This window comes from Myotis myotis, unplaced genomic scaffold (assembly GCF_014108235.1).
Source record: "Myotis myotis isolate mMyoMyo1 unplaced genomic scaffold, mMyoMyo1.p scaffold_m19_p_1, whole genome shotgun sequence".
NCBI lineage: Eukaryota > Metazoa > Chordata > Mammalia > Chiroptera > Vespertilionidae > Myotis > Myotis myotis.
In genome coordinates this window covers 33,344,403-33,416,491 of record NW_023416313.1, presented here as the reverse complement: position 1 = coordinate 33,416,491, position 72,089 = coordinate 33,344,403, and the positions used below count along the sequence as shown (strand labels likewise).

General features: G+C 41.3%; 1 protein-coding gene across 3 annotated transcripts; it reads left to right on the top strand.

Annotated features, from left to right (window-relative positions):
• Positions 1–22,313: 22,313 nt before the first annotated feature.
• Positions 22,314–64,626, top strand: KDR (kinase insert domain receptor). Of its 3 annotated transcripts, XM_036334232.1 has the most exons (30): positions 22,314–22,663; positions 26,208–26,301; positions 28,473–28,669; positions 31,557–31,687; positions 31,925–32,093; positions 32,691–32,830; positions 33,439–33,616; positions 35,231–35,345; positions 35,435–35,598; positions 36,938–37,094; positions 38,015–38,138; positions 38,664–38,772; positions 39,428–39,748; positions 41,855–42,001; positions 42,337–42,468; positions 44,757–44,863; positions 45,285–45,420; positions 45,789–45,893; positions 47,261–47,374; positions 47,930–48,018; positions 48,621–48,774; positions 50,683–50,780; positions 53,042–53,164; positions 53,320–53,431; positions 53,678–53,777; positions 54,184–54,289; positions 55,351–55,502; positions 60,327–60,426; positions 60,929–61,014; positions 62,761–64,626. In XM_036334232.1, the coding sequence occupies exons 1-30, from the start codon at positions 22,597–22,599 to the stop codon at positions 62,981–62,983; spliced, it is 4,050 nt and encodes a 1,349-aa protein (XP_036190125.1). In that variant the 5' UTR covers positions 22,314–22,596; the 3' UTR covers positions 62,984–64,626. The 3 variants fall into 3 exon arrangements, with proteins under 3 accessions (XP_036190125.1, XP_036190134.1, XP_036190140.1); XM_036334241.1 differs by lacking the exon at positions 53,042–53,164; XM_036334247.1 differs by lacking the exon at positions 60,929–61,014 and having other exon boundaries at positions 62,761–62,944.
• The last annotated feature ends 7,463 nt before the right edge of the window (positions 64,627–72,089 follow it).

Here is a 72,089-nt window from a genome sequence, read left to right as displayed (position 1 = left end):
AGAGAGAGAGAGAGAGAGAGAGAGAGGAGGGGGAGGATTAGTGATCAGAGTGATAGTGAAGCAGTAATATATATTCTATTTCCTAAGTGATAACAATTATAATTATTAACATTTATGGAATACTTACTATATATCTGGCACTATGCTAAAAGCTTTACATGAATAATCTTACTTAATTCTGACAACCACCTTATTGAGTTATTATTGTAAATATTTGAATTTTGCCAATAAGTTAACTGAGTAACAAATAGGTGGAATAATTTGCAGGTGATGACGCAGCTAGGGAGTTGTTATTCTGTAATCTGAACCAAAGTAGTCCGGCTCTAGAGACCATGCTCAGAACCTCAACTCTATCTAGCTATCCATCTATTCACCCAATTCATCTATCCATTACCCACCTGCCCTATTCTATCTATCTATCTATCTATCTATCTATCTATCTATCTATCTATCTATCTATCGCCTACCAATCTATCTATCTATCATCTCTCCCTTCTATCTCTTTGTGACACTAAAGTTCTCAGTTCATCATGAAGAAAATTAAACCCAGTTTCTCATTTATATCTTTGACATATAATTTCTGAAAACACACTACATTTTTCAGAGAGTGGCACAATTGACAGGTGATATAATAGGTTCTGATTTTCCAGTGCAAGGGGGTTTGCCTCATTCCAGGACATTTGTGTCATAGCCTGAGTGTAGATCTCTGATTCTGCCCTGATTATGTCAGTGGCAGAATTGGTACTGAAATCAGATTTTCTGACTTTTGACTCAGTGTCCATTCCACTGTATTAAGATTTGGGATTGTGTTGATTATAACACATGGTTGCTTCCTATAGGATGTAACCAGACAGATGGACACAAGGTGCTAACCCATTTATGTATATGGAGCTCTCCAAATTTCTATGTCTTTATTTAAAAGGAAAGAGAGGACTGAGCAACCGGTGTTGAACAGATGTTTCAATCATCAGCCTTAACGATTTCACCACTGTACTCTCCTTAAAAAGTATAGAGATCAAACTAATTTCCTTGGGGTTATGTTTAACTATGTCAGTTAGTTAGTTGTGTTTTTTTTTTTTTAATCCTCACCCGAGGATATTTTTCCATTGATTTTCAGAGAGAATGGAAGAGAGAGGGAAAGACAGAGAGAAATATCCACATGAGAGAAACACATGGATTTATTGTCTCCTGCACATGCCCCAACCAGGGTCTATCTGGGCCGGGCCAGGGTTAGCCTGCAACTGAGGTACACGCCCTTGACCAGAATCTAACCTGGAACTAGCCCGCAAGCCAGTGCTCTATCCACTGAGCCAAACAGGCTAGGGCAGGTAGTGGTTTTTATAGAGACTCACTCCAACTCTCCATTTTAAAAGTTTCCATTTCCCTTAAACAAGAAAACCAACTTGCCAGTATGGTTAAGCAATGGTGTGGTCAGACAATGGTGGACATGAAACGAGTCATCTGAAGAAGAAGACCTGGGAAGAATGATGAAGCACAATGATGGGTCCAGGACATAGAGATGGGCAGGAAGTCATTGTCAGCTAAGCTCATGGGCAGGTGACAGAAGAAAAGGTCAAGGGTCAGGAAACATGTGGACCCCGAGGAGAGAAGAGAAAGTACTGAGCCTAACGCACTTTTCCTGATTTCATTCAAGCCAAGCGGAAGGCAAAGGGCTGTGTCAACTAACTTTCCCTGAACTGTTGCATCAGCAGAACGTGCGGAGCCTCTCCTACTTATCTTCAGGTCCCGAACACAGAGTTCATGGCCATCTGGCTGTTCTGCTTCGGGCTCTAGCAGGCAAAGGGGAAGAAAGGCCACTTGGACATCTAGAACTCCTCAATCTTGCCCAAGGATGGCAGCTGTCACAGAATGTCATCAGCCAACAGAGCATCATATCAACATGTTCTTTGCTTCATAAACCTTTTAGCCAATCACAATTTATGATCATTTCCATGAGCCTTATGTTGTATCAGCTTTAAAATTCAAACTTCTGAGTCTTTGGACTATTTATTAGCACCAAAAAGTAAAAATATTCATCCATCTTTTGCTAGAGGAAAATTTTGTTTTCTTGGGGGGCAATGACCAGTCCTCTTAAATTTAAAAATCTGCATGTAATGACCATTCTTCATGCCTAATGTTTTGATTTTTATGGCTTTTTGTTAATATTCTTCCTCACATTGAGTGGATGTCTCTAGGTCATTTTTTGTAAAGCAGAGTATCTAAATATGTACATGTTACATATATACACATACATGTATATTAATGAAATTAACTTTTAAAATTATAAATGTAATATATTTTTTATATCGCCACCAGCACAGAAAATAATAAGATAAAAAATAAAAGTCAGTTGCCAATCTCACAAACATTAACATTCTTACACTTTCTAACATTGCCTCTTGGCATTGGTTTGTGCATGAGGTGTATTTATTAGGTACAGATGTCCTTTAAAAAAAAAAAATTAAATGGGATCACACGAGAGATACCTTCTTGGCAGTTTGCCCTTTTCCATTAACAATAAATTTAACTTTTCTCTATTAGTACATATTAAGGTTATTTCCATTTTAAAAACCTTTTTAATCATATACTAGTAATATTGCAATGAATATCATTGTTATAGGCACCTTTGTAGACTTGTGCATGTATATCTTCAAATCACTATATTTTGGTGTTTGTTACAACTCTAGTGAAAGCTTTGAAAACTGAAAACAGGACCTGAAGGCAAAAATAAAGGGTATGACATCTCCCTATATTTATCCTCTTTGGTCTCTATCCTCAGCTGCTACAGATAATTGAAAGCTGACTATAGGAAAAGAAGAGAAGCAGAACAGAAATATCTTTAGGAAATATGGACAAGAATTTTCTTAAATGTCATGAAGTTCAGCTCTTACGAGAGATGTGATTTGGTAATTTTCACCCTGGTATACTATTTAAAAGAAAGTGATTTCATTTGCCACAGATTAAGTTACTTTTTCCTTCTTGAAGTCTCACCACCTCTGAGGTTTTTCTCTCAGCCCAGCCCTTGGTTTTTGCTCCTTCTAAAGAATGCCTATCATATGTATTGCCTGTCCAGTAGATTTGACAGGCTATGTATTTAGCCTTACATATTTATTTTCTAATGTACATATTCTGAGCTGCGAATTCTATGCACCTCTTCATGGCAAGCTTTAGGCCTCTCTATGTCTCTTGTAGCTTCTCTGCAGCAATGTGCAATGCTTCAGAAATGGTCATGAATACTTAGTTACTTCATGAGTTGATTTCTCTAGATTCTAGAGTCCTACCTTATCTTCTGCTCAGCAGCAACAGATGAATAAGGGAAATATTTTTTCCATTGCCCCTTCCTAAGGTAGACCAACACTTGGCATCCAATTTGAGTTTCTCAATCTGTGTTTCCAGGGTTTGAGTGGACCAAAACAAGACATTTTGGTAGACAATGACCATGAACCTTTGTTTTGTTTCCTTTCACAGGTCAGGTGTTCTTAGCTGGCACATAAGTAGAAACAGATGTCAAGAATGGTAAGGAGGTGCGTGATGCCAATGTCTGAGTTCTGGGAAAAGGAAACACTTCACTGAGAATAGGTGCCACCTGTAGGGGTTGCAGTCTGCCAAGCGAAACAGTTTGGCTTAAAGATAGCGAAAAATAATTCCCAAGGGTATAGGTAATGTTTGTTTATACATGGAATTGAATGAGGGTGTGTATGTGTGTACGTGTCTGTGTCTGTGTGTGTGTACCTGGTGCATGCTCCACTCTAATGAAGCCTGTTGACCCCTTTATGAATCCCAATTGCTGAAAGAGCACTTTTTATTTAATATTTTACCAGTTCAGAAGAACAGCTAATAAGTTTATTTTAACAGGCATAGAAGAAAGAATTTTTAATTTCCTACTGTTTTTAACCATCTTACTGAAATTTGTTAAGTGCCTCAAAAAATATTTGGGGCTCTGAAGAACTAGGTAACTCTACACAAAAATTGAATATTATTTACATCTTCTTCCTAGAAGAATTTTGTTACATTTGTGTATTAATTTTACCCAAGGAGGCCATTAGATGGGATTTAGTGCCAAAGCTGTGTCTCTTCAGGAAAATTACTAAATTTCTTTGTGCTTCAGTTTCCTTATCTGTAAAATGGGCATAATAATTGTATGCGTCTCATAGGGTTATTGAGAAGAGTGAATGTTCTAGGAAAGTCACAGTATGTAGCACATAAGTTATATATCACTACTACTGTCTTACTACTATTACTAATATCTTTACTATGGCTACCAAAGTTCCCACCTCTCTATTACTGTACTTCCTTTTCAAACAAATATGGAAGTCTGGGGAAAAGAAAACACCATTAGGGCACTGCATTTGAAACTAAATACCACAGGTTTTATTCCACAGGAATCTAATTAAAAAACCCCCAGTATATATAAGAGTACCTATCCATGCAAGCTAATGTAAATTCTCTATATTTTTTGAAGGATTTCCCCCCCTTTAAGTCATGGGAATAACTATTAAAGATCTTATTATGAAGAAAGGACCTATGCTGAAGAATTGAACAGGCATCAATAAAAAATACAGTCAGTCAATCAATGTAAAATTAAAAAAAAAATATGGACCAAACCCTGTATATCAAAACTTCTCCACATCAAATTTTAGTAAGCCATTAAAATATGTATGTGTAGGAGAAATTATATAAAGAAGAGAATATTGATGAAATTTGAATATGGTTGTAAAGGAAAATATTGGACACTGGAGGCAGTAAGTTTAGCAGAGAGATCTAAGATGTTGTCTCAGAGCTTATTTAGTCAAACAATTTGGCTCCTAAGCAACTTCAAGGCTATTATTTTCCATCAGTCTCAGCAGAAGCCCAAGGTAAAAAAACACTTATCTCAAAAAGATTTGTGGATGTGGATTTTGACTAATAGAGTGAATATCAAGAAGAGTTGTAGGAGAACTACAAAGTTTTTAAGAGAATTATGTCAGCCCTGGCTGAGTAGCTCGGTTGGCTGGAATGTTGCTCCAATATACCTACCAAGGTTGTAGGGCCGCTCTCTGGTCAGGGCACTTACAAGAAGCAACCAATGAATGCATAGATAATTGGAACAACAAATCTATGTTTTTTCTATTTCTCTCTCCCTCTCTCTCCCTTTCTCTCTCTCTCCCTAAAATCAATAAATAAAAAATTAAAAAAGAATTTTGTCAGCATAAATATTACCATCTTAGACTGGTATTCAGTTATTGTTCAATATTCCTGATTGCTTCACAATATTAATTTCTTTCCATTTAAGGACATTGATTTGTGAAGCAAGAAAATTTAGATTTTATCCTGGCTCCTCCATTTCTTAGTGGTGTGGGCTGTCAAAGATGCTAAAATTTTATGAGCCTCATAGGATTGTTTTGAAGAGAAAAGGAGGTGATATATAAGGAAAAATTTTGTACAGCAGGAGCTTAGTATGTTTTAGCTTTTAAAATGAATTATTATTGAAAACTTATGACTTCTCTGAGGTCAAGATCCTGTTTTGGCACTACCATGAAACACATGGGGAAGCGGGGAGTATTACAAGAGAGAGAAGGCCAAGCACTGCTGTTCACCTTTTACCCACCTGGGCAAATGGGGTGTTGAGTATGGTCTTTAAAAGCTTTCTAAAAATTAAAAATTTATTATCACATGTTTATTAATATTTAAAATATAAACTGAAAATATTGAAAATAAAAATACTCAAAAACATGAGTAGAGTAATAAACAAAATTTTACCCTCCCATCCCAATCCTGATCCTCAGGGATAATTATTTTTTAAGTTTCATGTGTGTCCTTCAAGAATTTTCTTCTCTGCGTAGATGTATAAAAAGTATTATTTGGGGAGCAACTAAGATGGCGGCATAGGTAAACACCGGGAAATTATCGCCTCACACAACAATTGAAAATTATCGCAAAGGACTGAGCAAACATCATCCAGAACAACAGGAAGGCTGGCTGAGTGTAAATTCCACAACTAGAAGGAAAGAAAAGCACGCTGAGAGCCAGAGGCGCTGCGGAGGTGAAGTGCAGAGGTACAGCGGCGCGAGCGCGCGAGGAAAGGGGGTGGCGCCTGAGGACGCGGCTGTCTTTTTGAATCACAAACTCCCGACGGCTCTGAACTCCGGTTCCGGGAAGTCTCTGGGGACCCAGGTCTCATACGGGGAGAAGCTGGTCTGTCCGGCAGTGAGCGAACTTGAGGGCAGCTTTCCCTCAGAGGTGCTTGCAGCCGTTACCGGAACACTGAGACGCGCGACTCCGGGCGGAGAATCGGCCATGGCCGCTTTCTCCGCCCTCTAACTCCCTGAGACCCCGCCCCACCCAGGCTGCGGCAGAGGCTTTTGCATGTGAATGTACCTAACTGCAGCCGAACCAGGCAGACCTGGAACTTCCAAGAGAAGGCCCAAGGCCCCGCAGCGGCTTGCATTGCTTCACAGCTGAGCCTCTTCGTGGCTCCTGCTGTGTGGCCTCAGGCAGAGGCTGAATTAGCACCTCCTTAGATCCAGGAGCCACTGTACCCAGTGGTCAGAGGGGGTCCATCCAGACTGCAACTCCTCAGATCCATAAGGGACGCACTCAGGGAGCAGACTCAGTGAGCACCAAAGCCCCACTGAAGCAAGTCTTGCCCCAGAAGGGTGTCTTCAGCACAGAAGTTCTCCCACTTTAGACACAGCTGATTCTCACAGCCAATTGGCCTGGAGGTCAATTCCTCCCAGTGATTCTACAACAACCAAGGCACCAAGAGTGCACCAAGAGTGTCCACCCCAGGTAACTGGGGAGGCTGAGCTACTGGGCCCTACAGGACACCTGGTGCACAGGGCCACTCCATCAACACAGGGAAGCTGCCAAAATGCGGAGACAAAGAAACAGGTCACAAATGGCAGAAATGGAGGAAAGCAAACGATTGGATATAGAGTTCAAGGCCACGTTTATAAGGTTTTTCAAGAATTTTATGGAAACCGCCGATAAATTTAATGAATCCCTCAATAAGTATAGGGAGACCATGGAGGACATGAAAAAGGACCAACTAGAAATTAAGCATACACTGACTGAAATAAAGAATAATTTACAGAGATCCAGCAGCAGAAAAGAGGATCCCAAGAATCAAGTCAAAGATTTGAAATACAAAGAAACAAAAAATACCCAACCGAAAAAGAAAAAAGAAAAGAGATTCCAAAAATATGAAGATAGTGTAAGGAACCTCTGGGACAACTTCAAGCGTACCAACATCAGAATTATAGGGGTACCAGAAGGAGAGAGAGGGCAAGATATTGAAAACCTTTTTGAAGAAATAATGACAGAAAACTTCCCCTACCTGGTGAAAGAAATGGACTTACAAGTCCAGGAAGCGCAGAGAACCCCAAACAAAAGGAATCCAAGGAGGACCACACCAAGACACATCATAATTAAAATGCCAAGAGCAAAAGATAAAGAGAGAATCTTAAAAGCAGCAAGAGAAAGACAGTCAGTTACCTACAAGGGAGTACCCATACGACTGTCAGCTGATTTCTCAACAGAAACCATGCAGGCCAGAAGAGACTGGCAAGAAATATTCAAAGTGATGAATAGCAAGAACCTGCAACCAAGATTACTTTATCCAGCAAAGCTATCATTCAGAATAGAAGGTCAGATAAAGAGCTTCACGGATAAGAAAAAGCTAAAGGAGTTCATCACCACCAAACCAGCATTATATGAAATGCTGAAAGGTATTCTTTAAGAAGAGGAAGAAGAAAAAGGAACTCTTACCATTTGCCACAGCATGGATGGAACTTGAGAGCGGATAAATACCACAGGATCTCACTCATTTGTGGAATATAATGAACAACATAAGCTGATGAACAAGGACTGATCCAGAGACGGAGAGGCATTGATTGGACTGTCGGGACTTGGAGGGAAGGTAGGGGAGGGTGGGGGTAAGGGGGAAAGATCAACCAAAGGACTTATATGCAAGCATATAGGCCTAACCAATGGACATGGACAACGGGGGGGTGAGGGCATGAGCGGGGGTGGGGGGGGTGGGGGGTAGAGGGTAACGTGGGGACAAGGACACATATGTAATATCTTAATCAATAAAAAATATATTAAAAAAAAAGTATTATTTGGCTCTTGCAGAAAGTTTAAGTCAGCCATATTTTTCTCACTAAGAAATAAACACTGTTAAATTCTGATGTGTATGTTTTTAGTCTATTTTCTGTACACAAGCACACTCCTGCAGATACTTTTAAACTTTTAGAAACACAGGCTCATAGATAATTTTAAGGATGGTTGTAGTTCCGGGGTCCTCATTTTAGACCGTGAATAATTCTTGTAATTGGATATAAGAGCCAGCTCTACATGTTACTCCAATTCTTTGGAATTTGGCTTTTACTTTGGGAGCTAGGAAGGGAGAAAGACAACATCATATACTACATTGATTTCAGCAGTGTTTCTAGATCAGAGAAACGGATTTAAATGCTTCATCTTTCTTGAAACTCAATTTTTGTGTCTTCCTCCCTCTTAACCTCCCCCAAGCAGTTTTTTCATTCAGAATTGCATTTAACAAAAAGCATAACTAAAAAAAAAAGTGTATGGGGGGGAGTTGCTTTAATAAACATAAAAGCTTATCTTCTGTTTGAGGCTAAGACCTGGGAAGCTGTAAATCTTTTTATCAAAATGAATTGTTGTTACCAAACTGTGGACTTCAGATTCTTTTATCTCCCTGACTTTTCTTCAGCAGTAGATAGGAACATTTCATACTATAAATATTGAAATGTAATTTGAAATACTCGAGATGCTATAGGACCTTTTTATTTTATTTATTTTTTGAAATTTTATTGAATTGATTGGGGTGACATTGGTTAATAAAATTATATAAGTTTCAGGGTACAATTCTATGATACAGCATCTGTATATTGTATTGTGTGATCACCACCCAAGCTCAAGACCCCTTCTATCTCCATTCATCCCTGCATTATCCTCTTCAACCTGCCTTCACCCCCTACGCCCTACCCCCCTTTGGCTATAAGACTTTTTCATATTGTGAGTGCTTCTTTGGAAGATTCACCCTGAATCATGACAAGTTTATTAAAATGCATTCACATCTCATATTAAAAATATTTTTGGTTGAATATTACTTAAAACTGATTTTAATAATTTTGAGTTTGCTAAGAATAAATTATTTTGTTCTTATGAGTTATACTTTTTTAATTTATTTTTAAAATATATTTTATTGATTTTTCACAGAGAGGAAGGGAGAGGGATAGAGAGTTAGAAACATCGATGAGAGAGAGAAAAACATTGATCAGCTGCCTCCTGCACACTCCCCACTGGGTATGTGCCTGCAACCAAGGTACATGCCCTTGGCCGGAGTTAAACCTGGGACACTTGAGTCCACAGGCCAACGCTCTATTCACTGAGCCAAACCGGTTAGGGCATGAGTTATACTTTTAAAATTTCCCACATATTTGTAGTATTCATTAGAAAGCTCACAGTGAGTATAGTACACTATGGATAAAATAGTCCTAGAGCTATAATGAATGTTTTTATTTCCAAGTTTTGAAAGAATCTTTTTTATTCTCATACACGAGAGTTTAACAAGAGTTTAATGTGATTAGAATCATGTTAGGACACACACACACACAAACACACACACAAAATTCATTGGTCAGGTTTTCCTCCCAAAGATCCAGACTTAATTGATGTAGGATGGTGCCAGTAGTTTTTCAAAACTCCCCAGACTCAGGAGTTTCTAACGGGTAGCCAGGATTGAGAACTACTGGTTTAAAATTAATAAATAAATTCTCTAATAAATAAAAAATAAATTTTAAAGTAATAAATGTCTAATAAATTCTAATAAAAAACAAGAACAGTACAGTACATCCAGTTCATGGCTAATATTTTTATTTTTTTCACATATGAATTGTATTTTATTTTATTATTTTAAAATATATTTTTATTGTTGATAGTATTACAGATATCTCCCATTCCCCCCTTTCATAGGTATGTCATAATCACTTTGCTATTAAGAAGAAAATAAATAGTTTGCTGAATGAATAGGGATTGCTCGGCAATTTGCCACTTGTGCTAAAGGAGTAGACCTCTGGCACTGAAGTAGGTTTCTGGGCACAGAGTTAGGGGCAAAACCTTTTAGTGTTGACACTTTGGGAAGACTCTGTCACAGTCATATGCTAGAAGAAATTCTATGTTGCCAAGTGTGGTTGTGGAGAATCTTTTCCATAATTTTTCAAGGTGCAAGTAATCAAGATCTGTCTTTAGTGGCTAACGACTTGTTGACTGAAGACGAGAGACTGGTTTGTATAATCTCTTGAGAGCCTCTACAGTTCTAGGAGTTCCATCTCAGGAAGAACAGCATCAAGGAGTCAATTGACACACTGTTCCATAAGAATTAGTGCCAGGAACAACTCCAAATATGACCCAACATTTGTTTCTCATGGTTTTATTCTCTTATGATTATGAGCTGAAAGATATTAAACATTTGACATTGGAGATCAGGTCAGAAAGAAGAGTATTGGGGATAGGAGGATAGTTTTGGCTGAAGATATGAGATTGGCTAATTCTCAAACATAAGATTCTAGAAGTCTAGCCAAGAGATGGTCAGGACTTGGATGGTTGATTTACTATAAGAGCAAACTAGAAAGAACAGATGTTAGGAAGAATTGGCAAGATTGAGTGATGCTCTGAACGAGAGGGCTGAAAGACAAGAAGTAGCTTTTTAGAGACTGTTTTTACCAGGAAGTGCATTTTATTGAGAGATGAACCAGCATACGAGTCTGATCTAGAGGGTAGCTTTGGATTCATCCAGCTTTGGCTCAAATTCTGGCTCCATCCCATACAAGCTACAGGGTATTGGCCAAGTTACTTAAACTCTCTGAGCCTTAGTTTCTACATCTATTAAATGTGAGGATAATAGTAGTACCTACTTTATAGATTGGTGGTGAAGATTAAGGGAGTCAGCACATGTAAAATGCTTACAACAGTGCTGGACACATGGTAACTCAATAAATGTTAGTTATTGTGATGGTAATACCAGTGGATGAAGGGGAAGTATGTCAAAGGAAGAATAACAATAAAAAAACCTACAAACTTGTCTTCAATTAACTGGAAGTTCAGAAAAAACAATTATGAAAACTATACTAAACCTGCTCTCTATTTCATGATATAATGAGGAAGAGAGACATATGTATCCAAATATATCTGATGTAAAGCAGGTTATCATTTACACCACAACAGATATTGGATAATGGGTTGTTGGAGTGTGAGGAATATAGTGGTCATCAGTTGGTTGTCTCTGTAATATCTGGTTTCCCTTATTTTCTACAAAAACCTTCAGATTTTTCTTTGAGAAATAGTGCCTTCCCCGTTGTAATGATGGGTTTTGATGTTATCCACCACACTCTTCGTTTCAGAAGTGGACTCTGATTAATCTTAACCTATTGGCATCACTCCTACCTGCTATATGGCCTTAATGTTTGTGTCCCCACCAAAGCCATATGTTGAAGTCAAAGGTGATGGTCTTGGGAGGTGGAGCCTTTGGAAAGGGATTAGGTCATGAGGGCAAAAGGCCTCATGAATGGGGTTAGTGCTTTTATAAAAGAGACCCCACAGAGCTCCCTAGTCCCTTCTGCCATGTGAGGATACAGAAGTCTGCAGAAGAGGGCCCGAGCCTGACCGCTGGCACCCTGATCACAGGCTCCTAAGCTCCAGAAATGTGATAAATACACTTCTGTTGATTATCAGTCACCCAGTCTGTAGTACCTTATGATAGCAGCTGGAACAGACTAAGACACTGCCCCCTGGTAATTGACGCAGGAATGAGCAAATGAGATGAAAAATGTGTGCTGAAGACAAAGAGTCTTCCTCATTATTCCTTAAGAGCTTCTGGCAAAAATTTTTCTTTTTCTGAGGACAGTGTGGTATGAGGATGTACAGCCATTTGTTTTGTACTATGAGGAGAGCCTGAGGGCCGAGTTGAGAAAATCACAGAGAAAAATAGCAGGATGACACAATGATATTCTGACAAAACTAGCTGAGGCCAGCCCATAACTTACAGCAACACGATCTTACGCATTTAAGCCAGCTTGAGTTGGTTTTTCAGTTGCTTAGAACCCAAGGAATCCTGACTATTTATCAGTGAGAGAGTAATTCAGATGGGCAGGGCAGGAGTGATAGGGAGGGAGGATACATCCTGGGGCCTGATTTTAAAGGAAGGCCAGCCTCCTATAGGCAGATAGTGGAACAAAGTACATCCTGAACAAGAAGAACACATTGAGCATAAGCCTGAGACAAGAGAGTATAAAGGATTTTCTGTCAGTGGACAGTGGACCCTATATGGCTGAAATGTCGAGTTTGTATATGGAATACTGGAAGGTAAGCTGGAAAAACAGGAAATGGGCAAAGAAGAAAGCCTTTGAACACTGGCCTTAGGATTTGGGGCTTTATGCTGTGTGCAAATGCCAACTGTCAAAGATAAAAAATATATAAACCTTGTGTTTCAGAAAGATAACTTTGGCAGCAGAGTGATGGATGGACTGGAATATTCTAGGACAGAGGCAACATGGTCATGAATCAGGGCAGACTAGTAAATGGAAATAGGGAATGGATATGAGAGATGTAAATAATGTATACAAGATTGGATTTGAAATGAAGGGAAAAGGCAGGGGAATAACACTGCAAGGTATGGAGCATAACTAGCTAGCACAGCGGTTCTCAACCTGTGGGTCGCGACCCCTTTGGGGGTCGAACGACCCTTTCACAGGGGTCGCCTAAGACCATCGGAAAACACATATAATTACATATTGTTTTTGTGATTAATCACTATGCTTTAATTATGTTCAATTTGTAACAATGAAAATATATCCTGCATATCAGATATTTACATTACAATTCATAACAGTAGCAAAATTACAGTTATGAAGTAGCAACGAAAATAATTTTATGGTTGGGGTCACCACATGAGGAACTGTATTAAAGGGTTGCGGGAGGCATTAGGAAGATTGAGAATCACTGATCCAGAGGACTCTGCTTGAGAAGGCTGAAGGAGCCAGTGTAGGAAGGAAGAGACAGAGTTCAGTTTTGGACACTATGCACGTAAGAGATTGGTGGAACATACACATGGAGATGTCCAGGAAGGGCTGGAGATTAGAGTCTGGAGCTAAGGTAGGAAATCAGAACTGGAAAGCACAATTCTGCAAGTTATACCAACAAAGAAGATAGTTGAAGACACAAAGGGAAATGAGATCCCTGAGAAAGCCATGGAAGAAGACAAGGGATGATGACCAAGAATGGATTTAGAGATTCCCTATGTCTCGGATTGAGCCACTGAAGTGCATTCTCTGGATAGATAGGCTGTACTGTCAAGCAGAGACCGAGCTTCGAGTGGGGTTGGACAATGGGTTGGATGTTATGGAGACCCTGGGCAAGGTCAAGACTGAGAAGAAGTTATTGTACTTTTGGATAAAAGGTGAGGGATGACTTCTCTTTCAAGAAATTTTCTGATAAAGGAAAGGTAAAAGTAACAGACAACTAAGTAGCTTTAGGGAGAAGCAGGGACAAGGCTTCTTATGATAAGGAAACGTGTTTTTTGTATACAATCCAAAGACCAATTTTATTGTTTAATATTTTCGATGTGTTGCTTTGTTACTGGACTCATTTTCTCCACATCTGGAACTTCTATTTATATTATGTGGTCAAATGCATGAAATGACTCCCTTCTGGCTTTTCATCTGCCTATAACCAGCCTGACCAATTTTTGGATGATTGTCAGTTAGATCTGAAATTGTATTTTTTTATTTTATTTATAAATTTCTCTCTGTGTGAGGTGTTCCTTAGTGAGTTGTTTCATTTGGCTTTATTATGTGCACCAAGGTAGTGAAGTATTAGAAATGAACGTGCAGAAACACTCCCAGAGAGAGTTTTTATTTGTGCCCCAGGGGTCTACTCACCAATGTTTTGGAAACTCTGGAGACTAAATTTATATACAAAAGACATAAAAGTTTTCCGTTGTCATTGACTAGCAATGCTGGCGAGGTAATATTACTAGAACACACTACCTTTATTCTGGAAAAATGTGGACAACACTGCAAACTAATACACCTGGGATGGAAGTGTATACATATCCTTTTGTGAGGGATGAGTGACTCGTAACGACTTGATTGGAAAAAAGAGCATTTTTATTTTTTCATTATTTGGTTCTGGAAAATTTGATAAGCTTTTAAGAGGGGAGATGGTATTAATTCATTAGAAAATGGTTACAATCTGCAAAAGGCACAGATGTGAAGTTCATTCAAGTCATACATTTATTATACAGTACATGCAAATCTTATAAATGGTCTTTTTCTTTTTCTTCATTACTCAAAATCAAAAACAAAACTCCCATCACCACTGCTTAACGTGTTAAGCACTTCTCCACTCTGTTTGTGCCTATGTTGCTGTTGTATGGTTCTGTTTATTCCAACAAGTTGCTCTCTATAAAGATAATGGTGATGGATACCCAAGAGGCATGTGATTTGGGGTGAGGGGTGGGGGAGAGTGAAGCAGAAGGAAAGAGCAGAAGAAAGGGAAATGACAAAAAGTGTTTGAAATTCATCAAAACATTGAGAGGTGAGTATGCACAGAGATTGTGTTAGGCACTGAGAACACAAAATAATTTTGATCTAATTACTACTTTTGAGGGAGAATCATTTATATAAACACATGACTATATTATTGTCTATCATCTATCATATAAGTGTTTTGTGTATATAGAAAGAGGAAAGTCATTTCCCTGTTCTGTGAATAACAAAATAGCCCCTATTAATTTTTCTAGTAGCAAGCATAAATTTAGTACAGTTATGGATGTATTTATTAAATGACTATTATTTAAATGTCAATATGAAAATGATTATCTAAAGTACATGATACATGGATAGCACATATATTTTTATCCCTACAGTATCTTTGACAATAGGTCCATTTAATTAGACATATCATGATAAGTCTATAGGGTACAAAATACATTTTGCTAAGTAAGTATCATCAGCATGCATTTCACCACTCTTACTGTAACTTAACCACCTTCTAAACCAGCCGTGGGCAAACTACGCCCGCGGGCCGGATCCGGCCTGTTTGAAATGAATAAAACTATTGAAAAAAAAGACCGTACCCTTTTATGTAATGACTAGAGGCCCGGTGCACAAACATTTGTGCACTCGGGGGGGAGGGGGGGGTCCCTCAGCCCGGCCTGTGCCCTCTCGCAGTCTGGGACCCCTCGGGAGATAACGCCCTGCTGTCTTAAGCCTGCTCTGGGGTGGCAGAGGGCAGGCCCAATCCCTAGGTGCAGCCCCTGGTCGGGCTCAGAGCAGGGCTGATTGGGGAGTTGGGGTGCTGCCCCCTGTCATGCACAGAGCAGGGCAGATTGGGAGGTTGTGATTCTACCCTCAGTCACGCTCAGGGTAGGGCCAATTGGGGGGTTGGGGCACGGTCCCCTGTCACACTCAAGGCAGGGTCGATGGGGAGGTTGTGGCGCCACCTCCTGTCATGCACAGAGCAGGGCCGATCAGGGGGTTGGGGTGCCACCCTCTATCACCCACAGAGCAGGGCCGATCAGGGGGTTGGGGCTCCGCCCTCTATCACCCACAGAGCAGGGCCGATCAGGGGGTTGGGGCACCGCCACTCTCACACTCAGGGCAGGGCCAATGGGGAGGTTATGGCTCTACCCCATCACACACAGAGCAGGGCCCGTGGGGGGGGGGGTTGGGGAGCTCCCCCCTATCAGGCACAGAGCAGGGCTGCTCAGGGGGTTGGGGCCCCGCCCCCTGTCACACACAGAGCCGCAGGGCGATCAGGGGGTTTGGACACTGCCCCCTGTCACGCTGATCCCGGTGCCAGGAGGCATATTACCCTTTTACTATATAGGGTAGAGGCCTGGTGCATGGGTGGGGCCGGCTGGTTTGCTCTGAAGGGTGTCCTGGATCAGGGTGGGGGTCCCCACTGGGGTGCCTGGCCAGTCTGGGTGAGGGGCTGAGGGCTGTTTTCAGGCTGGGAGTGACTGAAGTTCCCAACCACTCCTTTTTTTCTTTTCTTTTTTTATTCTGAGCCATCTTTACCTTGAGGCTTGGCTCCAGCTCTTAGGCCTCCGTGGCTGAAAGAGGTTTCTGGCCTTTGCTTACAATGTTGCGAATCTGCTGGCTGAAGTCCGCGGTATTTGTTACAATGTTTCTTAAACTGCCCGCTCAGAGGCCTGCAGCCACAGGTGGGGAACGTTGGTTTCCTCCAACGATCCTCCGTCACTGAGGCAACCAAGCCTCATGTTAGTTTCAAGCTGCCTGGCTGCCGGCCGCCATCTTGGCTGACAGTTAATTTGCATATCTCGCTGATTAGCCAATGAAAAGGGTAGCGGTCATACACCAATTACCATGTTTCTCTTTTATTAGTGTAGATGTTTACTTTGAATTTATATTAGTTCACACAAACACTCCATCCATGCTTTTGTTCCAGCCCTCTGGTCCAGTTTAAGAACCCATTGTGGCCCTCGAGCCAGAAAGTTTGCCCACCCCTGTAAAAACCCAACTGTCCACACAGGTAAGATTTAATCTCTGTCTCTTTCTTCTTAAAGAGTGTCAACTGAAGAAGATAGCTGAATAAATAACTAAAATATATCACTTGGGAAGGGCATTAAACTAGTTATTGTAGAATGAATACAAGTTTTTCAGGAGAATAAAGGACAAAAAAAAAATCCATGGCAGAAAAGAAATCCCCCAATGCACAAATGATTATGTGTATTAAAGCCATGGCTTTAAGATCAGTGGTTCAGGGGTTGGGTAGAAGGTGAGGGTCTAGTTGCTTTGGATTCTTGGGGTGGAGGAAGGGAGAACTAATGGCCTATGTTTGTCAGGGAGAGATTCTCCTAAGTGACTTGGCCCTCCATCCACCCAGGAAAATGAAGGAGATTATCACAGGGAGGCTGAGGAAGCCAGTGGCATCAATTCACTCAGCCTCATCCCTTGAAAAAAATCAGTTTTCAGCAAGGAAGGGTTTGTCTTGGATGTTTTGTACCTCTCTGCTGTTAAGTCCTGATTCCACCACTTTCTAAATCTCCTCTTGTCCCACCCACCCCTCATGAGAATAATTATAATATCTTCTTCATTGAGTCGCTGTGAACATTAAAATAAGGTAACCCAAGGAAAGTACCTGGCACATAAAATCTACTTCTTCTTCTTATTTTAAAAAGCAAAGAGTGTCTCGATTAACATCATGTCATTAACTAATGGTGAGAAAACTACATATTGTTTTAAAACAGATAAAACAACTTTTTTTTTGCACGACTTTTAGGAAGACAAACGACCATTTATTAAAATTAAGAGCAATTTCTTGTCCTTACTCTCTTACCCTCACAGCGTGCTATAGAATGGAGGGAAGAAGTGAAGCATTCAGAACAGTGCCTGCCCAATGAGTGGTGGCTACTTTCATTATTTTCTGACATTCTTTTCAGGTGCTGTGTGAATTATTTAAATTTCCTGCATGCTTGCCACATTTAAAACTTGTTCTATTTATCCGTATGTAAGGTATAACAAGAAACTACATGGGAGAGCTTGGGAGGGCATAAAGGCATAATATCTATAGCAACTGAGATTTTTCCTTTGCAGGTAGAAGTAATGAAGTTCTGTCTCATCTGTTTCACAAAAAGGATGGGGAGTTCGTTTTATTTTAATTTAATTATTTCTTGGCAGGGGGTTATATTTATTAGAATGTAAGACTTTAAGAATAAAACCAAAGCCTCAGCCGGTTTGGCTCAGTGGACAGAGCATTGGCCTGTGGACCACAGGTCCTGGGTTAGATTCTGGTCAAGGATACCTACCTCTTTGCAGGCTCCTCTCCGGCCTGGGCTCTGGTTGGGGCTCTTGCAGGAGGAACCAATCAACATGTTTTTCTCACATCGATATTTCTCTGTCTTTCCTCTCTCTTCCACTCTCCCTAAAATCAATGGAAAAATATCCTCGGGTGAGGATTAAAAAAAAAAAGAATGAAACCAAATTCTGATAGATACGTCAAAGGCAAGCCTGGCTTCTTGGTGACATAGCCTTCTTTACCTTGAACATACAAATACATTTTAAGTTAAAAATATGTCACATAGAGAGTAAAGCAAGCGTGGGTGTGTAAGGAAGTAGGATAATGAGGGAGAAAGGGTATGCTCATAATCTCTTAACGCATGATAGTCATGAGTACACACCAGCTATGAAATCTAGTCCACCTCTGGCAAGGTAGTCACAGCTTCTGGTAAACATTGGAAACAAATTAAGTGAATAAACACAAGAAAGGAGAAAGTGTCAGGCAAAATGTAATCAAGAAATGGCACTATCTGAAAATATAACAGCCACTAGAAGACAGAGTTGATATTGATTTGGACTTTTTATTTGTAAAAGTAACACTTTCTTGCATTGACAAAATGTTTTAGAAATATACAAAGTCAAAAGTGCAAATTTCCATCCACCTGCCTCTCTGCTTTGACCATTTCGCAGAGGTAACGCCAAGACACTGACAATGGAAAAGTCAGTGGCAACACTTTGGTTAGACTTTCTTAAAACACAAAACTTTTTTTATCATGGAAAAACATGTAAAAGTAGAGAGGATAGCAAAATGAATCCTATGTACCCATCACTCACCTTCCACAATTATTAACCTTTTGCTCATCTTCATATTTACTTTTTAAGATATGAAATCCAAAATACTAGTGATGGAACCAAATTACAGAGAGTGTAATGTATGCAGTTTGCTTTGGTGATATGAACAATGTATATTGTGTGCAGAAAACCCAAAGAAGTAGCTGGAGATACAGGAGTTGTGATGAAGTTAAATTTGTCCTGAGTGGAGCTATTGTGAAGACTGCTCATTTATGCTTTCATTGTTTTCGCCGTGGTAACTTTAGTCCTAGTGCCTGGCACATAGGAGGTGCTCAAAGACTGTTGAATGAATGAGCCTTATTTGCAGTTTGGATCACGGCAGCATGATGGAGACCGTGCATTGTAATGCCTAACTTTTGCAGAATACTTCCTAATGGGTATGGGATGCTTACTATGTGCTGGGCATCTGTGCTTACCAGATGTTAGGTCCTAGTCTAAGTGCCTTACATCATTTAATTGTTGCAAAACCCTACACAAAGATACTATCTATTATCATTTAAAAAATACTTAACTAATAAGTTACTCAAGACCACATGGATAGTAAGGGGTAAATCTGAGAGTCAAGCCCAGACAGTGTAGTCCCAGAGTCTGTGAACCTAGCACTATTCCTTGTTGTTTCGCCACAAATGTGTCTGAATACCATTTATGGGCACTTTGATAGGTGGTTGTCGTACCTGTACTGACCAATTAACTCATAAGATCACTCCTTTGCAGTGGTGCCCAATAATGGAAGGGTGTTGCACATGGAATAGACATTTAAAAACAGTAAATAACATACTTTGCCATCTTTCATGAATGCAAGGCATTTCTGAGTGTTGTGTGGGAGGGAATGTGGTAGACTGATTTCACTGAGACCCTGCCAAATTCTGTTCTTGCGGCCATCAAAGGCGCATCATTTCCTTCCAAGACTTCTAAAGGGGCTATTACCATGGCCTGCAGGTTCTGGTTTGCATTCAGAGGAGACACTATCTTCTTAAGTGAGATGTGGAAAAGGAAGTGTCATGCATTGTAAATAAGGCAGAGAGAGAAGAACTGTTTGGAGATAGAGATGGGGAAAAATTGCCTTCTGCAACTCATGTTTCATCTCCTCCCCCTTATCCAACTTCGCCAGAGCCCATCCTGTTTTCTTTGCTGAGTTTACTAGCAGGAAGCAAGGAGTTTCTCTAGGGATACTCCTGCCTCTAACAAATAACTCCAAGGTTAACTATTAGTCCATGTATATGATGGGGCACCATGGCACTATTAAAAAGAACAAGATGGAGCCCTGAGGATTGATGTAGAATGATCTCCAAGTTATATTTTAAAGTGAAAAAGCCAACGCTCAAACAGTATTAATACCCAGGCTACTCTTTGTGGATGGAGGAGGGTGATATAACTACACTGACATGTGCATAGAATTTGCTTGGGGAAAAAAGGAAGGTAGAAATGCTTGCCTCTGCCAAAGGAAGGGCTTCTCATTTATGGATAATAAAGAACATTATAAACTGATGAACAATAATAGATACAGAGGCAGAGCAGCATCGAACAGGCTGTCAAACTACAGCGGGAAGGCTGGGGAGGGTTGCGGTGGGGAGGTTGGGGGGAGGGGTAAGAGATCAACCAAAGGACTTGTATGCATGCATATAAGCATAACCAATGGATACAAGATACTGGGGGTAGGGGAGGCCGGGGGAAGGTCAATGGGGAAAAAAAGGAAACATATGTACTACTCTTTGTAATACTTTAAGCAATAAAATAAAATAAAATAAAATAAAATAAAATAAAATAAAATAAGATAAAATAAAAAACCCATTTCACATTAAAATATTTTTAAACCAAATACATGCATTATGTTTCAGAATTAAAGTATTTCAATTGTTGCCCTAGCGGCCCCATGGTCGGCAACGCGAGCCACATGCGGTTCTTTGGCCGCTTGAGTGTGGCTCTTCCTAAGCCTTAGGAGTACCCTAATTAAGTTAATAACAATGTACCTACCTATATAGTTTAAGTTTAAAATTTGGCTCTCAAAAGAAATTTCAATCGTTGTACTGTTGATATTTGGCTCTGTTGACTAATGAGTCTGCTGACCACTGCCTAGCCAATTTGGCTCAGTGAATAGAGCATTGGCCTGCAGACTGAAGGGTCCTGGGTTCGATTCTGGTCACAGTCACATGCCCAGGTTGTGGGCTTGATCCCCAGTAGGAGCGTGCAGGAGGCAGCCAATCAATGATTCTCTCTCATCACTGATGTTTCTCTCTCTCCCTCCCTCTCTGAAATCAATAAAAATATATTTTAAAAAAGGTATTTCAATTGTTAACCTGGAGTAAGTACAGAAAAAATTCTTTAAAATACTGGTAGTATAACAAAAGCAGCAGTTTACATTAATTGTGTATTTCAGGAGGAAGGGTTTGGACTAGAGGTAGAAGTAATTTTTCCTCTTCATTTTCCTTTAGGATGGTCCTTTAAGTTGTCATTGAAAAGCTCCTGAGAAGTAGGAGACAGGAATCTGGAAGATCCCCATTGAATGATGTTAGGAGATATCTGATATCATCCCTCCCCCACCTCCATGTGGGGAGATACGGAAGGAAAAGAAGAAATAAATGTGTTCAGAAAGAAATCAGAGTTCTCCCAAGCTCCACAGAGAGAGAGTTGTGGAGAGAGTTGTGGGGTTTGGTGCAGTGTTCTGGGTGCCCAGGGTCTGGGAGCTTCGGCTTCACTGCTTCTCCAGGGTATCTTGGCTGGAAGCTGTGCTCTGTAAAGGGGCCTGGCCTAAGGCCCAAGAGGAGTCACGCTAGGGCCCCTGTGAGGAACACCGAGAGCCCCACTGGCCGGCCGGGTGACCCTCACTCCCACTCCCGCGGTGGGTGTGCCAAAGCCCTGGGTACCTCCAGCTCTCTGGAGGCCTGAGGTAGGTTTTCGGTGAAAGCCAGATTGCAGGGGGAGGGGGAGGGGGGGCATGCGTCTCAAATTTAAATACGTTTGGGTGCTTGACAGGTAACTTTAAAACAGATGAAGCCGCCAGGTAGAAGAGAAAATACCGGGAACTTTGGAGAACTGGGGAAGGGCATACTGTGAGTATTTCAGATTCAGATTTGTAAACTACAGCTGTGCTGGCAGAGCAGCACACCGTACCGGCTGGGTGCCGGCTGGAGTCCAGGCCAGTTTGCGATCCCCGGAGCCCCGGCCAGTTGGCGATCCTGCGTTTCAGCTGAGGACCCGGCTCTCCGCAGTTGCTTTAACCTGCTGCTGATCCCCAACCTGTCTCCCAGCCACTGAGGCTCGCGTGGCACGGAAGACCTTCCCAAACTTTGGCGCGCATCCTGTGGGCGCAGTGCCCCTCGCTGAGCTCCCAGTACTGCTCCCCAGCACCTCGGCGGTTCAGCAGCCGACTGAACCTCCGAGTGGCTCAGAACCTGTCAGCGGCCACATTTTATTTCTGCCAGAAACTGGGTTGTTGCGGCTGAGACGTCGGGGGACTCGGCCAGGCGGGGTTCCGGGCCAAGTGAGAGATACGGAGATGTAATGGGCGTTGGGAGCCGGGACCCAGGCTGGGTACCGGGCTGAGGGGCGGGGCCGGCACGGGGGGGGGGGGCCCTGCCCCCGGTCCCGCCCCGCCTCGCCCCGCCCCCGCGCTCTAGAGTTTCTGCCACAGGCTCTCTCTCGGCACTAGGTCCCGGGACCCGGAGCGCAGGCCGTGCATCGTCGGGTTTCCTCTGCCCGCGCGCACAGCACCCGCGCGCTGCAGCAAGTCCGGAGTTGTCCCGCAGCCGGCACATCCTCTGCTACCGCGCCCGCGGACGACCCCGCAGCCGAGGCCGGAGCCGAGGCACCCTCGCCCTGAGCACCCCGGGGCCCTGCGCTGCAGCTCGCGGTCCACCTCCACGCCCTCTTGGCGGGGCGGGCCGGGGGAGACAGGACCGGCGCCCCAATTCTGGGCACTGCGCCCGGCGCGGGGTGCGGGATGGAGAGCAAGGCGCTGCTGGCCATCGCGCTGTGGCTCTGTGTGGAGACTCGGGCTGCCTTTGTGGGTAAGGAGCCCGCTCCCCAGGAGGAAGGCTGAGAGGCCGGGTGCGGGCGGGGAGATGGGGATGCGGAGAGGACGCGGAGGCCAGACCTCCCTGGGACCTTAGAGCTGGAGAGTTGAAAGTGACCGGACGCTTTGTGCTCCTTCATTGATCAACGAGGCTTAGCGACTGGCCCAAGATTCCCTAGCAAGTTGGTGGGCTCCTGAGCCCGGTTCCTTTTCCACGACTCTGGTCTCGGACAGGGGCCTCGGCTGGAGGGAGGCGGGGTGGGAAGGCGCCCGAGGCTGGCCGGCAGGAGATGCTCCCGCAGGCGCAGGCGGGGAAAGCGGTGGAAGGAGGGCCCCTGCTCGCACCATCCTTGCTCCCGCGCAGGGAAGGGGCCTTGCAGGGAGCACCTTGCACTCAGCTCTGCCTCTCAAAGAGTCAAGCGGTGACGGGGGCTGCTCTTCCCTTTTGGCTCGAACTCGCTCACACACTCACTGTATGAGATGCGGGGGAGAGGGGGGGCATTTGTCCCGTCTTGGTGCAGGACGCCGTTTTCCTCGCAGAGAGAAGGGGGGAAATTGGGGCTTGGACTCGGGACTTTGACAGGTTCCCAAAGTGTCTTCAAGTAACAGTCACTTCCTATGAAAAACAATTTCAGATCTTTTAAAGCGCTTTGGTCCTTGCGGTAAGCGCATGGTCATTAGTTCACGTTCTGCAAACTGACTCTAGGGGACTTGGTACCTAGATTAAGCACACTCTCGCTCTCCTTGCCACCAAATATTTAGCTCCTTCCAGATTAGGAACACATATACTCTTGATGCAATAAATTCTCTTGCTTTTTTTCTTTCTTTCTTTCTCTCCCCAACCCTTACCCCTATCTGTTTTCTGTAGCCACAGTTTACTGACTTCCAGATTTGCACTCTTTGGAGGGTGAGAAAGGGGACAGGGTGGAGAAAGGGGGTTGGGTGGCGGTGGAGAGAGATATAAAATAATTCAGGAAAAAATTCCTTATATAAAAAGAAAAGACTCGGGTTTTTTTGTTTTGTTTTGTTTTGTTTTGTTTTGTTTTTAAAGACATATAAAGTAACAGATCATTTGTCTATAGTTATTGATTTTTTAAAATGATTTGGTTCATCTGGGCCAGCTCCGCCATGGACACTCATATGTCCATGACAAGCCCTCCCTCTCCCCCTTTATTGGGAGAGAATGAAGGTCTGGAACATGTGGTTTGTTCTGTATCTCACAAAGAAGTGAGTTCCTTTTAAGCCTGGGGTGTTTCATAGTGTAGCAGTAGTCAACTGGTAATCGGGTTGCCCTGAATACAATGATGAGGTTGCCCTTTCAGAGTGTGTGAGTTGCTTAATTGGATTGGACTATAATTGGTGCCATCAAGTTCTAGAGACAGAGGCACTGTTGTTTTTCCTTCCTGTCTTTGGAAGGGTAACAGTGCACAAATTAATTAAATTTGGTTATGGGATTTGAACATAGAAGGGCTTTTTATTGAGCAGTAGCATATGTACTGCTTATAGTTATTTCTTTAGAACTTTCTGAAGAGTAGAACTCAAAATTGCCAATGAAGATGAATGAAGCTTAATAGAGAAAAAAAATTGAGTGTTGGTCTACAGATATGAGTTGAACGTTATCATTACTGATAGCCTTGTTGCATAGTTTTTTGTTGTTGTTGTTGATGTGTCCCTAGGAAAGTATAGTGTTGTTTTGGCTTCCCACGAAAAGTACTTTAAAAATGTTTTTAACACAGGGAAGCACATCTAGCGTGTGAGATAATCTGTTGAAATAATTAATGAAGATCTTCAAGAATCTCTCATTTTGGTGGTGGGGTGAGCAGAGCTTAGTCTTTACTACCATTGTGTTTTCTCTCATATGCATGAGCCTAAATAACGGGTTCTTTTCCATTTGGATAATTGTGCAAGTTATATTAAGTTACTGTTTTTGATATGTTTCTCAACCTAGTGTTTATTTATCCAAGTAAATTGTTTTCATTTTCCTTCTTAGACAAAGTGGGACTCCATTATTAGAAGGTTTTTCTTTTACTTTTAAACATTTTGCTTTATTATTTGTCTTTCATAGTGTAAAGTGCTGTGCGAATTAACTGAACATGACCATCCAAGACCAACAGTTGTCCAAGAGTGACCCATAGACCATGTATGATTGAGTCACCTCATGTGCTTATTAAAATGCAGACTTGTAGGGCCAGCGACATTCTGACACAATGTAAAGTTCAACAAGCATTGTCTGAAACACAAGTTGGTACCAATGCCAAGTAGTTTATAAGATTTGTTGATATAAGTTGATTTTCAGATTTTTAAAGCTTTTTAAAATTATTTTTTAAGTATGTTACTTGTCAACAAATCTACAGTTATGTTAGCAACCTATTTTGCACATTTGGGTGAGTGTGTGAAAACATGTGTGATCAGTTGCTCATTTTGCCTGCAGCTATTCACATTGGGATCCATAGATTCAATGCATTGGATATTTGCACTGAATATTTGCTCATACTCTGTTTGCTCATACTCTCTCATATTTGCTTATACCCTCTTATTTGCCCAACGAGGTCAATGCCAGTTTAGGCCTAGAGGTCATTTGTACTTAGTTGATGTGAGTTAACAATCATATTAAGCTTGGGTAGTTAGCAAGCATTGATCTCTTGTTAAGATGGTGTTTTGAAGATCTGGATATTAGTTAAGACCATAGCATCATGGTCAGTTTTTTTTTTCTGATACTCTTCCAAAATCTGGTAGCTGTTTGCATTTAGTTGACAGAGAACTCAGTTTTCTTACTGTGGAGTAACCTAACCCATGGTGAGGAATATATCCTATGGTATTTTTAAGTAAAGTCAGATTTCTTGTGTTCCAAACTCGGTTTCAGGAGGAACTCAGAACTTTGATTGTTAAGTTGAGATTCCCCAATTGCAATTCATTAACATTACACTTTTTCTAGTCCTATTCTCAGAGTAAAAGTATATTAATAGGCATATTATGTGACATTTTACTCAGTCTCTCTCAACTGGTTTTAATGTAGTCTTTCAACTTTGGCAGTTTAGTTACCAGAAATCTGACAAAGGAAAGTGAGACAAGGTCATGGATATTCCTACCCCCTTCAGGGTACAGATGAACTATATAGAAATCTCTCTAAGCAGTATTTGTTAATCAGCAATTTAGTTGAATGTGTGCATCCTATGTTTTATAAGAAATGTCAGTGGGTCCTTTCCTCAGGGAGTGAGATCATCAGATGAAGGTTCATTGGGTTTCAATGCCCCATATCCTTTTGTAAGACCTTGAAGTTGGCAATGCAGGAAAACAGGAACTCCACCCTAGCTCTATGAATTGCAGAACTGTTATGTTGGTTTATGACCATCTGCCCATTCTTCCTGTTATGACACAGCTTGTGAACTTTTACTGGGAATGGTGAAAAGTAAATTCACAGTTTAATGAATTGCTGAAGAGGTCTTTTAAAGTTATGGAGTATGCGTTGTTTATGGAAGGTGTTTCCTATTGGGCCTGACTCAGTGGCAACTACATTCATTAATTTAATTTGTTTCTAGGTTTGCCTAGTGTTTCTCTTGACCCACCCAGGCTCAGCATACAAAAAGACATCCTTACAATTATGGCTAATACAACTCTTCAGATTACTTGCAGGTAAGGATTGATTTTAGATATGTAGATAAGTATTTCATGTATTAAGTAACTCATTATTGAGCAAAAAATAATTTCCATACAGCATAATTGTAATAGATTTATAGTGATTGTTTATAAGTAGTGAGGTTTCTAAGAAATGACATAATAATGAAAAAATGAGAAAGGTTTTCTCCCAAAAATTCTTCATTATTTTGCTGGCATATTTTCTGTTGCCCTCTGCCAACACATTCCCCCCAATAACTAGTACAGAACCAAGCATTATATAGTTGACACTCAATAAATATTGAATGAATAAATGAAGTTGAGGACTTACCCTTAAGGGATAGGGTTGAAGAAGTTTTGGGCCATATTTATAACACAGCTTGTGAGTGGCTCTTGGGCATCTTTTTAGCTCTTTTCAAGAACTTTATGTCATGATAAAATTCTGACTGTGGTTGCAATTTAATATTCAGCCATTAATATTACTAAGTACCTACTCTGCATAGGTAATGAACTTCATACTCTGGCTCAATATTCTGGAATGCCTCTCTTCTCACTTGCTAGCAAGAAGCCATACTATTATTGAGTTTTGTTAACTAGGAAAACAGGCCTCTATGACAAGAAGAAGAGGCCTTTAATTTTTGCCTTTTAGCCACTAACCCAGGAGGACAAGGAGAAGGCCCTGGGGTTCAATGTAGTGATTATGCAGAAGCTTGTGAAGAACAGTTTTGGCAGAATGATGGGTAGAGGCAATGTTGCCCTCTGAAAAGAGTGCTGGAGGTCTACCAACAACCTTGGGCAACTTATTGCCATTGTTTATGATTGTTGAATACCAAGTGTTCAACACAGTGACACAGATATATTTTAAATTGCAGAGTGTAAAGGATACCCTAGTCCGTTATCAAGGGTAGGTCATCGATACCTGGGGGGAAAAATTACATTAACAGGTGCTGTTTCTCTAACTTTGCTATTTCAACACACATTTCTCACTAGATTTGCCTCTTACCCTCAGCAACAAAGAATATTTAAAATCCTCAAAAAATTCATACTCCTTTTTAAAATCCTAATAAACATTTCTTATGTTCTGAGAAAGCTATGAAGTTCCATGAATGTAACTGCAACTTCATGAAATTTCAAGTTCTTTGAAACAAGGATCAGTATGTAACTGTCTTCTTGACATTGACTATCCTCCTTGGAACTTTGTAGAGAAATGCTGCAATAAAAGTAATCTATGTTTTGCCGGGCTGCTGTGGCTCAGTGGTTGAGTGTTGACCTATCAGCCAAGAGGTCACAGTTTGATTCCCAGTCAGGGCACATGCCCCGGTTGCAGGCTCCATCTCCATTAGAGGGCGTGCAGGAGGCAGCCGATCAATGATTCACTCTCATCATTGATGTTTCTAGCTCCTTCTCCCTCTCCCTTCCTCTCTCTGACATCAATAAAAACATGTTTTTAAAAAAGTAATCTATATCTTAATGTACTCCTTACAGGTCCTGCGAGGCTCTTAGACAGTTGACCCCTCCCTAACCTCACTTCTTACTCTCCTGCTCGCTCATTCTTATCTGGCCATTCTGGCTTCCTTATTATTCCCTTAACACTCCAGATATGTACCCACTCCAAGGCCTTTACATTTGTGTGCCCTCTGCCTAGAATACTGTTTCTTCTGATATTCATTTAGCCCACTTCATCAAGACTCTTCCCTCCAGAACTCTTCACTCTTTTCTTCGTATCATCTATATTTTGTTTGTAGTACTTATCACCACTGTGTAAAGAATACATTTTAATTTTTTAAAAAATGTCTGCTATTTTGAGGTTTATTTACTTTTTTATTGCCTGTCTCCTCCAATGTGACTGAGATTTCATAATGGCATTGATTTTTGTCTGATTTTTTGTCTGATTTTCACGTCTGTATCTCCAGTTGGACGTATAGCACATACTTAATAAATATTTGTTGATGAGTAAATTAGTAAAAAACTCAGGAATCCCTATAAGTGATTTCTGAAGCTGAGTCTATGGCTTTTTTTGTTTTGTTATTTGTTGAAATCACCTGTCTTTGTCGGTAGAAGTCAGTGTGACTCTGTTGAGAAGTCTATATAAGTTTGAGAACTGAAACTTCTATTGGGTTGTTTTTATTTAGAAACAGCTTCATAATGTGGCAGTTCACATTAATACTTTCCTGGAATTAATTTTTCAGGGGACAGAGGGACTTGGACTGGCTCTGGCCCAACAATCAGAGTGGCTCTGAGAAAAGAGTAGAGGTGACCGACTGCAGTGACGGCTTTTTCTGTAAGATGCTCACAATTCCAAAAGTGATCGGAAATGATACTGGAGCCTACAAGTGCTTCTACCAGGACACTGATGTGGCCTCGATTGTTTATGTCTACGTTCAAGGTAAGTGGTTAAAAGGAGTTCATTTCCCACATTGATTTGCCAGCTATAAAACACAATAGGCGCAAGAAAGAATCAGAGTACAACAAAAGGCTCGCCCTAAAGGCTCTTGGCCAACAGGAATATACAAAATTCTTCTCTCCCAAGGCTTCCTCTGAGCATAAGACTCATTGATTTGTTCTGGAGCTTGGGGCTCGGTTACATCTCTTTCGCCAGTTAGTTTCGTTCTGATCTTTGTTTCTAAGGGAAATCTGTGTTCACAATTGGCTATGGAGATTTATAAAAAGCCTTCTGATGTTTGAGAGAAAAAAACACACACCAGAAATACTTGAAAAGGAAGATTCAGTGTGAATTATGGAATGGTTTCTGTGGAGAGATAGGTTATCTACAGCAGTAAGAGATTTCCCCAAGAATGCACAGGGAAACAGCCAAGGAATCTGGCGCTCTTTTGTTCATAGGAACTTTTCCCTCTTAAACTTTATAGTAAATTATTCCCATACTTTGGTGCAAATGGAGATGCTGCCTCAAAGGGTCTTTGAGGACAGTGTTTCTCTCCTTTGTGTGGTCTGAGATGGTGGGTGATATGCTACATCATTCTAGATTGACACCATGGTGGCCAATTAACACCCATGCAGGATAAAATACAATGTTACATGTATTCAGTATTTATAATATGAATTCTTTCTTTGCATTTCAAAACTCTTCTACTACCTGAATTTCCCTGTGAAAACCTGACTTAACTAATGAGATACTTATCATATAATTTGGAAGAATGTAAATATTATATAGTATTTTGCTTGGACGTACTAATTTTTTTTCAGTGTAGATGACTTTTGTAGACATTTTATTTATACATTTGTACATCTCTTTAAATACCAGAGGACTTGAGGTAGGTGAAGATGGCATCAACTTTTTTTCCAGAAGCATCTTTTATAGCACAAGAATTTTGTCACCTTGAAAAACGTATTTAGAATATATACACTTGCAGTTTCATAATGCAGTTTAGTCGGTGCAATGGAAAAGTGGAGAACACATCAAAATAACATGTCCTCCTGGATTGTATAGTATTTGAGAATTATTTTTTTGTCCAGGTTAAGCATGACCCAAGGTAGAATTCTGTGCCTCCTCTCTGCAGAATGTGAAAGAGACAAAGCTCAGATCTTTGAGAATTTCTGGCTCCTTTTGATCCGGCAGTCTTGGGAGACCAGGCTTTCTCAGAAGATTGCGAGGATTTCCTGCTTTCAGCCTGTCTGGAAATAGACTACACGATGAACCTCTCCCATAATATCTCCTTATTTCCTTCTCCCTGGAGTCAGGAAACCTGGAGACATGTGAAAACGCATTTCATGAGTTTCAGTAAATATTTTATTTTGAGAGGATGGGTGGTTGTTTGGGTTTCTTTTGTTTATTTCCCTTTTCATGGGATACTGAAATACAATTGATTTACCGAATAGCTTTAGTCTGACGTCAAGGGGTTAATTTAGTTTCCAAAGGCTTCTGTAAGCAAGCTCTATAACATTTCCTACCATATGGATGAATGGTAGGCAATGTTAAGAAGTAGCAAGCCCTAGCACTGTTTATTTGTATGTTGCTCATCTTTTGTATATCATCAAATTCGGCTTCCTGTTGACGAGGTAAGCTGTTCGAGATGGTGGTCATGAAGCTTAACAATGGGAAAGAAAATGCTAGACAGCCCTTTAATGTCCCCTCTGGTCTCCACCTTACTTCCCTAGTCTTCTGACCCCATTCCCTCCAGCAATGGATGGAGCCAGGAAGTGGGCCCCGGCCTGGCAAGATAATGGCTATGGCATGTGGTGGGCTGGATTGGCTGCCTTTCTGTGCTTTCCAGCTGGGAAGGAAATCTGATTTCTGCTGTTGAGAGAATTAGTTGCCTTTGTCCCCTTTGGTTTAATTAACTCTTTCTTCCCTTGGACCAACCATCTTGAAGAGCTCTGGCAATGCTAAGTCAGGTGTGTGGGGCATAGCAGCTTGAACGATTATCTTTCCGAGGGTTCAGGCATGATTTCACTCCACATCAACTCTATCTCTGGGGAACAGAGGAGTTTCCCACCAGCGTATGAACATTGTATGAACAATGTTTGAACGGCATTAAAATCTCTTTTATTTTCTTCTCACTCTTTGCTATGGTGGCTTTTCAAGTTTTGTCATTGAAGATATTAATGACTGCTGAATCTTAAACTAGACACAATAACTACTAAACATTATTTTATAAAGAATCTCACACTGAGTCTTCACAATTTTAAAATACCCATATAAAACAATTCAAAAATTATTAATTATTTCTTGCTTATCTTAAAGTTCCTTTGGGATCTGTTCATTTATTTTCATGGCATTTACATTATTTGCCTAAAGAAAGAGAGCATGAATTTGTTTTTTTTTTTAACATCAATAAAACTCAGTAGGTAAAGTGTAAAGATTTAAATTTACTTTAAGATTTATATATGAAAAATGTAATGTATATGAAAAATCTATATGTGAACATGAAAATGCATATGAAAAGTGAAGAAGTATGCTCATTCCTTTTGAAAAAATTGTAATGATTTTAAATCTATTTAAATGTGGTCTATTTAAATGTGGAACCTATAAAATGTATTATTCTTATTGATGATCCTTGTGAAAGGAGTCAATTCCATTCTGTGATTTTTCTCTCAGATTTTTCACACACACACACACACACACACACACACACACACACACACACACACACCCTTCTTGCAGAATACCCTTGGAGCCAGATATGTACCATCAGATTGACCTGTGGATTCCTTCCCCTAGTGTGAATGTCAATTCCAATCCTCCTCAGAACCTGAAAGATAACCAACTTTTCCAGTAAATTCCATTAAGTAAACAGAATTAAATTTTCTTTTAGATTACAGATCTCCATTTATTGCTTCTGTTAGCGACCAACATGGAGTTGTGTACATCATGGAGAACAAAAACAAAACTGTGGTGATTCCATGTCTTGGGTCCGTTTCAAACCTCAATGTGTCACTTTGTGCAGTAAGTTACATCTTCAGTCTTCTCTTCTGTTGTCATAATCTTAAACTACTAAGATGGGTAGCTTGTTTATACTATAACATCAAGAATGATATGTAAAGATCTTATAGGAAGGGTCAAAATGACAATAAAGAAAACCAATTTGTATTCTTAAATTGTCAATTTTTTAGTGATCATTTTACATGATTTTGCTTTTGGATAACACTTGATTAAATATTTGATATTTCTCTTTCTACCCAGAGATATCCAGAAAAGAGGTTTGTTCCTGATGGTAATAGAATTTCCTGGGACAGTAAGAAAGGCTTTACTATTCCCAGCTACATGATCAGCTATGCAGGCATGGTCTTCTGTGAAGCAAAAATTAATGATGAAAGTTACCAGTCTATTATGTACATAGTTGTGGTTGTAGGTAAGAGAATAGTTTCTTTCTATATCATTATTGTCACACACAAAGATTGGCTTCCTGTATTAACATCTTGGAGATTTAGGTATAGAGTGAAAGACAGGGATTTGAAAAATATATTAACTCAAGACACAGTATTGGGCAACTCATTAATATCTACTCTTTTTTAAAAAAAAATCAAATAAACCCATGTGCAATCAAGGTTTTCTCTTTTCTTGCCAAGACCAAGGATGAAAAAGAATACTATTAACTGAAGCATATTTTATGGAAAATTTAATGTTCAGAGCATTGCTTGGCATCTATTATTTTAATTATACCTATTTTATGGAAAGTTCAGCAATTTACTAAAGCTGGCCCCATTGGCCATTTACTTAAATTTTACTACTTTTCTCTCCACTGGGCTCCAACATCTTTGAGATCCCCGAACGTTTGCTTTGTAAATCTCTACTGGCCATTTTTCTGAGAGCTCCCAAATATTGGTGAAACCCTAAGGGAAAGATGATATGACACATGTTAATGTTGCATCATTTGGGGGAAAGCTTGTGCCAACTCATAGATTTGTTTTCCCTCTCACTTTCTGTTTTTTCAATTTACTTGCTCCAGGGTCAAAGATTTATGATGTAGTTCTGAGCCCCGCTCACAAAGTCGAGCTGTCTGTTGGAGAGAAGCTTGTTTTAAATTGTACAGCAAGGACTGAACTAAATGTGGGGATTGACTTCAACTGGGAATACCCTTCTTTGAAGGTAACACTAACAATTTAAAGCCAGATCTCTAAATACTTTGCTAATCAGCTCCAATAGCATTGGCTGGAGAGAGATAGGGACCTCTCTAGCCAGATAAAATGTAAATATCTTCACACACACACACACACACTTTAAGAGAATTGCAGAACAGGCAACATTAATGGAAAAGAAGATGCAATGCCAAGAATTCTCTGTCCCACTCTGCTACCATCAGGCTCTGAAGATTAGTTTTCTCTGGATGATCCCATCTTCCCAGGTTGCTTTATTTCTCTCTTCTGCAAAGTCTTTGATCTGTTTTCCCTTTAAGAGAATTTCTCTCTTCAAGAGGTGGCATGAGACACACTTCTCCTTAAACAGTGATCCTATTTGCCTGTTTCTGCAGTTCATACCCATCTCATTCCCACCATGTGAGGTTTTAAAAATCCTTTTTCATTTGGTTCCACTTATTTCTCCTGAAACCAAATATATTTGTTGTCTACATATATTAAAAGTTCCGAAATCTCTATTATTAGCATTAAGTAATGTCCACCAAGAGCCAAGACTTGATGTTCTGGGTATCTAGAATCTACTGGGTAATGTTATCCTGGACTTAGCAAACTGTTTTACAGCATCAGCATAAGAAACTTGTGAACCGGGACCTAAAAACCCAGTCTGGGAGTGACATGAAGAAATTTCTGAGCACCTTGACTATAGATGGTGTAACCCGGAGTGACCAAGGGTGGTACACCTGTGAGGCTTCCAGTGGGCTGATGGCCAAGAGGAACAGCACATTCGTCACGGTCCACGGTAAGCTAAGATCTCCTTTGGAATTACGCTGTGCTTTGGAATGTGACATAATTTAAATAAATTCAGATCAGCTAGTGAACCCTATTTTGATCATTCAGAAGATACTAGACGCCTGATGCACGAAATTCGTGAAAGAGTAGGACTTCCTTCCCCCGGCTGCTGGCACCAGCTTCCCTCTGGCACCCGGGACCCGGGCTTCCCTCACAGCCCCAGCTTCATCTGGAAGGTCGCCGGAAGGATGTCCGGTCTAATTAGCATATTACGCTTTTATTATTATAGATTTCTGAACTCTTGCTAGGGAGGCCACATGACCTGGAGGCCAAGAGCATAGCTTGGATTCAAAATCCCAACTTTAATGGTGAGATGAGCCAATAGATGATTAAAGCTCACTAAATAGTACTTGTTGTAGTTGTTGTTGGTGCTATTATTACTATAATATGCAGAATGTTATTATCTAAGATAGTTTTTAGATTTTCATTTTATTGCAAGGCTGAGAGTCCCACTTGAGTAAGCATGGGCTTTGCAGTTGGAAAAATCTGGATTGAATTACTTTCTGTGGGGCTTTGAGCAAATAACTTAATTTCTCTTTCACTCACATAAATGTCTCAGTTTAGATGATAATTTATGTGGCACCCAAATTATGAGCCTTGGTAAGGATTTGGGGTTTTATATTATGGGAATGCATAGCAGGGTTTTAAGCAAGGAGAGAGACATGTTCTGGCTTATGTTTTTATAGGATTATTATCTTTTTTTATATGGAATACTTTAAGGAAGTAAGGGTGGAAGTTGAGAGACCAGTTAGGAGGCTAATCACAATAATCCAGTTGACAGATGGTGGGTGGTTTAAAAAAAAGTGGCAGTGGTAGAAGTAGTGAGAAGTGATCTGATTTTGGATATATTTTTAAAGTTAGAGCCAATAGGATCTGCCTATTAATTCGTTAGCTGTGGGGGTGTAAGAGAAAAAGAATGGAAGATGACCTTTGAGTTTTTTTCATGAACAACTGAGTGAGTGGTGATTTTACTTCCTGAGATAGGGAACATTGATGGAGGAGTAAGATTAGGGGAAACAGGATTGGGTGCGTTCATTTGAAGATGCCCATAAAATCCAAAAGGAGATATATAACATATATAAACCTGGAACCAGAAAAGTCAGGGCGAGAGGCAAACATTTAGGAGGATGTAAATGGACCTTTTGCCTGAGACTAGAGGAAGGTGTTGATAAAGAGAAGAGGTCTGAGGATGAGTCCTGGGGCATGTGGTGGGGTGTGTATAGGGTGTGATGAGAGCAGAGGAGAAGGAGCACCCAAGTGCTTGGGGAACTTAGAGAAAGCTTCACAGAGGAAACGTTGCTTGAATTGAGACCTGAGCAATTAGTAGGCTTGCAGAGTACATTGGGGCGGGGAAGGGGGGGGGAGGCGCGGGGGGGGGGGGAGAATCAAAGGCAAAACTTGGACGTGTGGGAGGGGCTGGAATGTGACTTCCAGCAGGATAGTATGGGCAGTCTCTGAACTTAGACCCCCAAGGCCTTTGACTCTTCACTTGAAATAATAAACCCAACGACCTCTTACAATAAGTTGGCATTTATGAGAATAATTCTCTTTTTTTTTCTTTCAGAAAAACCTTTTGTCGCTTTTAGTAGTGGCATGGAGTCTCTGGTGGAAGTCACGGTGGGAGACCGGGTCCGAATCCCTGTGAAGTACCTTGGTTACCCTCCGCCAGAAATAAAATGGTAACTCTCGAAAATAAACGCAAAGCATTGCTCCACATGAAAGTCGATCCGAGATTGTATAATTCCTGTTTCCCTCCTCTCCCACATAGGTATAAAAATGGAAGACCCATTGAGTCCAATCACACAATCAAAGTGGGGCATGTATTGACGATTATGGAAGTGAGTGAAAAGGATACAGGAAATTACACTGTTATCCTTACCAATCCCATTTCAAAGGAGAAACAGAGCCACATGGTATCTCTGGTTGTGAATGGTGAGTCCATCCAGTTTTCCTTTTCTGCCCAGAATTTATTATGAAGTGTATGGTTATGTTTTCCTATTCCTTTGTCACCTGCTGCTTCACTCACATCCTGAGTGGGCTCTTATGTATAAAAATAGCCCAGAGCAGTGGCATTGAAATGAGGTATAGGAGAGTGTGCTCTGGACATGTTTGTGAATGAACTGCTTGGTGGTCAAATGCAAGGTTAAAGTAGAGGGTATCCTCAATGGCTAAATGCTGAGAATGCCTGCGGGGACAGTTGACAAACCTCAGCTGCACCACTTTTGCACCCGTCTCATGGACTTGTGCACCTGGCATTGCCAACATGTAAGACTCTTCTTGAATTCTGTGGGAAGCTTTCAGTTTGACATTGAAGTTGATGTGCCAGTCATGCTCAGGGAGGAAAACACTGTTGGCTGGTGGAAGCTTTTCAAAATTTTTTTAAAACAGGAGTCCAGGATCTGACTCTGAGACTATAAAGGGAAACTATAGAGTGTTTTATTTAAGGATGATTTGAACTTTATTTTTTTCAAACTGAAATATGTAAATAAATGTTCTGTGTCAGGGGGAAAAGGGGTGTCATGGTCAAGTAAGTGTGGGAGATGCTAAGTTGATATAAAACTTTATTGCAAGACTTCTCAGGGCTTTTAATATGCAAATATATTGCCATTCTCCAAGGGGAAAGACTTAGAATTTTATAGGTTTAACAAACGTATTTGACCAAAGCATCCCTCCCCAGTAAATCCATTAATACCTTGCTCCAAACACCGTCTATGGGAAATGCTTCTCTGTTGTAATTCTTTGGCAGGCATAGTAACACTTCAGGATCTTCTCCTATGATATTAAGGTGCTTCCCCATATATCCTGACACCTCCCTAGGTGTCTGTTGAGGTTGGCTCTATTTCTTTGCTGGGACATCAGCTTCAGGGAGGTAACAGTTTCGAGAAAGTCCCTTAGAAGCCACTTGGGAGTAGGAGATTGAGGCGTGGAGAGAAGTTGGAAAGCTGATAAGTAAGGGAGGAGGAAATGAATAAGAAAAAAAAGATATAAAAATGGACAGCGGATAATCCCATCTCATTAATTCATGAACTCGCTTAACATATGACTTGCTCTAGCATTTACCCTATTATATAAAATCAGTATAAAAAAGAAGTGTTATTGTTATTAGTGGTAGCAGGAGTAGTAGTAGTACTATCACAAGAAGTCATGTCTCCTGTGTCCAAATCTAGATATTCTCTGAAAAACGAAATGGGGGCAAAATCATCTGCTTTGAAAAATGTAGGCTTTTATTGCCAAAAGCGTCAACTTCAAAAGTGGTTTTTCTTATCTCTAGTCCCACCCCAGATTGGTGAGAAATCCTTGCTCTCTCCTGTGGACTCTTACAAATATGGCACCACCCAAACGTTGACGTGCACGGTCTACGCGGTTCCTCCCCTGAGTCACATCCTCTGGTATTGGCAGCTGGAGGAGGAGTGCACCTACAACCCCAGGTGAGCAGAGCCACGCCCTTTCTTCCTGTCCTCTGGCATTTCTTATAACCCAGCTCCGCCATGACTCCAGCCTAAGCCGAGAAGGCTGTCTCTAGTAAGAAAGCTGGCCCTCAGGTGGCGCTCTTAATCTCCATCCATCTTTCTCGGTCTTGGGTTTTAGCAGTCTTTCTGTGGAGTATCCTGCCTTGACGTTAGCTAGCTTTTTCTCCATAGGTCAGCCCTGATGTATACCCCTCCAAATGCAGGCTCTTGGCTCACTTTGCTAATTGCCAGTCTTTGGTTTTTCTCCTTATTCCAATTAACCGGTGAATACCACTTCTCTCCTTATCCGGCAGAAGGTTCATCTCCAGGAAGTGCTGCTGGAGTCAGGGAGCATTAGACCTTGCTGCAGCCAGCCTCAGAGGCTCGGGCCCAGCTTATCAGGTTCTAACACAAGTCCAGACATCCTTAGGAAAAAAAAAACACACACAAAAAACCCCCACCACAACAGTCACCTACACCACCCTAAGCAGTTCACTTCCTGTTGTTGTTTTTGAGATGGCCACTACTAGATTCTGCCTCAGATGCTGACCATTTCCTACACAAAGGCCACAGTCCCACAGAGATTACTCTAAGAAGCCCAATGGTTTCTTAGTTTCCTTTGAACTAAATTAACTTGAATTGTCTTGTCGATCCAATTTATGAATGGAGGTTTGTTCCCAGAATAGCTGCTTCCCTCCTGTATCCTGAATGGATTTACCTGGAACCTCTTCCCTGGTTGCTGAGGCCTATTTTTAATTGGCATCAAGTCTTGTAACCAGGCAGGGTACATTGAAAGTTATTTCTAAGAATGTAATAGCCCAAGTCTTACTCCTTTCCTTACTGTTGACGTGCATTAAAGAAAAATGTAATCATTATATGATCTGTTATCTCTCTTACAGTCAAGCTGTCTTAATGACAAATCCATACACCTGTAAAAAGTGGAGAAACGTGGAGGATTTCCAGGGAGGAAACAAAATTGAAGTAAACAAAAATCAGTTTGCCCAAATTGAAGGAAAAAACAAAGTGAGTTTGAAGTTCTTTAATTTGCAAATATGTCTCTCTCTCTCTCTCTCTCTCTCTCTCTCTCTTTTTTATGGAAGGCTGGCATGGAAGCAGGGTATAATAATAGGTGAGGAATATTGGAGAATGATAATCAAATAAGTCGGATGATAAAACACTAGCATATTAAGTCAGCTTGGAAACACCATTGACTTTTAGAAGCACCACTGACCTATGAATAGCTTAGAGTAAGATAAGACACAAATGCCATTCAATCTAAGCATCTGTTATAAGGTGATTCTGGTTTTACAAGTATGAAAATGAGAAAATATGTTATATTAAAGCACAAGGTTCCCCAAGCCCGTTTTGTGCACTGTGTGAGCTAAGCCAGCATAATACACTTGCATGCATTTGTGAGTGGTCAGTGTAGTAGAATGAATGCAGTAGGCAGGTCACAGTGGTTATGGGGTGGCTTAATTTTTTAGTCTGAATGCATGTGCATAAACAGAGCCTCCATTGTTTACGGCCTGGGATTTGTTTTTCTCACAGACTGTAAGTACCCTTGTCATCCAGTCGGCAAATGTGTCAGCTTTGTACAAATGTGAAGCGGTCAACAAAGCCGGGAGAGGAGAGAGGGTCATCTCCTTTCATGTGACCAGTAAGTGCTGCTCCCCAAGGGGTGGGCTGGATCTCCCGCCAGGTGGGTGCTAAGCTGTCTGATATCTGTAGCCCTTGCTATTCCTGGGAGTAGCATGGCGTTTAGGAAGAGGACTTGGACTGATACTGATGCTCTGGTTTATAAATTGAAACTGCTCAGGTACATCCAACTTCACTGGAGAGATCATGGTTTCACACAGGCTTATAATCACAGGTCCTGCATCATATTTATGTCTCCGTCATCAGAGTCTAGCACAGTGCTCGGCTTATTGGGGTTCAACCAATACTCGTGGGCTTGCTGCCGACGTGTTGACAAGGTTGGGTTTTCTGGAGGCAATTGTAATGACATAGGAACAGTGGCCTCTAAATGCTGCTGATTTTGTCTGTTCATCTGAGTTTTATGGCCAAGCTGTAGCTGATATTTGATAAATATTTGTAAAATTTTATTTACATTTCCAAATAACCTATTTTTGTAAAATAATATTATTTTGGACCTGACTTGTGCATTTTGGCTAGTCTCCTTGTATTACGTTGTGTGGGATTGCTAGAGCTTCACTTATCTTGGTGCTGTACAGCAGGTCTGAAGGCAACAGGAAGATCATAGGGGGCCTCCCCAGTTGAATCATCACCTTCTAACCATGGGTTTTACATTTCAGAGGGTCCTGTAATCACTCTGAAGCCTGATACCCAGCCAACCGAGCAGGAGAACGTGTCTTTGTGGTGCAGCGCAGACAGAACTACATTTGAGAACCTGACATGGTACAAACTTGGCCCACAGGCTCTGCCCACACCTATTTGCAAGAACTTGGATGCCCTTTGGAAAATGAATGCCACCATGTTTTCTAATGGCACAAGTGACATTTTGATCATGGAGTTCCAGAATGCATCCTTGCAGGACCAAGGAGACTACGTCTGCTTTGCTCAGGACAGGAAGACCAAGAAACGGCATTGCGTGGTCAGGCAGCTCACAGTCCTAGGTAAGGAGGCAGCTCTGATCTTCTGGAGGCTGTTGAAATGCCTTAAATGTAGTGATTTGAGAAGCTGGGTGAAGACTCCTGCCCTCTAGGAACTTATAAAGTCAACTGGTGCATATTTATCTTATTTACTGAAAGTCCTTGAGGCAAAAAGACAAATAATGGTGAAGTGATGGGTTAAAAGGAGAAAATATCTTGGTTCTTTCCAACCCTAAAGGTGCAATAACTCACTAGTATCTGCTAGGGATTAGCCTGACCCAGGGAAACTTCTGCCATATTCTTGGGCACTCATTTATGTAGTAGGCACAGATTTATGAAATTTCCAGTATGAGCTAGGAGGATGCCAGAAGGTCACAGTGGTGAACAGGTGGACAGGATGAGAACACAACCAACCACCAGGCAGCCATATACAGTGAGGGCTCTGTGTCTGTGAGGACAGGAATTGTTTTCTGTTTTACTCCTTGCTATGCTGCATTGAACATTGTGGCACAAGCTAGGTTCTCAGCAAGGTAGGGTCGTTTAGGATCTGTGAGAGCCTGTGAGAGTGGTGCTGCGCTCAGTGCCTATACCTCTGTGTCATCCATGTGGTCCTGAGTAGTTCAAGGTCCCTGAGATAATAATTTTGGTGAGCAGATAGCTTTGTGAATTCTCCATGAAGCTCCTCTCTAAATCTCATCTAACCTTAGGCCTTGCACAAATTCTGTGCAGCCATGGCTCTGTCTCTGGGGACATCAGGCAAATTTGGCGAATTTCTCTTCATGTCATCTCCTTCCATTTTCTCCTCTCTTTAGTGTCCCTTCCCAGATTCTAAGATGCATGTGCTCTGGTTTTTGTTGTGTGTTTTTTTAATTGTTAGAAAGAGCAATAACTTCCCAAGTAAACTAATCTATACCAATGTTTTAGAGGAATAATATCTTCAGAGGCCTTGGCATATTTTAAGAGGTATCTTTAGACAGACATTAGGAGGTGTTTAGCTAGTGTTAAGTCTTAGGTGTCAAAAAAGAGATATTTTTTAGGTGAATCATCCTAGGGCTCTTCAAAACACATCACACACCATATTTTCTGTTCACCTTCGTAACTGGTCTGGTTTTAAGCTACTGGAAGAATTTAGAAAGAGATGGGAAAGTGGTTCCTGGCCTTGCCACGCCCAGGAAATGGTGCTCACAATGAGCTGGTTTGCTTCCCTAAGGACTCCCACCTTGTTTCCCAAAAGGTATTCTTAGAAATTGACTAGAGGTCAGGAAATTGGCTTAAACCCCAGTGTAGTTCACTGTTGAGGTAATCTCATTTTGCTAAATCTTGAAATAGATTCTTTCAGTGAGATTCCTTCCGATATTTAATTGGTTTGAATAAGATATTTCCATAGCACTTTGGTGATTTATAGGAAAAGGGTAACTCTAAAGTTTTTCTGTATATGCAAACAAATACCCTTGGGCTTACTTTTCTTTGAATCTTTGACTTTCCTTACGGTATTGGTGTTTTGTTTGTGTTTTAGTAGGAATAGCAATGGACCAGACTTTTAGGTGCACCAGATTCTATGAGTTCACCTTTTTACTAAGTTATAAAGACTTGGGCAAGTTGTTTAACCCCCTGAATCACAGTTATTTCAGCTATAAAATATAGCTAATACTCCTATCCTGTTCATCATAGGACTGAGAGTAAACAACAGAAATAGTATAAACGAGTTTGTACCAAATAAATACAAGGCACTCTTTGTTTGTTGCATTATACTGAAGCTTTGCAATTTCCAAAAGAAGCATGGCAGAATTTTAGGGTGTCACCAGCTAGAACTTTTCTGGGAGGGAAACCAGGTCTGATTAGAGGAAAAATCCACAAGGCAACAACCTTTATCCTGTGAAGTGATTACCAGCTTGAATCACTAATATGAATGTTCAAAGAGATGCAGTAACCTGTCTGAACAGTCCTGATTTATTGATTCATTTCACTTTACTCAGTGACCAAAGGTATTGGTATCACCCTCTGTGTGTTTTCAGCTTAGTAAATCAACAGTGTATTGTTTACTAAGTTTAAATGGTAACACAGTTTACTGATACTCAAACCATTTCAAAAGTTATACCTAAATGTTCTATTTTCTTTCTGTGTGCAAAGAGCGCATGGCACCCATGATGACAGCAAACCTGGAGAATCAGACGACAAGTATTGGTGAAACCATCGAAGTTTCCTGCCCAGTGTCTGGGAATCCCCCTCCACAGGTTTCCTGGTTTAAAGATAATGAGACCCTCGTGGAAGACTCAGGTGAATAGAACATGTCTATCTCTCCTTGGCTGCAGAATTTTCCTGGAGATGTTGTCCAAAATCCATATTATGTTTTATAATTTGTTTGAGGTAGAAAAAGACAACAATCTAAGTGTCCATGGTCTGGCTCATTTCATAGACTCGGAATCACAGTATTCAGAGCCTTCTTGAATTCTTCTGGAAGCCAGGTGTGATGAGTCAGCAGTTGATGCTGTGGACTCTTTGGAGTTAGATAATAGCCAAGATAAAGGGTAGCATTTATATTTTAAAATTTTTTCCTGAAAAACTCCACTAGACCACATCATAAATAAAAGCCATAATTTTCTTCCTCTCAGGGATCGTACTGAAAGATGGGAACCGGAACCTAACTATCCGAAGGGTGAGGAAGGAGGATGAAGGCTTCTACACCTGCCAGGCATGCAATGTTCTTGGATGTGCAAAAGTGGAGGCATTTTTCATAATAGAAGGTCAGTGGAACTTCATAGACACATCAGATGGTTTTAAAAAATTAGTTTATGTCTTATACTCATACACTTTGGGCGGGAAGATTATAGTTGATTTTTAAATATTCTTTGTACTCTGTAAATTTTCTATTATAAGTATTTATTATTTTAATCAGGCAACATAATTACTGTTATTTTCATTTTGTTTGTATCACATTTCTGTCCCTTCAGTTCTCACGGTGGAAAAATTCTTAGCCATGCAGGTAGAATATCCACCTTTCCCTGATTCTTTTTTTATTTGAATGGCTCAGTGAAACTGTTATGAAATTATACTTCTATATTTATTGAGAAAATCATTAGAATTACTGCCTAGTCATGAAAATAAATGCTATCCAAATAGTCACAAATATGTTCATAGTTTTCATTGGACTAAAAGCAATTAAGATTCATTTGTGAACAATAGACCATTGCTTTTCTGAAATGAAACATTTGGGGTTCTTATCTGAACTTGAAAGGAAACTTGTCTGTGTATGCAGGAATGATGTGAAATCTGGCATTTTCTCAGATGGGAAAGGTAATTTGTGCAGACTATTTTATCTTCAGGAGTGTATTCCTCTTTTTTTTGTTAATAACCATCAGAGGGACAATGAAAGCATATTATGCGGGTGAAGGAATGGTATGCAAGGGGAAGAAAAAAGGGTGGTGACAGGTGGAGGAACTGATGGATTTTTATGAACTCATCCTACCTTGTCTCTCAAAGTCCAAATTATAGTCCCTTTAATCTATCAAATCTCTGTTGCCAAGTATTGCATCTCAGTACCTTGACTTGTTTTCAAATCTCTAGGCTTAATACCATTTCATAAATTGCACTTGCAAGTAAAGATTTCAAGTGCGTGAAATAGAGATTTCAAGTGACATGGTGGTTTTGTCACCTCCTGAGTGCTTCATGTTTGGGGGAAATGCTAATGGAGACGTCCATTTCTATCCTTTGCTCTGCCTCACCTCGGTTAGCTGTTTGTGGTTGGTTACCAATAGCTAAGTAGATAACATTGGCACAGGGATTAGATTTACTTCTCAAGGAAAATACTAAGAAAGGAAGAGATAAACGTTTAATTTTCCTGCCAAGTTCCCAAATGTTATTATGGGAATATTAATACACAAACTTATATTGACAATTGAATCTTTGAACTTTTTACCATGTATAAATGAGCTTTTAAATCTCTAAGTTTAAATAGAGAATTACTTGAGGACATCCACCAGGGAAACATAATCTACTCCCAAGCATCCTTGGTGCTCACCTCTCAACTGGTAACTCTTACTTTGCTAACTAATTAATTACTTGTCTTTCTGCCTTCTTGAGGCTGCCTGGGCCACTCACAGCTTGTGGCCGGTTTGATGCAAGCTGCCCTCATCCACTGGGGCTCGAAGTGATAATTGCTTCCTTATCACCTCTTTGCTAATCATTCTTTGCAGAAAGCATCCTCTGGGCTCAATTTCTCCCACTCAGAGCTGTCCTCGGGAGCGATGGGCTTCTGCAGCTTTCCTTGTCCACCGTTAGTTTTTTCTCTTCTCCTTCCTTTCCTGAGAGCTTTCTTTAAATATCTATTTTTTTAATTTTTTAGTTACAGTTTACATACAATATTGTATTAGTTTCAGATGTACAGCACAGTGATTAGACATTGATATAACTTATATAAAGTGACACCATTCCTCGTTATTACAACGTTATTGACTATATTCCCTAGGCTGTACTTTACATCCTGTGACTGCTTTTATAACTGACAATTTGTATGTCTTAATCTTTTCTCCCTTTTACCCATTTTCACCGACCTCCTCCCATCTGGCAAACATCAAAATGTTCTCTAGGAGTTTGTTTCTGTTTTGTTTGTTCGTTGTTAGTCCTCAAAACTATACAGATCAAAACATAGATTATCAGAGTAAAACCAGACATTTACTTTCCCCCATTAGAAGTACTTTTCTTCTCTATAGAACATGATCTTTTTTTTTTTTCCATCAAAGTCTTCTCTTCTTTCAAACACTTTCTATGGCTGTCTTTGAAGACATTGATATTTCTACCCTTAATTACTTTAGAATTTTATTGTTGGAAGTTTTCATGAGCAAAGTTTAACAAACTTTAAATTATCCATTAATAATAGGATAAACTCCATCCAAGTTAGAGGTGTGTGACTTTTTATTCAGGATTTTTCCATGTTGGTAAGCTTGAGATCTTGCTTTAGTGTTGAGCTTTGTCATCTTATATCAAAATATATGAGTTTCCAACTGTTGATGCTCATTCAATTATGTCTTTCCAGGTGCCCAGGAAAAGACCAATTTGGAAGTCATTATTCTAGTAGGCACTGCTGTGATTGCCATGTTCTTCTGGCTACTTCTTGTCATTGTTCTACGGACTGTTAAGCGGGTAACAAAATAGTTTCTCTTCCATCCCATCCATGTTGGTTTTCATGATTAATGAAAGCTGACTAGGGCTCTCCGAGTTGCTTCTTCCCATTGTTTTGGCTAATGGGCACAGTTTATTTCAATACAATAATATCTTGCCCTCTTTCTTTTGGCTGAACCACTGGGCTTTAATTGATAGAAACCACTAGAGGAGAAAAGGGCTTGGACTGTCTAGTATAATTAAAATTTAATAACTTAATTCTGAGCTTATTTGGGAGTTGAGGGGACACTGGAAACAGGATTATAATAGGACTACTCTCAAACTCCATGAGTGTTATTTAAAAATTAGACATCAGGAATGGGGCTTCTATCAAAACAATAACAAGCACACTAAACAACAGCCAAACAGAGTGTGTGTGACTTAAAGGAGTAATGATTTCCAGGCCAATGGAGGGGAACTGAAGACAGGCTATTTGTCCATCGTCATGGATCCAGATGAACTCCCCTTGGATGAACACTGTGAACGCCTGCCTTATGATGCCAGCAAATGGGAATTCCCCAGAGACCGGCTGAAACTAGGTATGCTTTCAAGTTATATTAATTTAATACTGGATTTATTAAGCCATCTCGTCTTTCTTTAGGATGGTGACAAATCTAGTCTTTGCAAATGTTGGATTCTAATTCAGAAATATTCATTTCATTGCTTGAATTTGAATAATTACCCTTTTAGTCACTTAGAAGTAGGGTCCCTTATAATCATCTAAAGCAGGACATTTAGAGAGTGAAGGGGGTAAATACTGAATAATTAAGCAGGACAAGGAGTAAACTGGACTGTTCATGTTAAACTGGAATGTATGGCCACTGTACCTAGTTGGAATTTCTGCATATCACTTGAGTGGTGTAATAGCCCAGATCTGTTTTATTGTTGCTGTCACTGTTGACTGCAGGTAAGCCTCTTGGACGTGGTGCCTTTGGCCAAGTGATTGAAGCGGATGCCTTTGGAATCGACAAGACAGCAACTTGCAAGACAGTGGCCGTCAAAATGTTGAAAGGTAAAAGCAAAATTATATGGTGATGAAACCCTCTATCTGTTTCTTCTGGTCTTTACACATGATGGAAAGGCTTGTATCGGCGACTCTGTGGTTAGGTGGACCCACTAGCCAAGCATGCAGTCAACTTATATACCTTTGTGAAAATTGGAAATAAAGTTCCCCTTTTATAGCTTCATGCCAGGGTACATGGCCAGGGAGGCAAAGTTAGGGATGAGTTTCAGCAACGCCCCCTCCCTACCTTGTCTGGGAGTCCTTGTGCAAGACACAGCTTGCACAACTGTAATGAGTGAATGACCTGGCTGGGGGGGGGGGGGGGGGGGGGCATTGGGAAACACCTTGGTTACATAAAAATTGTTTCTTACTTTATTATGCTGCTTTAGTAAGATAATTATAGACCATCAGAACATGAAAATAAACTTGATATAATAAATAAAAATACTATAGTAGAGTACAAAAACAGCATGCTCCCTAGAATTGTAATATGTTAAATATTTCACATATAAAAGATAATATAAAAAATAAGGATGGTGTGCTAGGATAAAAGGATTATGGGTGATATTTAAAAATTTAACAACTTTGTGAATAATTGTTAATCCTAATAGTAATGGAAGTCTGGTCTTGCTATTTTAATTTGGGGAGGTGATGCATACAAAACCCTTTGCTCCGGTTGTGATGTGCTTTTATTGATGGAGATGATGCTACCTACCTTGTCAATAGGTCTTGATGGCATTTCAAAGCCATCTCTCTCCTTTTGCCTGTTCTCTCTCGTGGCCAAAGGGATATGTAATTTTGAGGTTGCTTATCAGGACCTGAGGTATGGACCATGTCTGTGAATTACAGTGAAGTGTACCGGTTGGTGCTGGATCAAACTTACAATCTTAGCCTCATCAGCTTCGTGTGCCAACTGGCCTTGCCAGCTGGCCCTTGTTAAGTTTCCTGCTCAGCAAAGATTGGCGGGAACTTCGGCATATCCCCGAACACATGAGGATATTTAATCCATGGTATTGCTTCCTTACGAGGAAGCACGAAATAATCAGGCCCCAAGAAGCATAGTAAACCTGGTAAATGAAAATCCAATTTTACAAAAGAATAAAATCTGGGCACAATTCCATTTGCAGATGTCTTCTCCACTTTGCAAAAGAGTCCACAATGGGTTCCTTTAAATATCAAACATTCTGAGTGCACGTAAAGGAAGATTTTGATTTGGAATTAGAAAATGTAATTTATACTTGACTTCCAGGGGAATGCACTAGTTTGCAAATAGGGCTACAGTTGTATCATCACTGGAGGGAAAGCGGCAAAGCTTCATCAGTCTTCCCAAGGCAGTGGCCACACTCCTGATTTCCCTTTTCCCCCTGTATTTGTAGAGGGAGCAACACACAGTGAACACCGAGCCCTCATGTCTGAACTCAAGATCCTCATTCATATTGGCCATCATCTCAATGTGGTCAATCTTCTGGGCGCCTGTACCAAGCCAGGAGGTGAGTCTCTGTGGATGGCTCTGGTTGCCCGGTTTGGGCATATGCATCTCTGCTGGTCTTTGAGGGAAACGCTTGTGGCCTTGATTTCCTTAACTTCAGATACTTTGCCAGATTTTCAGATACATATAAATATATTTCATGGAGGGTAAGTGGGCACTATAAATAATTCTGGATCTTCCTGTGAATTAAAAAATGTCACATCACTATAATGCAGTTTGCCACTTGTGCAATAGGTGTTCAGATAAGAAAAATAAACTTCCCCTGCAAATTAAAAATAAAGGACCTTAACAGTAGTTTCTCCTAAAATGGAGGCATCTTAGGTGATTGTATAGAAAAGCAAGCGGGTGGGTTTTTATTTTTTATTTTAGTCTATCTTGTGGAATTGCCTTTTGGAAAAAGCAAAGCTACAATATAAGGGGATTATGACCAGCTGATTCCTATCATCCTATCCCCAGTGGAAGGTTGTAGCATTTCTCTGGTATTTTCTGATTCAAAAATATCTTAAACACTTAGTGAGAAATATTTTCCTTTCTTGACATTCTGTGCTGTCCACAGGCCCACTCATGGTGATTGTGGAATTCTGCAAGTTTGGGAACCTATCAACTTACTTAAGGAGCAAGAGAAACGAGTTTGTCCCCTACAAGGTATGTCATTTCCTAACTCAACTCTGGCTACATTGTAAAATGGAGGAAAATTCAGAGCGGAACAGATTCAATTTTTTGTTAATATTCTGTGAAAAACTTGTGAGGAATCCTCTTGAATTACCTCTTGCGTGTTGTAACCTCCTCTTTTACCTTCTGGGGCCTGTAATCTTCTCATGTTTTATTTTTGTGGCTTTAATCTACTGACCCAGTATAGATGGGGCCTGAGGAAGGGAGAAGGTGGGCGCAGTTACGGATAGGGACAGCTCTGGATTAGTCTCTCTCTCCCCTATTTGACCCTGGTGAGTGGAAATCGCTCTGTAAAGAGCACTCTGATATTAGAAGTGTGTCTGAGTGAAGCTTGAAATAAGGCATTTAGCTCTGTGAGCTAAAAGAAAAAAAAAAAAGGAGCTAGACTTTGTGGAAGAAAATCTATTATGTAGAACACTTGTCTAAAATTTTAGCCTGGAGACTTCCTAATCTTGACATTGATGTCATTCTGGTCTGCTTTTTAATAGTTACAATTGTTTCCAAAGCTTACTACATTTTAGAGATCCATTTTGTAGTCAAGGAGTTTGTTCACGTGTGTGTGTGTGTTTTTACAGACCAAAGGGACACGATTCCGTCCAGGAAAAGAATACGTTGGGGAAATAACCATGGACCCTAAACGCCGCTTGGACAGTATCACCAGCAGCCAGAGCTCAGCCAGCTCTGGATTTGTTGAGGAGAAATCCCTCAGTGATGTGGAGGAGGAGGAAGGTACCTGCCATTGCTTTCTCCACACTTCACTCATGCTCTTGTAGGAACAGACAAGGTGACAGGGTGTAACGAGAGATTTTGCCAAGGGAAAAGTCCAACACTACCCAATATTTGAATTTCTAGACTGGCTCCATTTAGTCTCCGAAAGGTGAAGTGTGGAAGTCTAAATAAGCAGCAGGTTAGGCTGTAAAACAAAGCCTGGCTAGCCTGAGAAATCTCAAACCCCAGGAGAACTGAGTTGTGGGCAACTGTCAAACCAATGCTCTTAAAATATTGGCAGGAGAGACTCAGAGCTGTGTTCTAGAAGGGCAAAGGAGGCTCTCTGGTGGCTGATGAGCCTCCCTGTTGCCCAAAGCAGTTCAGCCCCACACTGATTACTTCACCAGCACAGCAGAAGTTCAGGTAGTTATACCCAACCTTCTCCAAGGCAGTGTAGGGGCCATCTGTTGTTTCTACACCACCCTACCTGGCTTGTCAATTCTTCCTTTCATCCACACTTCCTCATAGGAGTCTTGGTAAATACACCTTTCTTTACCCAGTTATGCTTCCTGGGATAACGTAGGGCTCTTTTTGAGTGGTGCTGTGTTCCCAGCCGAACTTCCAGGATTTCTTCCGATTCCAGGACACACCATATATCCGCTTCCCTCAGAAGGAGCAGAAGGAGCTCCATGGATATAGAGATAGGGCTTCCCAACATCTGCCTCCTCTTGAGGCATGAGCTCTAAGTAATCTAATCATGAAATAGTGGGAAACACTCACTGTTTCCCTTGACCTGAGGCCATGGGTAGTACTGAAATTCAACTTCTTTCCCTTAGAAGCCTGGCAGGGAGTGTGAGGCAGTGAGGCTGGAAGGTGGTCTAGAAGAGTATGGGAAGGTTGTCTAGACCTCACGTAACCGGACCCACCCTGAGTGGAGCCATCTCTGCCCTATCCTTCTCTCTCACAACATGGTAGCCAGTGAGCTGGAAACCCAAGGGATTGAGGTAGTAAGTTGGAGTAGAAGGAGTGTAGGATTTTCCCTCCATTTCTTCATTTGGAAAATGAAGGGTTTTCACTAATTATTCACAGACAGTTCTCTGGGTCTAAGTGTAAAAAGTCATTTGAAAAAATGGTTTGAAGCCCTTTTAATACTTACAAGGTTATTACAGTTGACTTTTCATTTACTTTGGTAATTGTCTCCAGGAAAGTAGCCATGTCTTATCTTATCTGATGAAAGTTAAGAGATGTTGAAACACCCATTAATGTCTTAGTGTTTATTTGTACCAGTTGCATGGATGTAAATACCACCAATTTACGTAAACTTGTCATTTTTCTTCACGTTCCTATCATCTCTCATTCATATCCTTGAAGGAAGAAAGCATCCTTGTTGGCCAGGTTTATTGTGTTTACAGCACTTTCTCATATTAAAGTGAGAGAAGTAAATATATTTCTGGTATTTTTAGTTATCCGTTGTAGATTATAATTTGACCTTTGTTCTTTGTCCCAGGACAAAGCCTGGAGAGAAAAGATTCAGTGACCCTGAATATTGTTGTTTTATTTTTAGAGTTCTTGATATGAAACTATTGTTTACCCCTCTGGGTACATGAAAAAAACAACAGTTTAGAACAGTACATTTGAAAAAGTCCTCTTTCACCCTGTTATCTGCACCAATTTCACCTCTATTCTGTCTCCTGGATTTGCTGGTTCAATTTGGCTGAAATGGAAAAACTGTTTTTGCTAAAGGGTATGATGAAGGGTAATAATACTGGTGTTCAGCAAATTTACAGAAGATAGAGGCATTTTCTTTCTTCTTGTATTTCCCGAAATTTAACTCCCAAGTTATAAAATGAAGATTATTATTCTAACAAACTTATAAACAAATAGCTTCTGGTGGAAATACTGATCTCTGTCTCCTGCACCTTCTGGCAGTTTCTGAAGATCTGTACAAGAACTTCCTGACCTTGGAGCACCTCATCTGTTACAGCTTCCAGGTGGCTAAGGGCATGGAGTTTTTGGCATCTCGGAAGGTAAGATAGCTCAAGGGGAAACAGTGCCTCTTCAGTTCGTAGATTTGGAAATAAGACCTCCAGTGCCAGGCATTGGTGTTTGTTATGGACTGTAATTCATTCGCTACTCCTGGGATCATTAAGAGAGACTATTGCAGAGGCCCCTTTTTCTGCTTTTTAAGGGGATATAGAGATTTCACAAAATTAATTTATGTGATTTTTGAGCCTCTGATTATTGAGCATCTCCAAAGGGCAAGCAGTCTTCTAAGCACTAAGGATACTGTCTGAGCAAGCAGGCAAAACTTCCTAGCTTCATGGAGTTTGCATTCTCACGGATGGAGCAAACAGTAAATATCAACAGGTAAAATACATAGCAGGTCAGATGGGAGTAAGTGCTGTGGGGAAGAATAAGCAGGGAAGGTTATGGAGTGTGCAGGAGTGGCATACTGTGTGCACATGCTCCTATGTTTGTGTACACCAATTTCAAACAAAGTGGCCAAGGAAGGCTTTATAAGTATATGACATGTGAGCAATGACCTGGAAGAGGTGAGGGACTGAGCCTTGCAGATATGTTTATTTTTAATTTATTTTACATTCATCACCATCCATCAAGAAGTATTTGTTAGTGGTATAATTAGAAACCAGGAAGGACAGGCTTCAGATGAGAGAGATTAAAAGAGCTAAAATTAGAAAAGTAGGCCAAACAAAGGCTGAGGTGGGACGTGACAAGTTACAAATATTCCAAAAGTTGTAAACACCAAGGAGGGAGCAAGGTTGGCTGAAGTCACCTCTCTGGCAAAAGGTACAATGGCTGGTTTGACATTAAAAAAAAAAAAATCAAATTAAGTGTCAAGAAAAATTGTTGGTTGGCAAAATGCATTTGCTGCTGCAGCCTCCTGGGGGAAGAAAGACGAAGTTTTGGGGTTTTTTGGTTTGTTTATTTGCTTTTTGTTTTTTCTAAATTAGAGTAAACTTCCTAATCCACTTATTTTTCTGAAATGTAAAGGTCATGACAGCTTTCGGAGCTTCAGGATCTCAGCTATGTCTGTGGGGAGCTCTTGTCTTCCCTCCCACAGGAAAGGCAGAGAAGTGGGATCTTACAGGATTTTCCCAAAGACGAAGGCCCTTTGCCCTTCTGATTTTTTAAAATTATCTTTTTTAAGGCCAGAGCCTGCCATTTAGTCAGGGCTCCTTTCAGGGACTGGGCAGGGAATGGGGAGGAGGGAGGTCCCTTAGCTTCCCTTGCATCTACCCAGTGATTCATTGAATATCACTTGGTTGTTGGGCTAAAAAAAGGAAGCTCTTAGGTTGGAAAGAAAGTAGGGAGGGTTGTCTGTTTTTTGGAATCTCCTGTTGCTCAGGCATCTAGACGATGTGTTTTTAAATATGCCTCATTCAGAGGAAACAACTACACTGACGTGAGGTGTGAGGTGCAGGGTGGCCAGTAACACGTGTGCACTGGCCTAAGAATTCGCATCTACGCCTTTTATTCACTTAAAAATGTTCCCCTTGACTCTGATTCTCTCACAAATTGACCAGGTGGAGCTAAAGCCACTCAGTAGTAGGAAGTTAGATGAAGTTGGGGGGATATAGAGAAGGGAGAAACGGGCGCGGAAAAGAATAGAAGGAAAGCTGAGGAAGGTTGGTTTTCCTTTTCAGTGCACCCGAGAATCAACCTGGCTAGTGAGAAGCTGGCATTGCTTCTGTGGGCCTTTATGATAACCCTACACTTTGAAAACAGGATGAGCCCCACTGGGAACTGTTTATCAGGGCCAGTGCAGCTTCAGTTACATATGGAATGGGGAAACCAACAAAGGCACCCAACCAGTGAGAGCCCCTTGTTTCTGGTTTCCGTGCATTCATTCAAAATAAACCCCATTCTGGGGCGTCCCTTAGAATAACATGTTTCAACCATATATGGAGCCGGGCAAAAGGGATGTGTGGATGTGACCAGAAACACATTCTTAATTGTGTCCAAGAGAAGTCTATTTATGACTCCCTCATCATACTATAACTTAATTATTTAACTCCAAAATCTGGGGCTGTTTATGGAATAAGCAGATGTGCATCTCAACGAACCTCAGACTTTTCCCCTGAAGTGTTGATAAAAGATATTAACCTGGTGCTTGTTAATCAGTTGGTTTTCTGATGTGGGTGGTTGTTTTTTTTTTTTTGGTTTTTTTTTTTTTTTTTTTTTGGTTTTTTTTAAAGCATGAGGTCACAACAGATGTAGAAAAGATCAGCTGTGCTGAAATCTAAAGCACACACGATTCTTTTTGCAGTGTATCCACAGGGACCTGGCGGCACGGAATATCCTCTTGTCGGAGAAGAACGTGGTTAAAATCTGTGACTTTGGCTTGGCCCGGGATATTTACAAAGACCCTGATTATGTCAGAAAAGGAGATGTAAGTTTCAAAGATGAACCTAGTGGCCTGTTAATCTGCAGAATTCAAACTCCTCTTTGCAAACTTCAGGACCTGTGTTCAGGAGGAAAGGAAGTGTTTTTCCTTTTAGAAACTTGCTAAGTTGGGATCTGATTCCTTGCCTTCTACCCGCTTAGGCACGCCTCCCTTTGAAATGGATGGCCCCAGAAACAATTTTTGACAGAGTGTACACGATTCAGAGTGACGTGTGGTCCTTTGGTGTCTTGCTCTGGGAAATATTTTCCTTAGGTAAGTCACTTCTCTTGGTCCTTCCACCCAGACTCCAAATAAAATGATAAATCAGTGGCCCGCAATCACCTTTCCCTGTCTTATATTCAACCTTTATTGGGTGAAACTTACTCGCAAGCTTTGTGTTGTAAAATCTTTAAAAAAGGAAGAAAAAATATATAGGTGATCAGTAGTTCAAGAAGCAGGTTCGGGGCTTTCTATAAGAGAAAATCGAATAACAAACATCCCATTCCTGTCTTATTCTAGGTGCTTCTCCATATCCTGGAGTAAAGATTGATGAGGAATTTTGCAGGCGGTTGAAAGAAGGCACTAGAATGAGGGCCCCTGATTATACCACACCAGAAATGTAAGACTTTAAAAGTATCCTTTGATTCTCTTTCTTTCTTCACAAAATCTCCCTGCCTAGAAGACATTATATGTACCTCTTCGTGGCCCAGTTTGTGTAATACTTCTTTCTTGTAGTCCCTCTTTGAAAATCTCAAGCACAAAGCTATCCCTTCTTGAAATGACAGCATGATATATATACCATTCAATTAGGTTTTTTTAAAAATTATATCTTGATCTGTAATTTTCCTTTCTGTACACATCTGATGCTCCAAGTGTAGGGGAGCACCAAGTATCTTTTGTATCCCTATTGAGCATCTTGGCTCCTGGTAGACTCTTTGTAACTGTTTACTTATTCAAGTGCTTGTTTTCAGCATCAGATCAGGAGGAAAGAGGCAGTTAATAACATCAGTGTTTTGCTTTTCTAGGTACCAGACCATGCTTGACTGCTGGCATGGGGAGCCCAATCAGAGACCCACTTTTTCAGAGCTGGTGGAACATTTGGGAAATCTGTTACAGGCTAATGCTCAGCAGGTTTGTGACCTCCATCCAATAAACTTCTTTAAAGAGTACTTTGGTGTCTAGGACTTCTCTACTGCCTAGACCTTGTCATGGCCACCATGCTGTATTCTCAGCCACTGAATAAGAAGCTATATTCTTTTCAGCTTCTAGTCCTAATTCATATCCTGGGAGCAGACCACTCTTATTCCTACCAATGCATCTTTTTAAGCCTTCAGATGCTCTTCTAAAGTAACAACAACAACAAATTTGTAAAGTTAATGTAAAGAATATCAACAATGGGTGGAATTTCAAGGAATTTTTAATATATTCTGCAGGCAAACACACATAGCTTTATTTTCCCCCCAGTAAAAGTCCGAGGCCTCCATAACTTCCATAGGAGGATTTTAGACTTGTAGCCTTTACCACTAGAAAGCTAATCTGCAGTCAACACCTCTTACTACAATGAATGGAAGCCAATTTCCTCCTGCTTTTCTTTTGAACAGCTGGGGGACAGTGGATCAAATCTGTCTTTATCATGACCCTTTCAAACATTTAAAGGTATCATCTTGCCCTTTATTTCTTTTTTTTGATGAAATAATGTTAAATTGTGCAACCTTTGCTTTTAGAAGACCTGTTTTCCTGCACATTTATTGCTTTTCTCTAGACCGAGATCAGTTTTTCCATTGCCTTGGAATGTAGAGGCTAAAATTGGACAACATGCCCTTTAAAGGTCCTGGCCTGTGTGGGTAGGGCTTTGTGAACAAATGATTTCTCAGCTCTGCGGGGCCCTGCGTGTTCTGTTGCTGCATCTGTGCCCACAGCCTGCTTGGTCTTCATTGTGGCCACAGTGCTCTGTGTCCCCTTACCCATCTGCTTAGTCATGAGCTCCTTGCGTCTACTTTCATGTGCACATCCCTTTCAAGTGCCCTTTTGTTTTGACAAGACATTTTTAATGTTGTCTTAAAGGTTTACATTTCCGACATGAAGGCAACAGACCCCATAACCAAGAAGCTCCCTCGGCCTTTGTTTTTTTCATGAAAAGGCCCTGGGAGGACTGCAGCCATAACAATAGCACTCTGTGTTTATTGTTTCAGGATGGCAAAGACTACATTGTCCTTCCGATATCAGAGACTTTGAGCATGGAAGAGGATTCTGGACTCTCTCTGCCCACCTCACCTGTTTCCTGTATGGAGGAGGAGGAAGCGTGTGACCCCAAATTCCATTATGACAACACAGCAGGAATCAGGTACTATATATGGCCAAACTCCCCTGTTTATGGGAGAGGGGGGTGCTTCAAGGTCACCTTGGGGAGGGGGTGGAAGGAAGACATTTCATAAAGCTGCTGCGTCCCACTTCCACATTAAACCGTAGCCCTGAGGCTAATAGAAAGAGAAGTGCTCCTTGAAGAGGGCCCGGGTAGGTGTGTTTCCGCCCATCTGTAGCCCACATTGCTGCTGTAGCTCTTCCTTTTCAGAACTGTAAGCCCTGCAGCTGCAAATAGCTGGAATGCCACAGTTTGTTAATCTCCAGAAAGAGAGACCAATTTTACAAAGACATCTGTATTTAAATTATCCCCATGTACTCTTTTATTAATGTGAATTAAATGGCTCAGGAAAGACTCAGGAAGGAGGAGTTCTGTGCCTATATGAAAACACACTTGTGCCTCTGGGGCTAGGATGCAGTGTGCCAGAGGGATGTGCCCTGAATTAGACCGGACAGCACATCTTCAGAAACCCCTCCCAAGTCTGATTTTCAGGGTTTTATTTGCATAATGAGACTTCTGGGCTTATTTAAAACACGTGCACTGCAGTCCCACCCTGATTTGTAAAGGGGTTCCGAAGGCAGCTTTCTTTTTTCTGTCTCCCAGCACCTGTGCATGAGGAAAAAGTTGATATGGTTTTCTACATTCTGATATGAAAATTGCCCTTCACTAAGCCCGGGACTACTTCCCTTTGCCTTGTTTCTTCTCGCACCACTTTGGGTGTTTTCTTCCTGCAACTGGACCCGCTGACAGCATGGGCCCAAGCTGCCCTGGTGCTGTGCTGTGGCTAAGGGAGGGACGCAGGCCTTGAAGCCCTTGGCCAGGTTGCCACATAGAAGATGAGGAGGCACCTGGACAGTTTGTGCCATTGAATCGCACTGGGCAGCGGAAACTCTATTGAGAGAGAAGAAAGCTCAGAGGGGTTGGAGGCCAACAAGTAAACCGCCCATTCCTTTTTGTCAAGGACTCTTGGCAGTTTTCAAACAGCTTTTCCTTCTATTTTCTGATTTTACACACGTGATAACTTCAGTGTTAGGCAAGGTAGAAACTGGTACCTTTTTTTGATGTAGATATTGAATGTGAGGCTCAGAGGGATTACCTGGAGGAATACAATATTGTGATTCAAGATCCAGATAGAAGTGGCGTGGACGCCCAGGTCAGCCCCTTAGCAGCTGTGTGCCCTGGGGCAGATCTTCACTGGGGCTGAGGCCAGATCCCTGGTGTATGAAAATGATTGTTTTGAGAATTACCGATATAACGTATTTCCAAGGGAATACACTGGCACTTAGGGAGCACTCCATAAATTATAGTTCTTACGTGAGCTGCTTAAAATCACATCCCCAGGATGAATCCAGTTTCTCTGATATCGAACGCAGTGCCGCTTTCTCCCTCACCAAAGAGGGGCTGTCAGAGAGAACGAGCAATGGAATGAACGCCTACAGTTCCACTCCCGAGTTTAAAAAAAAAGTCCTAGTTCAAGTTCAGCTGGCCTTCTGGTGTGGTAATTATTCCCGCAACACTATTGCCTTCTCGTTGATCGGAAAGCCATTTGATCCTGAAGTCTGTTCCTTAGGTTTTCTGTGACCAGGTGGAATGAGGACCAAGTCGGCAGCATCTTGGCTGGCGTGGGCGCTTTGCATATGGTGCTGAGAGTGGATGAAGTCATGTTTGTGTAATGGAAGTGCCAAACGCGGTGCAGGATCTGAGACAGGGCTGCTAACATTTATCCCCAGAAGCGTGGACACATGTGACATCACACTCCAAGCACAGGCCTGGCTTCTATTTTCTGCCTGTGATTTTTGAATTGGCCTTTCCAGTTCAGTTTCTCTTTTATCCAGCCATAATTTGAAAAATAAAATGGAAATTGGAATCTTTTGTCTGCATGCCCTCCCAACCGCCTCCACCTCTTCTCCTTTTATAAAAATAAGACTCCACGGTCACATTTTAATCATTTGGGTTCAAAGAGAGGCGGAATGGAGGCATCTGCACACGGCACACTTCATTTTGTGCTTCTGCTTCCCTGGGGAGAGAGAGCCGAGGCGGGGGTACCTCTCAGCAGACTTGTTTCCTCCTCTCCCAAATTTCCAGTCAAGTAGAAAAGCTGAGGAGTCTTTCTCACTTGCTTCCTCCTCTACTTTTCAATTCCATTGCATTATAAGTAGAGCTGGACAGAGGCATCATTGTGGGAGCCAACCTCATGATTTGTCGCCTGGTTAAAAATATGTGTTCAGCATTTATTTAGAGAGAGGCTGAGAGGTGTGCGGGGGAAGGGTGGGGAGGAAGGACCACCGGTGGCTAGACTTAGCTTTGTCTCTCGTTTCCCCTGTGGATCAGCTCTGGCCCCGAGTTTGCATGCTTCTTGCAAGAAAACACATATTAATTGCACTCATCTTTCTTTGAAGGCAGTTTGGAGACCATCTGCGGTTGCTCCATCATTTCCCCTGGTAGTTTCACGTCCCACTCCAAGCAGCTTATCAAAGATTTCTTTTCAGTTCTCTCACAGAGAAAGGTTTTGGCACACAGCATCTTCTTCATTTTGGTTAATTGCTGGTGATGACTAAATGTTCCTTGAAGACTGATGCTTGGGACAGTCTGCTAGCTAGAGGTTTCTGAATTTGGCTCTGATTTTAGACAGCTTGAAGCAAAACTGTCTTTTTCCCATCTTTTGTCTAGCTTATACCTCACAGACCCCTTCTCCCACCAAGTCTCATCACACAGTCTGGCTACACATGGGAGAGAGCAGTGCTGTGCACATACTAGGTGCTTAATAAAAACCTGAACAATCAATCATATGCACTGCTCTCTTCTTCTTTTTCTTTCCTGGTACTTTTCCAAGGGAGTTAACGTAGAGCAGGGTAAAACAAAACAAAACAAAAAAGCCAACAAAAACAACAACAACAACAAAATACACCACCTCCATGGGCTTTAGTGTCTAATACCTAAGTGTGAATCCCAGTTCTAGCCATTTCTTCCCTGAGTCTTACCTGCCTCTCCACATGGGAAATAACACACACACACACACACACACACAACCTGTTTTGTAGTTTTGGGAGGAGAAAATGCAGCAATACCTATGAAAATGCCTTTTTAACTGTGAAGGGCCATCAACTTTTGGAGTTACTGGGCTCAGAAGTCAAGGAGCTGCCCTTTCTAAGGAAGCGGCGTTATTGCCCAAGGTCACCAATTTTAGTTGATTCTGTATCCTGAATATCTCTTGAAGCTGTCCACTTCTCCCAATCCTGTAAGCGTCACCTTTCTTTAGGCTCCTCTTCTTTCTCCCAGATGAGTGGGGTTGCCCCCTCATTGGTGTCACTGGCTCTGGTCTTACCCTCCTCAACCCTAGAGAGAGGTGCGTTTGTGAAGATGCCACGTGACGATGGTTGAGGAGCATCTAGCACAGTGCCTGGCACATGAAGGGATTCCTGAATGAGCGAGTGAATGAATGGTTGACTATGCTTCCAATAGTTTTGAGCAACTGCCACTTTTCGGGGCTGAGCTTAGGAGAATGGGACTTTTTCTGTCTCCATGTATATCATGTCTTGTTTCTTGTGGAGTTTCCTGAGTGAGGATGTCACTGTGAACTTCACTGGCTCCTCTCTAGGAGGAAGAACCAGCCTCCTGGGGCAGGAGAGGGAAACTCGGTTTCAATTCTCTTCCTTTGGCCCAAGCGAGTCCTCACTCCACTCATTCACAGAAAACATAAGGAAACAAGTTAGTACATCCAGAAGGTTGCCTATGGTGGAAAGCACGCTAGGAAAAGAGTGAAGAGTGAATTTGTTGTCCCTCCCTGCGAAAAGGGCTCTCCTGCTCACCACTCAGGTTGTCAGTGATGTTAAACGGATGGCTCAGACTCACCCAAAGTCACAAGGCAGGGAAGGAGCACCCCCTGGACACGGGAGATATTGTCTGACAAGTCCCAGTCTTTGGGCTCCTGAGGGAAACTGGCACCCTTTTGAATACAAAGGAGGAAAAGAAGCTTTGGTTAATAAACCATCATTCTTTCTAAGAACACTTACCATGTACCATTATTTACCACCTCATTCATCCTCCTTATTCATCTTTCTGATTGATGGAGGGAAGGCTATGGCCAATACATTTTAAAGATGAAGCAACAGAGGCATAGAAATATTTATGACGTTCCCAAGTTTGTGTAGACTTTGAAATAGACAAAATATCTCGTGACTCTTGTATCACTGCCCTTTCCTAAGACCAGCAGCTCTGAGGGCTGGAAATAGGGGACAGTGAGACTCAGCCTGCCCCTGTCTACACATGAAGCTGCTATTATATGTAGACAGAGGTGATTATCTTCCGATCCTGCTGGGTTCAGCATCCTATAGTGACATCTCAAGGCGTTTCCCTTACCCATCTTCCATTGGACGTTTGCTCTGTAGACATTATCTAGAAACATTTTCCTAGGACATGGCCAGAAAGCTGTGAAACACTCTCTCATATGGCGAGAACTCAGTGGAGCAGTTGCATGCAACGAGGAAGCCAAGCAGAAGGCAGTCAATCACTTAATTTGCTGCTGTTGTCTTTAGGCCAGCCCTGGACCTCAGAAGTATAATTCAAAGGAACAGGGGTGCATCTGAGCCCCTCAGTGAGATTATACTTTTAAATGGACTTTCACAGGAAATTAAGCCTTTAAATGTGTGCTAGCAGAGAAAGATTTTGTTTTGTTTTTCTTTTCCAAAGGATGTTTTGAAGGTCATGGTTAAACTTGTGGTTGAAAGATAATGAATTTAAGTATCACTTATGGTATCTGTAGCCAAATATACCACCACTAAAATATAAATATTTGTTCTTTTACAGTCAGTATCTGCAGAACAGTAAGCGAAAGAGCCGGCCTGTGAGTGTAAAAACATTTGAAGACATCCCATTGGAAGAACCAGTAGTAAAAGTAATCCCAGATGTAAGTACATCTTTTAAAAATAGTCTTAGAAATAATACAAAGGACGAAACATTAGCTAAATAAATATTAGCCTAAGCATGAGAGTCTTGGAAGCTCATTATCAGGCTTTCCTTGAGGGTCTGTGTCATGGGTCACTACTGAAATGAAACTTAGGCCCCCTTGCTTTTTCTATAAGTAAAGCTCCTGGTTCAAGGTTCAAGATATTCCACCTTCAGGCCCAGTTACAGTCAACTGTAAATAGCATCACTGAAAAAGAGGGATGGAAATGGGCCCCTCAGCTTCTTTTTCCTAAATTCTTCTCCTTTTCCCGGTCTGGGTCTACCTCTAGGATGCAGTTGCTCCCTCTTTCAACTTGCAAAGTTTCTGGCTATGACACCTTTACCTCCCTCTGCAGAACATTGGAACACGTTGTCTGATAAATGGGTTAAGAAATCAGTTTAAGTAAGTGGGAGGTCAGTGTACACACTCAATCAACTTTGGCATCTCATTGTCTTTTAAAAAGGACAACCAAACGGACAGTGGTATGGTTCTTGCATCAGAAGAGCTGAAAACCTTGGAAGACAGAAACAAATTAGCTCCGTCTTTTAGGTAAGGTTCAGCCAAATAGAAATGACAAATTTCAACAGGAATTGTAGGCAGGAGCCTAGAACTTTCAATGTAGGTGCAGAGTTTTCACGTTTTGTGTCTTTGTTGGTTGGGAAAATTTGCATCAACCTAAATAAGAATTTAAACAAATAAAACAATTAAAATAGGTGGTAAGTCTAAAAAAGAATTTGAAATAAATTAGAGGATTTTTAGAAGATTTGTCTGGTACTGGCTAAATGACAAAGAGGCCATTATTAAAATCTTGTGGACTCTGAAGAATTTTCAAACCTGTATATAAATGGTGCATCTGTTCTTAAGAAGCGTGACATATAAATAAGATAATATCAATTTGTTTAAGATACTTAACTATTATTGGCTGAGTTTGCCTACATAATTGCGGGAAAAATACTAACTTTTGTTTTGAATATCCTTTTCTCCATGTAGTTCCCTAGGAACTTGTAGTTGTTTTACATAGATGTGCCTAACAGATAAATGAAAATCTGTATTTAAAAGAATAATAGGCTGCAGAGTAGTTATTTATTTGCTAGTAGTTATTTATTTCTCATTCTAAGAAAGAGTAGAGAAGATTTTTATCTACTTATAATCTGTTGTATAAAATGGGAACACCCCTGGGTTATTGAGTGATGTTCATGTTGAAAAAAAACCACACATTAAAATGTGCAATTGTGCTATTTTGTTTGCCTTAAGGCCAAGGTAAGAAATTGTGAGAGCCAATCATGTTTTATTCACTGATTCAAAATATATTTATTCAGCAATAACTATGTGCCAGTTACCATGCCATTGCTTGAGACACTAAACTTATTTTATTGAGATTGGATTGAAAGAAAAAATTGCATTTCTAGTGATTTGAAATCACTTTTACGCCATATACGAGCACGGAGTTAATAAAATCCATTTTGCAACTTTTAACGAGAATAATTTGGTAAAGCACTTATTGAGGGGAAAACCCACACCTCAGAATGGCTTGAGAAATGTAAATCTTGACATTTTAGGTCAACACAGCCTACACGTCTCAGCTTTGACATAATTATCATCTGTCATGATCCCACACCATTGAAAACATTCTCTTCATGCTGCTGAGTGATTGAGGTCCTTAGTCCTTCCAAAGAATGTGATTTTGATGAGTAAAAAAGCAGTTTCTGACATGTCTGGCTTGATTGCACACACACGCACACGCACACACACACACACACACGCACACACACACACACACACACACACACACACACACATACACACACTTCAAGTTATTAAAGTTTAATGCTGCTCGAGAACTCTATTGACACCATACACATGCCTTGTAATTCCCTAGTTGACAGTGTGGGGAAAGCACAAGTGGACTTTCAGAACATCCCAATTTCCTTTTATATCATGAAAGAGCCCCTTTGGTTCCTATCATTGTATACAAACCTGTCACTCCACAAGGCCATAAAAATGCTCCATTGGTTGGAGCCTTTGCATAAGTCAGGAGACTGCCTTTCATCTCATCTCAGGCTTGAAAGATTCGGACCTGAATAAGAGGACTTATCTGCAAGGACAAATTCATGCTAGTACTGAAAATAGACAATGTCTGAGTAAACCTGATATGTTGATTAATAAGTGGGAGAGATAGGGGCTGGTGTCTCCAGGGAGATTACAGCCCACATAGGGGTGGTAATGGGGTTTGGGGAAGAAGCCAAAGAACTGCCTTTTCTCTGCCAACTTATACAGCTGCCATTTTTTCCACAGTGGACTGATGCCCAGCAAAAGCAAGGAGTCCGTGGCATCTGAAGGCTCCAACCAGACCAGTGGCTACCAGTCTGGGTATCACTCAGATGACACGGACACCACGGTGTACTCCAGCGAGGAGGCAGAACTTTTAAAGCTGATGGAGATTGGACCGCAGGCTGGCAGTACAGCCCAGACTCTCCAGCCCAACTCTGGGACCGCACTGAGCGCTCCTCCTGTTTAAAAGGAGGCACCCAAATCCCCTACTCCTGGAAATCACATGCGAGGTGCTGCTCAGATTTTCAAGTGTTGTTCTTTCCACCACCAGGAAGTAGCTACATTTGATTTTCATTTTTTTTTAAAAAGGACCTCAGACTGCAGGGAGCCAGCCCTTAGGCATTTCCTGACAAGATGCCTGTGACCCAAGAATGTGTTGTGTCTTCTACCAGTCTTGACCCTATTTTCTTTTTCATTCATTTAAAAAACATGTATGATGCTCCGTGTTGTGGGTCTCCCCCAGGTTATAACAGGAGAAGTTCAAGAAATGGCTTCGTCCTCCAAGAAGTAGCAATACCTGGGGAGTTGACACCTCTGTAAAACAAGAGCTGATCCAGGCAGTGGAAGTGCTTTTGGTGTTGAAGATGGGACAGACCGTTAGGGTTGAGGCCATCTGAGAAGCTTTGTTTAGGATGTGGGTCCTGAGCCAAGTGTTACATGTGGGGTTTGGACTGATAGAAAGGAAGATGTCGGCTTGCTTTGAGAGCCTACTGGAGCCTGAAAATGCATTGTGTTGGCTCTGGTGGAGGTGAGCATGGGGTCTGCAAGGGAATGTAAAGGCTTCAGATGAACTTACTGGTTTTAGAAGGTTGCGTGCTCTTCCCAGTTGGGCTAAATGAGAGTTCCTTGTGCTGTTTCCGACTCCTAATGAGAGTTCCTTCCGGACTCTTACGTGTCTCTTGGCCAAGCCCCAGGAAGGAAATGATGCAGCTCTGGCTCCTTGTCTCCCAGGCTGATCCTTTATTCAGACACCACAAAGGAAGGACATTCAGAAGAGGCCCCCTGTCGTGTTGAAGAATTCTGACTGTACAGACCAGCTTCGGGTTTCTTCTGGATGAATACCCACATACTGTCCCGACGTGATACGCCTGAGCCTGAATGCAGCAGGTTCAATGTCAAGCTGTGGTGTCAAGGCCTCAGAAAGGAGTTTACCCTTCTGTTGCTCTCTCCCCCCGCCCCTCCCGTTCACCCCGACTAGTCAGTGTTTCAGTAATTTGGCCTCTACACCCTAGTCAACACTAATTTGGTTTGTTCACTCTCTGAATAATTATTAGTCAGATTTCAAAATTATTTTATAGCCAAAGTTATAACACCTATTGTATTGTGTAGACTTTTAACATGTAAAGCTATTTCTACTGGTTTCTGCCCTTGTTTTTTCCTTCTTAAAAAACAAAATGTATTTTTCATTTGGTACCATAGTGTGAGATGCTGGGAACCATGACTCTAAAACATGCTATGGCACATATATTTATAGTCTGTTTATGTAGAAACAAATGTAATATATTAAAACCTTATATTATATATAGGGAACTTTGTACTATTCACATTTTGTATCAGTGTATGTAGCATAACAAAGGTCATAATGCTTTCAGCAATTGATGCCATTATATATATATATAAAAAAGACACCGAAAAACTTGAAGGAATCCATTTGCAAGGTTGACTGTATCTATCATTTCTCTCACTTCTGAAATGAAGAAGGGGAATCAGACCTAATTATTATGTGGTGGTTTTTCATTTTGACTTGTTCCCTTATTCTTCTTATAAAGGATATTTTCATAAAATGTTTATATACTTTATAAACCAATAAATGTATTCTTAGTAAAAACATACAATGTTATAATATTATCCTAACTATTTTGAGGCCACATACTTCTTCCTGACCCTCCCTCTTCTTCCTCAGGACACAGATAACTCACGCACATGAGTGCTCTCATTGTATTCCAAGTACTTTTGGGAATCTGAAAATATGGACTGGGAGATATATGTGCTGAGTTCTCTAACAGTATTTGTGGCCAACCATGAAAATCAGAGGGTGAGAGGCCCCGAGATAGGTGGCCAGACCCAAGCAGTGCAGGGAAGCATGGAGCATATGGATAATGTTCCATAATATTTTACTCTAGACTTACAGTATCAGAACATCAGATCCAATGATGTCATTTCCAATGATTAATTTTGCCTGAATTCAGTAAGTGGAATTACCTAACAAGTCATTGACATCAATGAGTATCCCTATTCTTTGTAATACAAGATTTTATACAAGATTTTTATACAATGTTTATATAGTCAAATATGCCTATCTTTCTAAAATGGTTTCTAGGTTTTTTAATCTTATTGAAGGTTTTCCTAATTCTAAAATAACCCCAAATTCTAAATTTTCATTTTTTTTTACATTTAAATCATTTGGGATTTATTTTTATATATGGAGTGAGATAGGGGTCTAGCTTTGTTTTCTTAAAGCAGTTGTCAACAATGGCAGCACCATTTATTAAATACTAGAGGCCCAGTGCATGAAATTCATGCACAGGGGGCAGGGGGGTCCTTCACCCGGCCTGCACCCTCTCACAATCCGGGACCCCTTGGGGGATGTCCGACTGTCGGTTTAGGCCTGAGGATTGGGCCTAAACCAGCAGTCAGACATCCCTCTTGCAGTCCAGGACTGCTGGCTTCTAACCGCTCGCCTGCCTGCCTGCCTTCCTGATCACCCCTAACCACTCGCCTGCCTGTTTGATTGCCCCTAACCACTCTGCCTGCCTGCTTGCCTGATCGCCCCTAATCATCTCTGCCTCAGCCCCTGCTGCCACAGCTTCATCAGGAAGGATGTCCAGAATGACGTCTGGAAGGTTGTTCGGCTGTCCAGTCTAATTAGCATATTATGCTTTTATTATTATAGATTCCTCTTTCCCCTCCAACCCCCCAGGGTTGGGAAAATATATATTGCAGCACTTTTCAACCCTATCATCTCCCTGAGACATTCTGCACAACTTTATGGTTATGAGGGTGGCTATGTATGTGTGGTTCCTGGGCACAGCACTTACAGATTGGGCCGTTGTCGGGGGTTAGTGGATTGGGGTCTTCTGACAGATGTTGTGAAACTGTAGGTCAGGCCTGGCCTCTCCTTTTGCGTTATTACAGTGTCATCCAGTAAGCGAATAGGAGAAGAGCCTAGGTTATTTAAGATAGAGGAGGCCACCGAGAAAAACAGAATTTTCTTCATTTTAGGAAAAAGAGATTTTGTTTCTCATGAGCGGCCCCTGGCACTGTTTCCAATGCCAGGAATTTGGATGCAGTTAAAACTTCACACTTTATAAAGAAGTACTTCCAGCACCTCGGGCAGAATGATTAGGAGGTGATGCTTGGCCTTCTCCTTCCTCTCTCTTCTCTCTTCCACGCCCCTTGCTCTTAGCTCCTTTTTTCTCCTCATTCACCCCATGTGTTAAGAGAACTTTGTGACTTTCGTATGTGTTTCCTGCATGGTCCTATTTTCAAAGCTTTAATTGTGTTTTAGATGAGGCCAGGACTGCCTCCCCTTGGCTCCTGCCCTCTCTCCTCTCTCCCTTTACTTGCTCTGTTCCTTTCTCTCCTCTCAAACTCCTCTGTCCCTTCACCTTCTGTTTCTCTCTTTGAACTGTTCTACTCCTCCACAACCTCCACCCTCACCTCCACCCCCAACAGCCCTTCTCCACCACATCAACAGGGAAAATGAGAGTTGTGGGAGACTTAAGTCCATTACTCCTGGACTAGGCTTTCCTATTAATGCACATTTTTTTTTGGTCCTCTTCAGTGAGAGGAAAGAAGAAAAGTAAAAATCTCAAAGCCACAACTTTGTAGTTAACGGAACCCAATTTCCCTGTCTCCTTTAGCTTGTCTTTCTTTCTGCCTCTTACTCAGATAAGGTTCACCAAGATGATAAAATGCAGGTAAAGCCTGAAAGCGAACGCCTTGAAACAGTGGTTTCCATACATCTCTCCACATCTGCATGCTCTTCTCCCTTAATGGCAGTAGAAGCCACGGCCATGCCCTCCTGGGTGTGTAGTGAGCAGGGCTCAAGCGGGGGTTCTCATCTCTTCTTACAAAATTGCATTTGCTACATGAATCTCTTCCATGTCAGGGCTTAGACATAAGTGAAAATCTAGGCAGTCTTCGTGAAAGTAATTTTAAACCCCCTTTCTTTTTGGGGGGGAGGAGAGGTTACAGAATGATCTTAGGTGAGTAATTTACTTTATTTTGAATGAAGAGAAGTAGAGGAATCTGGGAAGAGCAACCCAGAAAGAAATTTAACAGCCAAGTTGGCCTGACATTCTGGAGGGAAAGTCGTAGGACATACAAGCCCAGCAGAGGTCTGGTTCAGAGATAAGGATGCTGAGTTAGGAAAAAAGTTCCCTAAGGAAAAGGAAGACCACTGATAAGACAAGTGTTACAGTAAACTGTGATTAATATCAAGTGAATGTTAGTGAGAAGACCTCTAATTGTACCGTTCTTCACAATACAACACAAGGCCTTTATATAACTGCTAGACACCTGTACAGCAGCATTAAATTCAGCAGGGTCACTCATTTAGTTAGTTAGTTAGTTTGTTTAAAAATGAAAGAATAGAAATATATGGTTTAGTTGTTTATTTTGGCCCCACCCATCAGTAAGTCCAGGTACTTGAGAACCTGTGCTCAGTGTACTTACCTGTAGCTGGTGACAGCGAGCCCTCCTACCTTTATTGTTTGACACTCTCAGCGTTTAGGTACATTGCAAAAGGAAAATGGCAGGGAATAAGAAAACTGGACTTGGCTCTAGTTTCGACCCATTCTTTGCTCTGCGTGTGCTGTCCCTTTTTTAGAAAGTAACATTTTGGGGGAATAAATTCAGGAAAGTGGGCTGAGTTCTTTAGTATTGAATGTACTCTCACGGCTGGACTCTCGGCCCCTGCGCAGCTCACAGGATATGGGTGTGGAATGACTCACCAAGAGCCCTCTGAACTGCTGCTCCGAGGAGAGATTTAATGGGAGCCTGGCGCTGTGCTGTGTGGGTGATCTCTTTAAGCTGAAATGACTTATCCTGACAAAGGGGATCGAAAACATTCCACTCATTGCCACAGAGAGAACGTAAATGGAAATGAAAATCCAGATGCAAAGTAGAGAATTCAAGCTGGATATACAGTGACTAAAACCATCCCATATTCATCCCCCAGGTTAACAAGAAAATTAGCAGACAGGATCCTGCAGCACATATTGGGAAAAGCAAGGCCTTCCATAGAACCAAGTACCAAAGACTCAGCCCTGAATAGCAAACTTTAAGTGAGTAATATTTTGTTTGTTTGTTGTTTGTTTATGTTTAATTCTACTTACAAAATGCTTACAATGTGCCAAATACTCTTGAAAAACTTACTAATATTAACTCAGTTAATTAATAGGCACCCTAGCTCTAACTGGTTTGGCTCAGTGGATAGAGCGTCGGCCTGCGGACTCAAGGGTCCCAGGTTCGATTCCGGTCAAGGGCATGTACCTTGGGTATTCGGGCACATACCCAGTAGGGAGTGTGCAGGAGGCGGCTGATCGATGTTTCTAACTCTCTCTCCCTTCCTCTCTGTAAAAATCAATAAAATATATTTTTTTAAAAAATGGGCACCCTAAAGCAAAGATGTAGGCAGCACAGTACACCAATCCAGAGTAGGATACATAAAAGGATCCTCATTGATGGTTTTCACAAGTGTTTGTTAGGCATTTACTATGTGCCAGGCACCTTAGCAGGCAGTGGTCAAAACTATTTCCTTAGCTACACGGGTTAAGGATTACCAACAGAACTCTGGAGAAGAAAAACGCCAATTTTATTTCAGAACTCTGCATATTCTTATCATCTTATCAATGATTGAGCATAATTCTCATTATTGACTCATTCTTTATTCAATCATTCTTGAATAAAGATCTGAGTTCAAGAACCCTTCTAGATATTGTAATACATAGATTCTACCATGTTGGCACTTAATCTCACTTTAGGGTCAGGATGCAAGTAAGAAGCCATCTCACAGAAGGTTGAGGAAATTAGCTTCTTTTTGTCTGGCTTGCCTTATGTGGCAAAGCAAGATGTAAAGCAAGATGAGATTCTGATAGTGCTCCAGAAGAATTCCATGTTGGCACATGTTGTATGGCAACACAGAAGGAATCTTTGGTTTTATCATAAATAACATAGTGTCGTCCTTGACTTACTAGTCTACATTTGAAACTTTTCCAGTGGCTGCAAATCCAAAGCACAGAAAGAATAAATTCCATCATTGCCATTAGTTTTACAAGGAATTCTTTAGTCCGGATTGGTTTGCATAATGACTTCTCCCTGGTCATTTTAAAATGTTACCATGTGCCATGCAACATTTCTCCAACACATCCTTTTCACAAATCAAAGTGTGATCCTATGTAAACCACCTTGAGAATCTTTTAAGCAGACTGTACTTCAAATCAATAGAAATGAATTTTCTTTTAGTTCAATCATCGTGGATAAATCATGATATATTGCTTTGCTTTCCCTCCCTCCCCTGTCTGATATGGTTGGAAAATTGCCTTGAGGACCTGTCATGAAGAGAGAAAAAGATCCTCATTCTTCTCTTATCCCCGTACTCATCAGTGAACTTCAGTGTTCTGCTCAGCTTTTATTCTTGTGGTCTTTTGCACTGGAGGACAGCTTATTGCTTCTTTCACTGAGTAGCAAGACAAGAGGGTGTCATGCCAGAAACCATCTCTGAGTCAGACCTTACAGAATTTGTTAATAATTTTCACTTTAAAAAGGTGTCAATGAGTATTAATTTTGGATGACATATATTAGCACAGGCTTAATCACAACATAATAAAGTTTTTCGATAAATATATGAATTTATGAATTTATGAATTATGAATTTAACTTTCATTATGTTTCTATATTTCATGGTGATAGACATTGCAGGAAGCTCTGTAATCACTGATACCTGAGCAGCTTGAAGGGCAGAGAACCAATAAGCATCTACTATATGCCAGGCATTGAGCTATGCACTCCTCAGATATTATCTCATTAAATTGGAGATAATACATGAAGACTGCATAGTTTAAGCTGAAACTTACTGCTCTCCCTAGTCCATTAAGTTTAAAGACTTGTGTAAGGATTCTTTTAGCATCACAAACAAAGTGCTGGATGGCATGTGACTGGGAAGAATATGGTGTGATACAGTCCAGATTCAGAAAGAGCTCACATGTGCATTGCTGCTAGGGTCGCAAATTGGTGCAGCCACTATGGAAAATGGTATGGAGTTTCTCTAAAAAACTAAAAATAAAACTACATATGACCCAACAATCTCAATTCTAGGTATCCATCAGTAGACAACAAAAACAGTAATTTGAAGATATATGCACCCCTATGTTCATTTTAGCATCTTCACAATAGCCAAGCAACCTGTGTCCATAGGTAAATAACTAGATAAAAAAATATGTAATACAGCCCAGACATCTGTAGGGAGCATGCACCGCCCGAGTGAGCTCCCACACCAGGCTTTCTCACCAGCCCTCTGGGACCCAGCATCCTAGGATCCAGCTCCAAAACCCCGCAGTGAGTGCAAGCCAGGGGGAAACCTGTGCCCCATCACCACCCTGGACCCCAGAATCATGCTGTTAGTCTGACCCGAAGCCACCCAGCACCCACTCCACCCCAAGCCCTGGGACCTGCTGCCAGGGCAACCTGGAGCAACCCAGAGTATGCCCCATTCTGGGAAAGCACAGGCTGTGTGACCCAGAGCAACCGGTGCCCACTCCACCCTGGCCCACTTGACAGCCCTACCAAGCCAGCAATGCAAGAAATGCTAAAGTTACTGTTGTAAAAAGAAGAAATAGAAAGGGTAAAAGGAACACAGGCATAAAGAATAAAAATGGATACAAACAAGTACTTATTAATAATAACCTTAAACATAAATGGACTAAATGCTCCAATCAAAAGTCATAGAGTGGCTGAATGGATAAGGAAACATGACCCATCTGTATGCTGTCTACAAGAGACCCACCTCAGAACAAAGGACTCACACAGACTGAAAGTGAAGGAATGGAAAAAGATTTTTCAGGCTAATAGAAATGAAAAAAAGCTGGGGTAGCAATACTTATATCTGACAAAATAGACCTCAAAGTGAAGGCCCTGATGAGATAAGGACGGCCACTTCATAATACTAAAGGGATTGATACAACAGGAGGATATAACTCTGGTAAACATATATGCACCCAATTCAGGAGCATCCAAATACATTAAAAAACAAAAAACTTCTGGAAGATATCAAGGGAGAGATCAACAGCAATACAATCATAGTAGGAGATTTTAATACTAATTGACATCACTGGATAAATCCTCCAGACAAAAAATCAGCAAAGGAACAGAAATTCTTAACAACTCACTAGATCAGTTGTACTTAATCAACATCTTCAGAACATTTCACCCCAAAGCTACAGAATATACATTCTTCTCAAGTGCACATGGAACATTTAAAAAAATAGACTACATATTGAGACACAGGCAAAGTCTCTCCAAATTCGAGAAGATAGAAATCATATCAAGCATCTTCTCAGATCACAATGGCATAATATTAGAAATAAATTACAATAAAAACAAGCATACAAATTCAAACGCTTTGAGGCTAAATAGCATGTTATTAAACAACTAGTGGCCCGGTGCACGAAATTCATGCATGTGTTGGGGGTTGTCCCTCAGCCCGGCCTGCACCCTCTCCAATCTGGGACACCTCGAGGGATGTCTGACTGCTGGTTTAGGATAGGCCTAAACCAGCAGTCGGACATCCCTCTTGCAATCCAGGACTGCTGGCTCTTAACCGTTCACCTGCCTGCCTGCTTGATCGCCCCTAACCACTCTACCTGCCAGCCTGCTCACCCTCAACTGTCCCCCACCAGCCTTCTCATCCCCAACTGCCCCCCCTTACTGGCCTGCTCACCCCCAACTGCACCCACCTGCTGGCCTGGACACCCTCACTGCCCCCCTCTGTCAGCCTGATCACCCCCAACTGCACCCCCAGCCAGCCTGGTCGCCCCTCACTACCCCCTCAGCTGGCCTGGTCGCCCCTCACTGCCCCCCTGCTGCCCTGGTTGCTCCACACAGCCTGCTGTTCAGTCATTTGGTTGTCCCTCACTAACCCCCATGCCAGCCTTGTCACCCCACTCAGCCTGTTCGGTCATCCATTCGGTTGTTTCAGATATGACGGCCCCTGGCTCTTTATAGTATATGTAGATAATGAACTCACAGAAAGAGAAACAAACAAACAAACAAAAAAACAATCCCATTTACCA

Bases quoted from the DNA above. Each gene is read 5' to 3' on its own strand.
- KDR (XM_036334232.1), top strand. From the start codon at position 22,597: ATGGAGAGCAAGGCGCTGCTGGCCATCGCGCTGTGGCTCTGTGTGGAG. The intron at 28,670-31,556 runs GTAAGTGGTTAA...ATTTTCTTTTAG, and splicing joins TGTTTATGTCTACGTTCAAG to ATTACAGATCTCCATTTATT. The intron at 53,165-53,319 runs GTAAGTTTCAAA...CTACCCGCTTAG, and splicing joins ATTATGTCAGAAAAGGAGAT to GCACGCCTCCCTTTGAAATG.